A 72,089-nucleotide genomic window follows, 5' to 3' on the forward strand; every position below is an offset into this window, starting at 1 on the left:
ACATGAACAACATTATAGTTTATTACATTGAATACAGAAGACATTTTTGACCAGTGCATGTCCTGAAGTCATGCATTTTGAAGTTCTCTTTTATGCAATAATGAAGAAAAAGGCAGGAAAGTAAAATAAAGAAATTGCCTAGATCACACAATTTGGTAAAGTGGGGAAGCTGGGATTAATCCCAGGTTTTCTGGTTTCGCATTGTGCAATTAAGACACTAGATGTATATGCCTCTCTTCCCCTAAACCCACCAAACTGCTACCACCCCTTAGAAATGCCCCCGCACCGACCAACAGCCTGCTAGCATCAATGTGGCTCTCGGTCACATCACAAAGCAACTTTGTGGCCCCTGTGAACATGATTGCGAGTACCCATGCTCTAGCTGATGCCTGTAGTGTCTTTAGCCATACCTTTTTTTAAATATTTAGGACTGCTGAACTAATGCAGGCAATTCTTCTTGCAGTGGTCCATAGCCATTGCATGAAAGAGGCAGCTAATAGATGACTGATCAGGCGTGGAAATTAGAGTTCTGCAGGTCTTTAGTTGTAAAGATCAGCAATACAGTTGGAGATGCAGTACAACTAGTTGCCTTTAGCTATTCTACCTCTTAATCTAATTTAGGAGATTGTTATATCCTTTAGAGGCATATAGGGCTACCAATTTCACCTTAGTGTCACTGTAGTTTATCAATGGCATTTTATTAAAGCTCAAGGGGGAATAATGTAGGAACCTGAATTCAGGAAGAATAGGCCTTTGTATTAAATGAACTCATCCATACACTGTTAGTTTTATGTCCTGCCTCTTGCTTAGTAATTTTCCTACCTTTTTCGATCATTGTATCGAGGCATAATTTATTCTGCAATTTTGTCTAAATCATGTGCCATATTTATCCCTAAATATCTTATTTGATCATGTGTTTGTTTACTTTCCAAAGCAATATTCCACATCATGATTTTTTTGATTTTGAGTCATCGCTCTGATAGCCTGACCACTGTTTGAAACCTTGGACTGCCTTTTTTATACATGGGAGAGAGATTTTTCCAGGACTGCAGTGTATATATTCAGATTGTCTGCTTAGAGGCATAGACACATTTCATCCTCTAGATCCTAACTCATCTCCTCTATCGGGCACTCAAGCCCTCTCTCTCTGGCTTGCTGTCCTTCCTAAGATTCCTAATCTAGACTATGTCTGACTCCGATTCAGATGATGCTACCGCCCCCACCCCCAACATTGACAAATAAAGGTTTAAAAAAAGGTTGCAAAAAGAAATGAGGTCATGTATGTTGGAGACCCTCAACCAGGTCATTCCACCCAAGAGGCCACTACCTAATCAGAAGGACCAACTTACCGAAATCCTCATCCATGACGCAACTGAGATAAGGGGTAAAATAATTAAAAAACTAAGAATATTGACAACATTACCCTCTTGAATACTCAAGGAGGTCCTAGCACCTTATCGAACCTGGGAGGTCTCAGCACCCCAACACCTAATGGAGGTCTCTGCGCCTCAAACTCCCTGGGTGTCCTTAGCGGTACGACTTATCTGGGTGCCCATGGTGGCACAAATTATTTTGGTGTCCCTAGCAGCACAATCATCAGAGTGCTCAAAATAACATGGGAGATAAAGTTTTTAACGACAACGATTCATCAGATATGCCTGACGAGTATATCCTAGACTTAGATAAAGAGGATGATGATTTCTACAAAATTGAGGAAGAACTTCCCTCATCCTCTAAGGACAACATTCTTGACCCCTTGGGGTAAGAAATGTTCTCCCCTCTAAACCTCAAGCATCCTAGATCCTCTGAGTCGTGGCCCCAAGACCACATTGCCAATTTCATAAAGAAATGGCTACGGAACCTCCTCGAGAGGGAGGTCACGAACATTCTCAGAGCAGAATGCTCAAGACCTTCTATCAAAGACAAGACTTGCCAAACTCCCAATCTGGACCCTGAGCTCATAAAGTTTCTGTTTAAGCTTGGTCGGGAGCCAAGAAAAGGGATGGAGAGATCCCTGAAAGGGTGCCAGGACCGTCTTCTCGCCATCCTGTGCCCCCTTGCAAGAATATTAGTCTCTGCCGAGGAGAGCCACATCCGTGGTACACCTCTCAATATCGATTTAATCAGAGGCTGGAGCCAGAGAGCCCTAATACTCTTAGGTAACGCCAACGCAAACATTAATGCCGAAAGACGCAGAGTAGTACTTACTAAAATCAATCCCAAGCTTAGTGATATGGCGGATAAAGAGCCTTCAAATAACCCCAAAGGGCTTCTTATGGAGAGAACCTTATTAAATCACTCGGAAAATATGTATTGACATTCACGGCCTTAGACAAGGCGCAGCAAAACATGAGAAAGATCTTTAACAACAACTTATTTGGGTGGGCCGGAAGAAGGGGCCTCTCTTTCGGCCGCAACTATTAAAGGCCCTACCCAAGATTCCGTGGCTACGGATGCGGATACCAACAGTACAACGCTCCTGCTTTCTACCCCCAAAGAGGTAGAGGTAGAGGTCCACGCTCAAGAGGATTTAAATCTCGTGGCTCCTACACCAACCCACCTAGTGAGTACTCTCCCCCTCTCCCCTTCTTTCCCCCTAAAGGTGGGAGGCAGGCTCAAACACCTTTACCAAAATTGGAGCTTAATAACTCAGGATCCTTGGGTCCTAAACACTGTAAAGGGTTTTATGATAGATTTCTCACAAATACCTACACAAACCTCCTTCTCGAGGAACATGCCCCTCTCCCTAGATCAAAAGCAAATAGTAGAAAAAGAGATCTCCTCCATGCTTCGGAAAGGCGCAATAATAGAAGTCCCTTTGGAAGTACTAAGATTCATAAGCACACTATTTTTCGTAAAGAAAAAGGAGAAAGGTGGGAGACCCATGATAAACTTAAGGGAACTTAACAAATATCTAGTGAACAGACATTTCAAGATGGAGGGCATATATCTCCTGAGGGATCTTCTTTTGGAAGGAAACTGGTTGGTCAAATTGGATCTAAAATACTCCTATTTCACCATCCCTATGGCTGTAATCCATCAACCTTTCCTCCAATTTATGTAGAAAAAACACTTATACCAATTCCAAGCTCTCCAATTCGGACTATCTTCGGCCCCTTGGTGCAAGGTCATGAGAGCGATCCCCTCATTCCTAAGAGAAAGAGGTATCCGCATGATCAGATATCTAGACAACATCCTTATATTTTCGCAAGAACTTCAACAAATACTCCAAGACCTAAAAACGGTAGTGGATCTTTTAGGAGCCTAGGGTTCATTATAAACAAGGAAAAATCTATCCTAACTCCCTCCAGATCTCTGGACTTCCTCGGCTTCACCGTAGATACCTCAAAATGCCTTCTTTTTCTTCCTTCCATGAAAATAGCCAAGATCAAGAAAGAGATAAGACATGTTTTGAAACAACAAGACCTTCCCCTGAGGGAACTAGCCAGACTACTCGGCCTCCTTTCCTCCTCCATTCAAGCGATCTTTCCTGGCCCTCTAAATTATCGGGCCCTGCAAAGGTTATAAGGAAGAGCCTTAAGATCTGGTCTCTGGTACGAAGATCGGATTACCCTGGACCAGGTAGCCCAATTGGAACTAACCTGGTGACTAGACAACCTTGAAGCATGGAATGGCAAAGCAATCTTTGGCTCAAAGCCAGAATTTGTCTTAGAATCTGATGCGTCCCTCCACGGCTGGGGTGCATGCCTCCTCAATCAGAACACGGGTGGAATCTGGACGCAAGAGGAGTCTTCCCAACACATAAATTATTTTGAGTAAACAGCTGGGCTTTATTCCCTTATGAGCTTCAAACACTCTCTCTAAGGCAGGTCACTTCTCCTAAAGATGGACAACATGTCCGCAGTTGCCTATATCAATCGCCTCGGAGGTACCAAGTCTGCGGACCTCTCCAATAGAGCCAAGAGACTCTGGATGTTCTGCCTGGAACACAAAATTGCTCTCAAAGCAGAATACCTTCCCGGAAAGACGAACATCTCTGCGGATTGGAACTCCAGATTCCTTCTAGATTCCTTCTAGATCACAGCAATTGGAAACTCAATGTTTCCATTTTCAGGACCCTGAACTGGATCTGAGGTCCACTAGAGTTAGACCTCTTTGTGAGCAGACTAACGTTTCAACTGGAAAAATATTTCAGCTGGATGCCCGATCCCAGTGCTGTAGCAATGAATACATTTCTCCAACCCTGGACAGGAGTCAAAGCATATGCCTTCCCTCGCTTTGTCATGATCCAAAGAGTTCTGCAGAAAGTGAGACAAGACCAGTGCTCCCTTGTCCTATTAACTCCCTTTTGACCATCTCAGGCATGGTTCCTCACCACACTGGAACTGGCATACAACCCCCCCTTCTTAATCCCTACAGAACCTTCTGACAGACGTAGATGGAGGGTCTCACCCCCTACTTCTGACAAGGAGTTTGAACCTTATTGCTTGGAGAGTGACAGGGCTTTCGTCAACAGCGGCAACACTCCTCAGGGAGTCTTGGGACCCAGGCACTCACTACAGATACAACATTTTGAGATGCTGGGTTCGTTGGTGCCTGGAAAGGAACTTGGATTCCTTACAGGCACCTATTGTTGATGTAGGTAACTTCCTGGTTGAACAGTTTGATAAGGGTCTCAGTTATAGTACTATCAATGCTATAGATCGGCCATCTCCGCTGGCCATAACCTTGTCAACTGTAAAACGGTAGGTAAAAATGTCATTGTCTGCAGAGTAATCAAAAGCATCCGCCTAAGAAGACCTCCTAAACCCAAATATGAGAGCCTCTGGGACGTTAAGTAAATCCTTGACCTTTTCAATAACTGGCCAGATAATACCCTACTGAATATAAAAAACCTCTCTATCAAGCGTGCAACTCTTCTATGCCTTATCTCCTCTCGAAGCGTCTCCGATGTGAAAGCTCTTGAGGTTTCTAATAGATCATATAACATCTTTGGTGTTAAATTCAAAATTTATAGTAGAACAAAAACTATGTCTGATTCAATCTTCTATCCACGATTTGATCCTTGCCCAAAACTTTGTGTAGTTGACTGCATGAAAGAGTATGATCGAAGAATGTCCGGTCTTCGCGCCCCAGGTGTGAAACAATTACTAATTTCCTTTGTTAAACCCCATCAAGCTATAACCTCAACATCCATTGCTAGATGAGTTAAAACTGTCATGAACTTAGCAGGCATTGACAACATTTCAGGCTCACTCCCTTAGAGGCGCTATGGCCTCTTTGGTTTGGAGGTAAGTTGGACGACATCCTCAAAGCGGCTGATTGGTGGATCGCTAGCACCTTTGCACGACACTTCTGCAAACCTATCGAACATATGTCTAATATAGTCTTACACAGCTACCAACATGCATAATGTAGCCTCTGTTCTTGTAATGAAATGTCGATTCTCCTATGACTATGACTAGAGAATCTAGATTTCATTAAAGACATGGAGGCTGACATTATCCCACCCATCCCTCCCCTTGGGTTTTTGTTGATTACTTTGACAATGTTTACTTACTTATATTGTTAACAGTGATAAATCTGAAGTATTTTCTCTTTATTTTCTCTTTTCTTGTTACATTTTATACTTCCTTTCAGGAGACATTTATTCTCTCTCTTTTCAGGTAACCCGTCATCATAACCGTCTTTGGATTTTTCCTCGTTTGGCTACTTCCTTCGTCACGCCTCCCTGAGGATCCACTACAAGTTTTAAAGTCTTCAAGTTGGAATTGCAGAAGTTTATTATATCTCTTGGACTTACTTATTTCCTTCTCTCAATTTAAAAGAGGCAGATGGTTGTCAGCTCACGCCTTTTATATCCTTCTAATGTTCTAATAGATAAACTGGGTTAGCTCTATCAAAGACTTTTTTGACATCAAGTGTTAATGCAGGACATGATCGATTAGAGTCTACAGACACATCGATTGACCCAATGAGATTATTTGTCAGCTCATATGAATGTCTGCCTGGTAGAAATCACTTTTAATCCTCAGGTACTAAATTATTTATTACTAACTTAGACTTTTCAGTAAGATACAACACAATATATTATAATCACAGTTTATAAGAGTTATCGATTGATATGATTCACAACTGGTTGGTACTTTGTTTGGTTTCAGAATCACAATCATATTCGAATCATCTCAAGAGGGCATAACCTGAACTCCATTTAGGAAGTTAAAATTGAATACGTTTTCCATAGTGGAAATATTTTCTCTCTAATGTCTAATAAAACTCACTTGTAATGTCATCAGGCCCAGATGCCTTACCACTCTTAAGATTTGTTAACACTTTCTGGATCTCTTCCTCAGAGATATCTTGATTCAATATTCATTTGCTGATCTAGATTATTTCAGTCATCATGGATTAGGTTCAGTATCTTCTAGGTACGGCCTGAACAAAAAACTTATAAAGAGCACCATGAAGCTCCTGATTCTTATATATCTCTAAACCTGCACATTCATTAGATGTCTCTTTAATGTAATTCCAGCTAAGTTCTGAAAGAGGTTTCCAGGGCAGTAACTTGTCATACTTCCCTCCTTATCCAAACTGACTTACACTATGAACGTCCCATTTTTTCTGCTATTGAAGTTTTAAAATTCATTTCAAGCGCCTCCAGTACAAAGACTAAAATATTTCTCATGTTCACCTCTAAATCATGTATTTTCAGGTTTTGTTCACTATCCGGGATATCCTTCTCTCGATAACAACATTTGTCTTTCTCTTCTTTTTGCCTTGGGCCAGGAAATATTACCAATTATGCCTCTCAAGAAGGCTTTGGAAAAGTCTCAAACCATACTGAGAAGTATGGATTCCAATTTAAACTTAAAGAACCCTCCTGTTCTGCTCTGTAGTTTTTGCATACATCATCTTATAAGAGAATTTTTCAGTCAATTGCCCATCTGGAGCAACATTTTTGGGAAGACATATTAAGCTCCGGGAAGATATCAGAGTGATCCAATAAGTGTGTGGGTAAGTGTCATACTTCAACTACTCCTGTGCTTCCACTACTTGCCTGTCAATTAAGAAAAAGTCTAGCCTTAAATAGTGAATTCGTAATGTGAAATGTACAATTTCTAATTATGCAAGCTGTCATACGCTAAATATCATATAACCCCATGCCTTTCATCGTGCTTAACAGCTAACCGCAGAGTCCAAAGAGTATGTGCATGTTCACCATGACGATCAATCTAGACTGTTATCTAGCAGGATAATAAAATTACCCGTTATAATAATAGATAGTATAATCTAAAAAATTAGAAACCAAAACTTTTAAAGTTTCCAGTTCATCAATGTTGGGGCCATATAAACTTTGTAAGAGCATTCTAACTGATTTTGATTTTAGCAATTACCCAACTCCCCTTATTATTTTCTAGAATATAACACTTTCACCCCAAAGTTTATTCTTGCCAGAATGTCTGCCCCTTTAGTATATCAAATCCACTCCATAAAAAATTCTGTTAGACCCATCTCAGCTTTTTCATAAGCTCTTTACATTCATAACTTAGAAAATCAGTCTCTTGTAGAACTACTACTTGAGAGCCATTCATGTGAGGGTGTTCTAGCATTAAGCACTGCTTCTTCTTTGTTCTCAAATTGTTCAAATTCTAGGTAAAAAATGAGAGCACCCAATCTCTTGATCTATTCTTTAAACTCATATCACCTTCTGCTCTTGATAGGTGTATTCAGAACAGTGGGAATAACAATTTCAAATGTACTATGAGGACTAGGCCTGGGCAGAGTTTCCAGCCAGTAAGAAGACTTTTTGAAGGATTTTCTAACTCAATTGCTTGCAGAGCTGTCTCTTGTGTAGATTTTCTACTAGAGTGGCAGCAAAATCAACTCAAATGGCTGCACACTCTTGTGCACCATGTGTTACCATACACTCTGATTTTTCTGTGTGGAATGCAATACCGGTGTTAAATTGCAGGAATGTTGTGCAGTTATTATGTAACTTTGCAGAGCTCTACAGAGTCAAATTCCATGAGTTCGGCCCCCCTAATCTGCATATAGGCACACCCTTAACGTGCGAGTGCTGATCCACAGTCCACAGGTCAAATGAAATTCCTGGAGAAAACAAACCAAGGGTTCAACTGCCAGTGTGATAATCAAAGGCAACAGAGGGCAGCCCTGTCTTGTGCCTCTTTCAATCCCTTTCAGCTCGAGTGTTGCCTACTGATCTTCAGGCTTGCCATGGGGTTTGTGTATAACAGAATGAGCATCCGCAAAAATTGGGCACCAAGTCCCAGATGGCAAATTAACTCATGAACAAAGGGCAACTGCAGTGCATCAAATATGTTTTTGGAATCCAAGAGAACTGCCACAGCAGATAAATGTGGGACTGCTCAGTGCAGTATGTACATCAGTGTGTGAAGGTTAAAAGCAGTTGATCTTTGAGGTATAAATCTGGCTTCATCCAGCAGAGCTGATTATTGCCTGAGTTGCTCCAAGCGCGGAGCCAAGATTTTAGCAAATATTTTATTGTCCATGAGTAAAAGGAATAAGGGCCAGGAGGAAGTACAGGTAGTGGGGTTTTTGCCAGGTTTAAGGAAAATAGTGGTAGCGCCTTCAAGCATTGTGGGGGCTAGTCAACAGTTGCCAAAGTCAACGTTATACAATTCATGAAGTCCAGGGGCCAAGATATCAACACATTCCTTAAAAATTTCAACTGGAAATCTGCCCCCCAGCTAGACCTTCAGCTAGATCTTTAATAGCAGCATTTATATTTTCAACAGGCAGAGAGAAGTTGGTGAGTTCTCTCACCCCAGGCTAGGGCCACAGCCTCTTGAATGCATAAATGGATATCAGATGTTGTAGTTGAGATAGTATTGTTGCTCATTCCTATAAAGGGGATGTGGGAGTGATTTTCAGTTGTTCTAATTATCAAGCCAATCTTCTCCCGGTGTGTGCCCCTCACCAAACTATGAGGGTTGTGCTCACCTCTCAATATATGAGACTTCCTGTCTGCCTCCTACTAGAACTCTATCAGCAGTTCCTGAGTCTTGGCTAGTGTGATTCTTGTGTTTAGTCCAAATGTATTCAAGTTCTAGCTGTTTGAGCTCTGTCCCCAAACAGTCAACGTGTATCATTTAAGGATTTAGGGATAGCGATTCCCTTGGAAATACGGATCCCTTGGATATAACCCTTAAACACCTCCCATAAAGTTTTAATCATTGAGAATGAAGGTTCATTCTGTTGAAAATTCACCAGGATGACAGTTCTCATGTTGCTGATAAAGCGAGGGATTGGAGGAGGCTATTCTAAAGTGAGCAGGATCAGTGAGTGAACTGAAAATGTCCTGGGTAAGATGCAGACATTATGCAACACAAACAGGAGGGTTCAGGATGGCAGCAACATATCTGAGTAGGAAAACATATCATGGACAAAAAAGTAAATAGGTACATTTATTTTCAGATGGATGGAGGGCTCGCTATATAACAAGTAGGCTGCACAGGTGCAACAATTGTAGAAGCGCTGCTCCTGTCTTTGCAGGGAGCCAGACATTCTGTCCAAGTTGAGAAACAGCATCACATTGAAGTCACCTCCCCAAAGTATAGACCAGTCTCTGTAATCAGAGCATTTGATAATGACCTCATCAAATAATTCGGGGTCACCGAGACTCAGAGCATAAACATTGAGAGCAGTAACAGCTGTGCATCAAGCAGGTCCACCACTGCTGTCATTCTACCAGTCTTACTAACAATGTTCTCTTTTTGGGTAAACCCAAGGGACTTTTTAATTAATTTCACAATCCCTTTGAGTGGGTGGAAAGGAGAAGCAGCAACAGGGTCCCCGGAAGTATGCAAACGCAGAGCTGGGGTATGGTGGCAAGTGGGTGTCATGGAAGAGTGTTATGCTGATCATGTATCTGTTCAGGTAAGCCAGCACAAAACAAGCTTTAATAGGGTTATTGAGCTCTGTATGTTAAGGCATCGTACTATTGAGTGTATTGGGACAAGCATAGTCATAATGTTGACAAAGAGCATATCACCTATGAAAAATTGGAAATGTCCACTAAGGTACCTGTGATATCACAGCTAATAATATATTTGAGAAATGTGGTTGTTGGTTGAGTGGGCGAAACAGTTAAATTTCGTGTCAGAGTGAACCACAGGAAGACACTAAATCAACCTCTGCTTAACACTGTAGTATCTTGGCACAAATTAAATCAGGCTTTACTTGGAGGCAACATGTAAAGTATTTATGCAGCACCTGTCCAGAGCTTGGCCAATAAAAATACTTGAACTCCACCCCGGGATCAAGCCATAAGTGACGATGGCACTCCTCGAGAGATGGACTTGAATAACCTTCCTGGCCCATCTGGTCAGTCTAGGCAGAAAACAGCAGTGGGGATCCCTGTGTAACAACACCTCCTACTCCAGCTGCAAAAACACAGCCAACCACTGCCCCCAATCTGTGTATTGAGGAGAGTCAGGAGCATTTTATGCCCCCCAGTCCTGGATTCTGAGGTAGCAATCATCAATAACAGTCACTGAGGAACCATGAACCAGTTGGAGGATGCAGCCTGGGCCAAGGAAACAGGCTCATGGGTGTAGGAGTCATGGGAGGGTAATTGTGTGTCCACTGAGTGAGTTCACTGGAACCACTGACACCCAGGCACATACCAGGAGGTGGCTAGCATCAACACTAACATGGCCTCCCTGGTTGGGGTGCTGCAGGACATCAACATCACCCTCTGCAGAGCTTTTCCACCTGCATCTACACTTTACTTTGGTTCAAGTACATTCAGCCCATATACATCTGTGACAGCCACAGGGTGTCAAACTACCACTGTTCCACCATGAATCCACAGAGATCAGCTGCTGAGTGCTTGAGGGGTCCTCCCTTAGCCCCACTGTCTTCAGCATCTACATGGCCCCACTCGCAGCCATTGTCAGGAACCACAGACTCAACATCATCTCCTATACCGACGACACTCAGCTGATTCTCTCCCTCACCAACAAACCCACAGTCGCCAAGAACAACTTTCACGATGAGATTAAGGCTGCCACCCCCTGGATGAAGTACAGCTGTCTCAAGCTCCACTCAGGGAAGACAGAAGTCCTCATCCTGGGCTCCGTTCTCTCTGCCTGGGACAACTTATGGTAGCCTGCATCACTTGGAATCCCTCCACACCCATAGACCACACACAAAACCTCAGCATCATCCTGGACTCCTCGCTCACCATGAACTGCCAGATCAATGATATCTCATCATCCTACTTCCACACACCACGCCTGCTCCAAAAGATCTTCTAGAAAGACGGTCACCCACACAATCATCAGCAGCAGACTCAACTACAGCAATTCACTCAATTCCGGCATCACCCAGAAACTCCTCAAGAAACTGCAGAAAAATCAGAATGCCTCTGCCAGATTCATCCTCAACATCCCCTGTCGCAGCCACTTCACTGGCCACCTGAGAGACCATCACTGGTTCCCATTCAACAAAAGAATCCCCTTCAAGCTCCTCACATGCCTACAAAGCCCGACAACCACTGGGCCTGCGTACCTTTACCACCACCTCGCTTTCCACATACCCACCAGAGACCTCTGCTCCACCCAGCTTGCCCTGGCCACTGCCCCACGTATCTGCAAGACCACGGGCAGAGGAAGATCCTTCTACCTCACAGCAAAGACCTGGAACACCGTGCATCTCCACCACAGGCAATCAACGTCAATGACTCAATTCAGGAAGAACCTCAAGACCTGGCTCTTCCACTGAGCCACAATCCCTTCGGCGGATCAACAGTCCCACCCCCAGTGCTTTGAGACCCTTACAGGTGAGTAGTTGCACTCTACTAGACACTTGATTGATTGATTGAGATGATGGCTCACATTTTGCATTGCACAACAAGGAACAAGTACGCTAGAACCCACATAACTTCCATCCTCTCACTGTGCAATCTGTCCTCATACAGGTTTTACACACCCAAAGTCTGTGACAGACAGTCCCAGGAACAATCCATGTCCACTTTGAACATCAGAACAGCATCATATACCTGCTAATAACACAACTCTGAAATGTCCAAATTAATATGCCATGGTAAAGGTAACTAAAACAGAACAAAACAATGAACTTAGCTAATGAAACCATACATATGGCACAGTTCATGTAGTCAACTTATAGAGAACACAGTCCAATACAAAATGTTTAGCAAAAAAAGCTACAGTAACAAAACAAACACCTTTGACAAGATTTTTCCAGAGCCTCATATTCCTACTATTTTGCATAAACATCCTCCTCACACCATCACAAGATAGGCTATATTAGTCAAAATCATTACATCTCACACCATACTTACACTCATGAGAAGACGTTTTCGATAAGATCTTGACACAAGTCAGCTCCTTCCTCTTCATTACTATCATCATATTTTGGCATTGCAGATTCCTCACCCATTTTTATATTTTTTGGAACTTCATCTTTTCAATTCCCATTGGCTACAATGTGCCTCTGAGTCCCAGAGTGAACACATGCTAATGTTTGGTAAATTTGAGTGGTCTTTACATAAGACAATGACATAAGTGAATATGGAGCACTGCACTTTGTGGAGTTAACATCAGAATTGTAATATGTGATAAGCCCTATACCTTACTTGTGTTGCATGCACCTCTCTAATCATGTCTACATTTCATGGTACCTATGATAAATTACCAGTCAGATCATGGTATATATGCAAAGAAATGTATAGGCTTTACAGCATGAGCTTAATCTGTATACTGGAAGAAGCAGTTGAGGATGATGTTATCCATGTGTGCAGTCCCACAGATCACTCAGCCCACATCAGGCTTTGCATAACTGTTGTCCGGGAGCTAGCTATACCTCGCAGACCCCTTCAGAGTGCTGTACAACCTTGAGGCCACATATTTGATGGCCAGAAGATTCACTGTTATGTATTGAGTTGGTGGAAATGTGATGTGCATGTGGGATCAATAGGCACTGGTTGCAGAGAGCAAGGCTTGACAATGACTTGTAGCCAGTTTGAGCCATGGCCCAGGCTGGAGCAGAGTTACTGTGGCAAGACAACTGATGTACAGAGTAATCTCCCTGTAGACCCGCAGATCCATGGATGTTTCCACAATTAGTTTTATTAAGCAACGGTTGCCCTTATTGCTTTTACATGTAATTTATTTGAAATTGTGACAGACACTTCTTTCCATTTACTCACATTCTCAATGTGTGTCCTTGACTTATGAGAGTCCCCTTGCTCCCACAGGTCTGTTGTCACTTTTCCATTAGTCATAATTCCACAGTACAGGCCTATTGCACATCTGACATATTACCAGTGTAGATAGTTGGTTACTTCCGAAGAGATTTTGAAATTTTATTCACCAGTTTAGTTACGTTCAATCCAATGAAATAACAAATACAATGGTTTGCTAAATGTCATTCCTGTTACAGTGCCACATATGGCAAAAGGTGTATGCTGTGTTGGCATCAAATACCACACAAACTCGATCAAACATTGTTTGACATCTGATTAAGTAGTCCAGATGTCCACACATCCTCAGAGAGGAAGCTCTTAGTGACACACATACCAGACCTTACATTGTGACTTAAGTCTCAGGATGAAGTCTATACTATGGTAACAGGTTATATGGACCGTATTCATCTAGTCACTGGGCCTGGTTTTACAGTCATGTACAAGTGTTTCACCTTTCAGAGGGACACAATGGTGTGTTGTATGTCATAGTACCTCACATCACAGTACATGTATGGTGGCCCTGGCCTACATGATGTTAGTGGGTTGGCTCAGTCAGTGTAGATCATGACCACGGGTTCAGGATAGTCAGCAGATGACCACAAAAGTGTGTAGTCATACTTTTGTAGTGCTTAGCAGGTGACTTATATATATGAATTGTGTTGACTATTGTAATCAAGATGGTGTCGGTGAGGGTGTAGGTGGAGGGCCCATTGCGGGGGTGATGCGGAGGACCCGCTGCGGCATCGGGAGGGTGGCGGAGCAGTGAAGACCCACAGGGAGCCAAGACACTGCTTTGGAGGTGAGCCTGGCAGGGGTCCTCTACCCGACATCACTGCACTGGAGTGGCAGCAGAGACTCTGAGCGAAGTGGAAGACCTGTGAGCCACGGAAACTCCCATTTGTCCCTCCAATAGCAGTGGAGAGTGCTGGGGGACACAGTGGGTGATTGATGGAGGTGGCGGGCACATTCACTGCCATAGTCGAGAGGCCTGTGCCCGAGGCCCTGAAAGCTCCTGAACGTGCTCTGAACCGGTGAGTGAAGAGCGGAAGCAGCTCATCACGATGAGCGGGGACCGGGGCCTTGACTGCCTTATCACTGGGGGCTCTCTTTATCTAAAATTAAACTTCGACACGGCACATGTGACCTCAAAATGGCGATCCGAGGGAAGCCCTTTACCCATAAAGGATTGCATAAGTGATTGGAGGGGCACCTTTACACACAGAAGATACGTGGGGCCTATGTAACCTCAACTTCTCAAAGAGGGGATTCATTTAAAGAAGCTCAGGGGGGTAACCCCGAAACTACAATGTGCCTGACCCTAAGATGGCCACCAGAGGCCTAATGCCTGACACTATAAACACTGAAATCATTGCAGCTATGAGAGCCACAGGTAGATCCAGATGCCCACCTGAGACTGAGGTCCAGCTGAATGAACACCAGGGGCTGTATCTCTTGCCTGACCCCAAGATGGCCTCCACAGTGGTCCTTTACTACAAAGAGCTACTATTCTTGGACAAAAATTGGACATTGACCAGACCACGAGCATATCCCCCATCCGGCTCACCCATCAGGACATATAATCTGTGTCCTTGCCACCAAATATTGAGACCTTGCATTTTAACCGATGCCTGGTGGAGCTATCTTGATAGCAATAGAGGAGATGGACCGTGTACTTCCCCCTCGGCCGTCACCTAGCCAGCTGGACTTTGGCCAGACTTTCCTTCGTCTCTTCATTGTATCTCCCTCCTACCCTTTTACCTCACCCCCATACCTTCGACGCTCCATTTATCTTGTCCTCTATGCTTCTTAAATGTTTCTAACAACAGATGTAACTTGTAACTGATGCAACTTTGTAACAATGTGGAACAAATAAAAGAAAAATAAATGAATGCTTTTGCTAGGTGTCAACAAAATGTGTATCAAACAACCAGATATCCAAAAACTTGCAGTTACAATGAGTTTCTTCAACTATTGCAGCCATACAGGTCAACACCCATCAGAAGAATGCCCTTTGGAGAGCCATTGCCTGGAAGGTGCGGACCCTGAGGCTCTTTAATTGGTCTAGGGTTCATTGCAGGAATAGGTGGTAGGACCTGAGGCACTGGGCCTGGAAGACCATAGAGGTCCAGCTGGGGAAGTTCTTCCAACATGGAAGGGGCGCACACTGGACCCTGACCCCTCTAATAGCTGGCATACTGGTTGTGGCCTACCCAGAGTATGATGGGCAGTTGAGGGCCTACCAGCAGCTACAATGGAGTGAGTCCTGGTCAGAGTCATAAATGTTACATTGCCAACTTATTGTGTTACAGGCAAGACATTCCCCATCGATATTGGGGGTGAACCATGTGCAACACACAAGATGAGTCATTGTTTGAGTAGGTCTGGTAGTGGGTGCATGCGGCTGTGCCTATTGTCTTTGAGACCAGGAACACAGCAGAGTCTAGTCCATTACAAATTTCAATTTTTTGCAGACACCTGGCTGAGTGAAGTGATAAACCATCTCATGTTCATAGTTGTTCTTGGTGACAATTGTACCACACAGACTGCTTGTCTTCCTTGTGTAAGGAGTGATGTTCCCTCACTACTGTCTCTTATATGACGGTCGCACTATTACATGTGACATGGCATAGAGTACACAGTTTATGCAATGACTATACAACACTTCCCATTGGTAAGTTGTGCTTCAATAGTAAGATGAGTGTGCAAACATCACTGATGCCATCAGCATTAGTGCCTATATGTTGCCCAATGTATATTTTGGTGTTGTTAGGTCATCTGCAATATTGTTTCAAAAAGTAATTCACTGATGATATGCATCAGGGTGTTAGTTTGATTTAGACCTGTAGAGATTATATGTGAGTGTCTACACATTCTTACAAGGCAATCTGTGTTTGCAATTCCAAAGTATGCTGTGATGTGCCATCCTGTTGGGACTCTAGTGAGCCCACATCGAAATGTCATTATATATTGGTGGACACCCAACAACCTTTAAAGGTGTATTGGTTTGTAGGAATACAATCTATGAATGGTGTTATCACCTCTACCATGCAGGATTGGGGATGTTCATATTGCTATATAAAGTCTTGTGCTGTGTGATTTTGGAGTATCTATCTCCCAAAACTTTGAAACTCAATGTTTCAAGGAAACTGTCAAAGGGCCATGTGATGCATAACTAAACTACTTTACTACAGTTTTCATTAAACTTTTCAGGTAGTGGACATATGACGAAGTTTGGAGTCAAAAGTCTCCTCAGTGTGCAATGTGCCATTTCATGCAACATGATTTCTGCTACAACACATATTCATGGGAGATTGAGGTTTAAGTTGACCCCCCAAGATGCTGGTTAGGTAGGACGCTCTACTCCACCGCTTCTGCCCACCACCGGCTTAAGAGCAACACATGCACCGAATTCCAAAATTAAAGTGCAGGCAAACACTCAGAACATTCGCGCTGGGTGTCCAGGTGAAAGTGGAGCTGGTCTGCTCCTCTGTGAGGGCCAGACATCGGGGGAATTGATGGAGAGGCCTGAGGAAGATAGCGGCCATAACCTGAGGGGCCGCGACCAACGAGCGGTGAGAGCCGACGGAGGCCGGTGTTAAGGAGGCTGTCACCGGAGCCTGGGGGCGGTGGCTCTCACCAGTTGCGCCAGATCTCTTGGTCCTAACTGGACACTGATATCACTCCCCTCGAGTACCCTGGTCCAAAAGGCTGCTGTGAGGGCTATGGACCTAAGCATGCCCTGAGGTGAGAGTCTGTCAGGCGGCCGTGGGGGCATGGGAGGACTCCTGAGCCCATGAGCTACTGGCCCGGCGAAGGTGAGGGAAGACAAGGGAGAGAGATTGTGGTGCTAAGCACCGTGCTGGAGCCTTAATTTGAGAGTGGCCTCAAGGTGGAGGACATATAAATGGAGGGCAGCATGTTGTAATCTCAAATAAGCACCATCAGAGTAGTTGAGATACCAGGGTATACATACTTTATTGCGAGCACAGGAGTAGCGTTGGTGTTCCCAATGCAGCCAGCAAACAACTGCCTGAGAAGGAACACATCTACAATACATGCCATGGCAACCTTGGAACATGAAACTAGAATGTGCATTTAAAGCACCATACCCCAGAAAACATTTAAGTAAATGCCAAACATAACATATTCTCTTCCCTTATCCCTTTTCCAAACCTTTATCACTTTTCCAAACATAACATATCCTCTTCCCTTCATGACTTTTCCCAAAAGCTATACAATAAACATCATATGAGCTACTACATAACACAAGTAAATTGAATACTCATCTATCCCCACATACATAGTCTTGAAGGTACCTTGGTGGGCACCTAGATCTCTGCAGCCCCACTCTATTATTGATACCCTCCCCCCGATCCTTATTAGTCAGAGGAGATTGAGTTTTACACATTTCCTCATCACTAATGAATAAATAAGGATTTAAATCACCATTAATTTCAACTGTCACATCTTTTCTCTGATTGACATCCTTCTTGTACAGAGCAACTCTTCTCAGATTCCAATTCTCTCCATTGTACAAAGTAACATGCCTACTGTGCACATTTTTAACTTTATATGGACCTCTAAATTTGGCAAACCCAGCCCCAATCCGTCCAGGCTTAACCCTTACCCAATCATTGGGTCTTATAGAAATATTATGTGGAGATTTTTTACTCTCCACCCCTTTGTCGTAATCTAGATTAGCTAAGCCAATACACTCCTTCATCCATGCCGGAGTTAATTTGGTACTGGCCGGACGCCCTCTCATGACAGCAAACGGAACTTTCCCTGACACCGTATTCACTGTTGTGCGATATGCCCACACCAAATCATTTACCATAGATTTCACATCCTTCCTGTTTACTATTGCCATTTGAATAACACCTTTCACCATGTGGTTCGCTCTCTCCACCACCCCATTTCCCTGTGGGTTATAAAAGGATGTTCTAGTGTGGACTATCCCACAAGACTTCAAGTAATGAGTCATCTCATGAGACGTCAATTGCGTGCCATTATCCGTAATTAACCTAACAGGGTATCCTTCTTCTTTGAAAATATTGGACAAAACACTAATGGTATTCTTCGTAGTGATCTCCCTTACAAACTCAACAATCAACCATTTGGACATCACATCAACAATCACTAGCCCAAATTTTAATTCTGTACCCAGACCAACAAATGGACCAATAAAGTCCAAACAAATAGTATGCCACGGTATTTCTGGAACATCTATTTCACCTACATCATGTTGAATGCCTACTTTCAACCTTTTGTCACTTTCTACACAGTCAGGGCACCTCTCAACCCATTCAGATACTTGCTGATCCATTGCAGGCCACCAAAAATGTTCCCTTAACCTTTTCTTTGTAAGAGTTTGCCCCATATGACCTTTGTGAGCTAATTTAAACAACGAAAACCTCAAACCTTGTGGAGGAATAAATTTGTCATCCTTCATGATTATATGACCTTCTTTATCAAACACCGAAAGCTCTTCCAAAACCTTCACAAAAGGCCTCACACCAATTGAAACTGTGCTCTCCCTCCTATTTCCCTTGGTAATTAAATCTTTAACTCCTTGAAGGACTCCATCCTTCACCATATTGTCATTCCATTGATCCCTACCCATAGCACCATTACATAATTCCACTAGCTCGTCAACAGCTGCAACCGCACCTTCATATTGGAATGCCTCCACCTTCATTTTGTCCACTTCATTCCAAGGTAAAGGCAGTCTGGACAACCCATCCGCCTGACAATTTCTCCACCCCGGAATATACTCAATCCTGTACAAGTATTCCTGCAAACGAGCTGCAAGTCTAGCTAGCCTAGCCAATTCCTTGCCTGCCCCACCAGGAGATAAGATCTTAATAAGAGGTTTGTGATCCGTCTGCAACGTAAACTGAAATCCCCAAAAATACATCCAAAAATACTCAGCACCCCAGGCCGCCGCCAAAGCCTCTCTTTCAATTACCGAGTAATTTCTTTCAGAATTAGTCAAGGATCTTGAAGCAAATGCCACCGTTTTAATACCAGATGTATGTACCTGTGCCAATACAGCTCCTACACCCACCGCACTAGCGTCTACCGTGAGAACTGATTTTAATTTTGTGTCAAATGGAGTTAGAATCTTTGCTTCACAAATCTCTTTTTTAATCATATCAAAGGTTCTTTGTTGGTCTATATCCCAAACAAATTTGTGACCCTTCCTTAGAAGTATTTTAATTTTCTCTGTCTTCTCTGCAAAATTCTGTACAAATTTAGCATAGTACTCAATGAGTCCTAAGAAGGATCTAAGCTGATCTTTGTCTGATGGTGCTGGAGCTTTCCTTATAGCCTCCACCAAATCACGTTTTGGTTTAATACAATCACATGACAAGGTATAACCTAAATACTCCACTTCTTCTACACCAAATTTGCACTTTTCTTTTTTAAGTGTTAAGCCCGCATTATCCATTTTGTGCAATACCTCTTTCAAGAACAAATCATGTTGTTCTTTTGTTTCCCCGAATACCAAAACATCATCTTGAAAATAAACAACATTTTTTGTATCTTCCAAGACTGAACCCATCATTCGTTGGAACTCTCCAGCAGCGGATGCCAACCCAAACGGCATCCTCGTGAACTGGAAAATCCCTTCAGTCGTGATAAATGGTGTCAGTGGTTTCGATTCTGCGTGTAGTTTTATTTGGTGATACGCACTGCGCAGATCTAATTTTGAGAAATACTTCCCTCCTTTAAGAGAGAGAATGAGTTCATTTATGTTTGGTAACGGGTAATTATCCACTACAATATTCTGATTTAGTGTGCGCAAGTCCACACAAAATCTGTAACTTCCATCAGGCTTGCCTGTGATAACAACGAGTGAAATCCATCTTGATGTCTCAATCTGTTCTATGATACCCTTTTCTACCATCTCACCTAGCATTCGTTTGACCTCTTGTCTCGCAATGATAGGTACCTTCCTAACATTGTGTTGCATTGGTATAGCATCAGGTTTCAGTATAATTTTGTGAACATACCCTTTAAGTTCACCAATCCTATCTGCAAATATACTACCCATTCCTTCCACAATGGTATTCGTTGTAATCTCATCCACAATCATCACTTGGTGCTCTGCTCTCGGGTTTAAAATTATGTGTAAGTTGTACTGGTGTGCCCAACCCAAGATAGGTGGTCCACTGTGAGCCACGTACACTTTCCCCTTTACCCATCTTTCTTGAAAGTGAATATCCGCAACCATAAATCCAATGATATCTATTTTTTCCCCTTGGTACCCCCCTGGGTTGATATCTTTTGGAAGTAATTTTTCCTCAGGCCAATTTTGTTCAAACAATACCCGGGGAATAATCGTCCAGAAAGACCCTGAATCCACCATTAATTCCACTTCCCTTCCGTGAATTGTGAATAATGCCTTTGGTCTTATTCTTCTTCCCACCGGGTCTACGACATTCTCGTCATCTACACACAGGATTTTATTTTTCCCTTCCACATCACATAGTGATGTAATATTTCCTACCTCACTCTGCACTATTGACACCTTGGGTTTGTACATTTTGCACATCTTATAGAAATGACCTTTACGACCACATTTCTTACATTCCTTGTCAATGGCATAGCATCTCTTATAATCTGCTGTATGGTAAGTACTTCCACATCTAGTACACATTTTTTCATTCAATTTGCTAGTGTCCGAGTTTGAACTCGAGCTATTAGTGTATTTCCTCCCATAAACACCCTTTTTACTATTGACATCAGTATTTTTACTAGCACTTAATGCTGCCACCTCATCCTTATCTATGTACGTCACTTCCGCTGAGTTTTCTTTCTTTTCCATCTCTTTCATGCATGTCTCAGATTGCTCTACCACTTTAGCTATATCAATAGCATTGGACAATGTAGGATTCTTAGCCGCCCATAACCTTTCTTGCATTTTTTTGTTCCGACATTGTACAATAAATTGATCACGTATCATCTCTTCCCTCATGCCATCAAATTTACAATTTAGAGACAATTCTCGTAATCGTGTTACAAATTGGTCAATCGTTTCATCACATTTTTGTGGTTGCGTATAAAATTTGTGCCTACACATTACTATGTTTATTTCTTTAGCATACTGTTTCTTAAGTCTTTCTTTCGCTTCTAAATAAACATTAGTTAAAACCCTTCCTTCTGCATCCACCCCAACTGGCAAAAATTTAAAAGCATGCTGTCCCTCTTTTCCTAATGTACTTAATAACAAAGCTTTCTTCCTTGAAGCACTGAAATCCTTACCATCCAGGGCTTCTATATAATTTTCAAATATTTCTATCCACTCATCCCACTCGATAGGAGGATCTCCGGTTGTTGTAGGAATAGCGGTGGCGCTATTACAGTGGGATTATCCATTATACTGTATGATAAAATTCAATTACAACAATCACCCCGTACAATGGTTTGAAACAATTACACACTCAAGGAGAGAAGAAATAGAAAAAAGAGGAAAGAAAAAAAAAATAATAATTTCCTTTGCCAATGCTTTTTTTTTAACACTAATAGTATTCGATGTTCGTTTCAACCAGTTATTTCAATATACCCGTATGGTGGATATGAAGGATGTCAAACCAATTTACACACTCTCGACAGACTGTGCAAGCACCAATGACTCCACGTTCTCAAATTCAATTCAGTCTTGAATACGAGCGATATCCGCGTAGTACTGTTTCTTTGGTAGAAGTTTGTTTTCTTTTAGTCACACCAATGTATCCGTAACGCTTGCGTGAATGCACCCAAAAGATTCGTTTTCTAGGTTACAGCACAACAAATATGGCCGCACACCTTGCGTGATCACGTAATCTCGCTTAAACGTATGCGTTCCAGTGACTCTCTATACGTCACAGCAGCTTGAGAACTCAGGCATGAAGACACACATCAGATTCCTCTCGTCGAACTTTCAATCCGCGCGCCGATGTTATCTTTCAATAATCCAGGTAACGGTTGAACGTAGTTTGTTTCTGATCCAATCTTCTTACCAGCACATAGTTTTTTTATTTTTTTATTTATAATCCACAAAATCACTACACCAATTGTTTCCGACCACTGAGCCACTTCTATAGTGTCAAACTCACATTACTCACTCCGATTTCCTCCTAGGATATACACAAAGTTAGTAAATCAGTCACGGTGATCTGTTGAACAGGTTCCTCGCTTCTGCAAATACTTTCAACGCCTTCACCTTCCACCTGATTTACTTATTTTCCAAGACTTCGTCGTGTTAGGTCAATTCCTTAACGCCGCGTGAGTTCCAATCTACCAACGCTGTTTTCACTCCGTGCACTACTTGCTGGCCGATTGTCGCCAATGTTGTAATCTCAAATATGCACCATCAGAGTAGTTGAGATACCAGGGTATACATACTTTATTGCGAGCACAGGAGTAGCGTTGGTGTTCCCAATGCAGCCAGCAAACAACTGCCTGAGAAGGAACACATCTACAATACATGCCATGGCAACCTTGGAACATGAAACTAGAATGTGTATTTAAAGCACCATACCCCAGAAAACATTTAAGTAAATGCCAAACATAACACAGCACTACACCCCTGCCCGCATTAAACTCAGCTGGAACTATCAGTGAACAGCCTCCTGGAGGAGATAAGCCTGCATACCCTGGGGGAGAGACACAGAACCCCCAGACTGGACACGGTGAACAGCAGCCGCCTCTGCAGGGCGAAGTTGCCTGCGGAGCAGGGTACGAATGCAGCTCTGAGGAGCTTCAACGCAGCTAAGAGTTAGGAAACAACCGAGATCTGCTGGAGAGCCGGGGCCCACACCAGACCTCACGAACACAGCCGATAGCAGATCCATGCAGGTTCTCTGTGCCCCGCTAGGTGCAAAAGGGCGAGCCTGGTCCGTCCCACCATGTACAATACCCGTGAGACCAAGAGGCACAGAAGCAACATCCCGGAAGGTAAGGGCCAGTACTGAAACCTGGTCTCGCATATCCAGTGCATGGAGGTACATCTCATTGCAACAGAATGAGAGACAGTTGGAGGATTGGTGCACCCACGCAGCAACGGCTGAGCCCAGACGACAAACCCTAGCACACTCAGATAGACACAAGAGAGAGGCGGTGGGGCTCTATAAGACAATCCCAGAGACTGAAAGGCACATATCTCCAGAGGAGCTAGATGGCTTAGAAATATGACACAGAGCCTGATCATATCTACCAGTAGAGTGAAGAAGGACGACTCCCTCAAGGATATGTTAACATGGCCCTCTGTAAGTGGTGCAACACAGGGCCTGAAGATGGGGGAGACACCCCACACACAGACCGGAATCCTGATGGAAGAGCTGGTGCCCGCACATTTATAGAGACACTGTTCACAACTCTCCGAGAAGACCTACAGACCATCAAGAAGGATCTCACTCAATAAATTAAGATGACCGTAGAAAGAGATGTGGATGTCCTTGGGGACTGAGTTGCAACTCTGGAAGATAAAGAGGACGGCCGGGACACAGAGATCGAGGCTCTGCGAGCAGCATATAGACTTGCAGACCCATCCAGATGATCTAGAGAACAGGGCCTGAATAAACAAAGTCTGGTTACGAGGAGTGGCAACGATGCAGAAGGAGGAGACATCTTTGGGTTTGTAAGGAATCTCTTCAATCATATTCTTGGCAACCCTCCTGGTACAGAGCTCAAGCTGGACAGAGCACATAGAGTGGGCCCGCCTTGCTCGGATGGAGCCACCCCGGCTGACATTTTAGTTTGCGTACATAACTTCCAAACCAAAGAGGAAATACTGTGCAAGGCAAGGACAATGCATCCTGTCACATTCATAGACCAAACCCCTACGTAGTATCAGGACCTTGCCTCGCTTACATTACAGAACCGAAGAGAATTCCGCCCGGTTACCACGCACCTACGTGATCATGAAGTTGCATACACTTGGGGGAATGCCTTTAGATTTATCTTCCATTGGGGAGGTAAACTTCAGCAGCTGAGCTCCCTATTCGAGGCCTACTGACTACTGGGTCTGGAATTGCCTGAGAAATCCTGTATGAGAAGGGCCTCGCCCCCGGCCCGAGGGGAACAACAGCCAAGATGGAAGCGACAGGGACATCAACGTACCCCTCAAAAACAAAACCAATCAGAAATAGCTAAAGCCAACAGGAAGGACTAGAGTCGATCCCTGTGGCATTGGCAAAGACAGACGATGTATGAGCTTACTAAGTGGGCAGTGGCCCCTTAGTGAGTCTGAAGGGGGGTAGGGAGGGTTTCCGAAAATTGGCCACACTATGGAGCCCAACTTCTCTTCCTGGCAGCCACAAATGGCTGAAGGACTCTTCTTGAACTCTTTATTAGTTATTCTGGTTCGTTTTTCCATAGCGTTAAGTAAGGGTAATTACTGGGGTCTTCCATGCCCCGAGGCACACCATGAGGGCCCATGGGAACATCCTGAGTAGAGGCAGAGAACAGCAGGGTCAAATGGATCCCGAGATTCATTTCACAAATATACTGACCACTCAAAGGAATGCAATCCACTGACCTTAGAATCCTCACCCTCAATGTGAGGGGATTCAATAACCCAATAAGGCGCAAAGCGATAATAACATATCTAGAAAGCATGAAGGCAGACATATGTCTCCTCTAGGAAACCCATCTCCTAGCCAGATACTGCCATGCATTACCCGAGCATTAACCACCCAACTGTTCTCTTCACGCTCTACTAATACCGCAGGGGTGGCTATTTTAATGTGCAAAACATTTAGAGGCCAAGTAATACAGAAAGGGGACAAATCAAGGGGAGACACCTTGTTTACAAATTCACACTGGGGGGCCATGCTTTGATCATAGTCTCAATATACGCACCGAACAAGGGACAGGAGAAATTCCTCCACGGGGCACTGTCGGAGGTAATGGCTACTGACGAATGTAAAATAGTGTTGGGGAGATTTTAACTTGGTATTTAACAACATCCCACACTGGTCAGCCCTACGATATGGGGAAACTGGTGCCCTGTCCGCAGAAGGCCAGGTCCGGCTGAGGGAGTTGGACCTGGTAGACCTATGGAGGGTATCCCATCCTCAATCTAGGGAATACTCCTTTTTCTCTATTGCTCACAAAACATACGCCAGGCTGGACTATTTTCTTGGCATGAATGGCATGCATTCATTCGCAGTGAACACAGAAATTCTCACAGCTACACTCTCAGACCAGGCAGCAGTGGCACTCACTCTCTTGTTCCCACCAATGAAGCGCCCCTTTAGACAGTGGCATCTGGAGACACACTTCTACAATGCCCAGAAGTAACGACACAAATTCAGTGAACTATAGAAGATTATCTTTTTCACAATGACTCTCTGGAGAAATGCACGGCAACCCTGCGGGAGGCACTTAAAACCGCTGTCAGGGGTAAATTCATTGCAATATCCAAGGCAGATAACGCACTACGGAAAGAGAAAAAGGAGGGTCTATGTCAGCGAATACGGGAGCTAGAGCTTGTCCATCAGAGGACGGGGCCCCCAGAATAAAGCACCAAGAGGCATATGTATCAAACGATTTTGTATTCGCAAACGCTGCGATTCGCTAAAAAACAGCCTTTGAGAATACAAATCGCAAAACGCGATGTATGAGCCATTTTCGCATCGCATTATTAAGGAATCGCTAATTTTGTGATTCCTTAAATTTGCGTAAGCATTTAAGGAATCGCAAATTGCGATTCCTTAAATGCTATATAACAAGCACCCAAGTTGTGCGATTTCTCCTTAAGAAATCGCAAATTACCACCAACTTCAAGTTGGTGGTAATTTGCGATTTCTTTGAAAAATGAACTTTTTGGCATTTTTCAAAGTGCCATGTGGCGCACATACATGCCCTTATGGCATGTATGTGCGCCATATGCGCACACATGCTCATTTCAGGGGTGCATCAGGGTGTCATCATGACACCCTTGCACCTTTGAAATTATTCTCAATTTGCGATTAGCCAATTGCGAATCGCAATTGGAGAATGACTTCCCCTTCATTCCTATGGGCCTCCTGGCCCATAGGAATGAATGGGAAGGTATTCCTTAATTGCGATTTCACAATTTGCTAATCGCAATTAAGGAATATTAAGAATTCGCAAAATATGTGCGAATTTTTAAATACATCCCGTTTTGCAATTCTCAAATAGCGATTCTCAAAAAATCGCTATTTGAGAATCGCAAATACGGTTTTTGATACATATGCCCCCAACTCTCTACGCTAAGATCACAACTAGCAGAGATCAACTTAGAAAAGGGGTTGAGTAAGCGGCCTTCTGGCTGTGTCACACCTTTTACGTGGGGGGAGACTGGTGTGGCCACCTCTTAGCACATAAATTATGTGAAAGTCGTCAGAGGCAGGAGATTGAGGCAATACACAACCAAAATAGTGGGGTCTTTCATGATTGCTATGCGCAGCTATACTCGGGACACATGCTAGATAGCGACGAGAGCAAACAATACGAGCTAAACGCGCAACCGGCCGCCCTGACCCAGGAGCAATACGAATACCTAGACAGAGAAATCCGTATTGAGGAGGTCATTGCAGCAATCTCCCAGTTAAAACAGGCAAAATTTCCAGGCCCAGGCGGCTTCACATTAGCCTTTTATAAAAAGTTTTGCCCCGTCGTGGCGCCACCCCTGACCCGACTGTTTAACACATTTGCCGAGCAGGGGTTGATCCCAACCTCTATGCTATAAGCGGCAAGTATAGTCATCCCCAAGCTGGGAAAGGACAAATGATACTGTGGTTCGTTCCGACCTAACTCACTCTTGAACGTGGACCTGAAACTATTCACTGGAATATTAGCACACAGGTTTGGCATCTACATGCCTGCCCTGGTGGACCCAAACCAGGCAGGCTATATCCCCCAGAGACAGACAAGCAACAATACAAAACAGGTTCTCCACATAATTGAGAAAGCATCCAGAGCATCAGGGAAGTATATGCTAATGACCATACATGTTGAAAAGGCCTTTGACAGGGTGCATTGGCCCTATCTTGAGCAGGTATTGATCCCATCTGTCATGGGGTGACGATGAAGACCCAGACATTAAACTGTTATCATTTTCCCACCGCAAAGTTTAGAGTTAACAGACACACGTCTGCTCCATTTCATATAGGCAGAGGCACGAGGCAAGGATGTCCTTTATTGCCCCTGTTATTTGCATTGTATATGGAGCCACTAGCACAGAAAATTTGAACCCACACACACATCTCCAGAGTGCCATTCAGTGGGGACAAACACAACATAAGTATTTATGCAGACGACGTCCTGGTAATGCTTGATAACCCGGAGTCTTCCCTAGACACTTTTCTTGAGGAACTAGACAGCTTTGGCAGGGCATCAGGGTTCAAAGTAAATGAAGAGAAATTTGTGGCACTCAACCTCCCCCTACCACATCAAATGGTGAATGATTTCAGAACCAACACCCTATTCAGTGACTGCACAGCAGCATTTCCTACTTGGGGGTACAATTAGCATCAACCAAACAGGCTACTGCCGCCATCAACTACTATAATCTCCTTAGGCAAATCTGCACTGACATCTAAAAGTGGAAACATCACCCGGTCTCGTGGCTGGGGAGAGTAGCTGCTAATAGGATGAAGGTCCTTCCTAAGATCCTATATTTATTCCAGATTCTCCCCTTTCAGCCACCCCCGGCATGATCCATAAGTTGCAGACAAAGACTCTGCAGTTCATCTGACAAGGTCGGAAACCGCAAATGAAAAAGGCCATTAGCTTCCTCCCAACAAACGAGGGAGGTCTGGGGATTCCCAATCTTCAATTATACGATCAAGCAGCGCAAATTAGATACCTCGTAGAATGGAGCAGAGCTGGATCAGAGAAACACTGGCTATTCCAAGATAGGTCAGTGAATGGAATGCCACTACAGAAAGGCCCCTTCCTCAAGAAAACACACAGGCCATGGAACTTGTATTTGGCCCCTATTTTGCAGTCAACAATGGTGGTGTGGGATCAGACTAACATCAGACATAATCTGACTACCTTTCCCTCCCCTTTGACCCCAATATTTGACAACCCAGAGTTTGAGCCAGGAATGGGCGAGGCCAGATTCACGCAGTGGCGCAGATCAGAGTGCCACACAATAGGTCATCTCTTCGATAAAGAAGGGGAACTCTCCTTCTTACGAATTAAAGCACACTTTGGAATCCCGAAAACAGAGAGGCTACTATACCTACAGCTGCACCACTGAGCATTACAGCCCCAAAATAGGCTCAACGCGCAAAGATACCTTACCCAATATTTAAAATGGCTCCTATCAAAGTCCTCAAAGAGGAAGATGATTTCAGAGCTATATACCCTTTGAGCACGTGAAACAAACACATGTCCAACGCGGGACGAGTAAGGTGGAAAAGGACATAGGGAGGGCACTGAGTGACAAGGAATGGGAAGGAATATATTACAGAGCCAGACACACAGCCAGTAACACAGCCCTGACAGAAACATTACCTAAGGTAGTCACCCACTGTTACTACACCCCAACCCAAATTCACAAGGTAAACACCACACAGCGCAGAGTGTTGGCAGGGTTGCGGGAATCTGGGAATGCTGGTGCACGTCCTATGGGAATGCCGCCACCTGCAGCACTACTGGACACACATATTAGACAAAATTGATGCGGACCTAAATACTGAGTTACCCAGATTCTCTGTGTATGTACTCCTGGGGGTCTGAAACCCACTCACATACCCCTTGAAGTCAAGAAGATGGTGTTTGATTGGACTGGCCCTGAGTGCAGCCATGCAGAACATACTCACTCACTGGAGGACACCACTGATTCCCACACACACACATGCTGGCTCCAACGGCTGTGGCACATCTTAGGAATGGAAAAGATCACACTCACGGTGTCCAGGCAGGGCTCGGCATTCGGGGAGTTGTGGCATCCCTTCCTCTCTCTGGTTGCACAAGAATTTAGAGAACTCATTTCCCCCAAATACTAACATCTGCTGTGTCTGCCAGAGGCTTCCGTATCCCCAGTCAGAGAGCAGAATTAATTTTCAAACACCACTAACACGGAATCTCAACTGATAGTACACAAGTGAATGAAAGGAGGGTGGAGGGAGGGAAGGGTTGAGGGTTAGTTTATTTAGTTGACACTTGCATGCACGTTATAGCATAGTGAGCGTTGTATAGCCCAAGAAAACCGAAAGCCGCTATTGCATTGTCTGTTTGATTTTGTAAATTTCAATAAAGATTTGAACTATAAGTTGACCTTCATGGCATCATGATGTGTCATGAGGCAAATAAAGTTCTGTTGAATTCTAGGCCTTGTGTGAACAGTGTGTAAATGTACAAATTGTAGTCATCCTATGTAGTGGCATCATTTACTAATTACAAGTATGCAAGGTGAAGAACTATTCTAGTATGAAAATAATGATGGAGTGTAGACAAATCCATAAAAGCATTTGGAACTGTATGGAGTTTTGACATGAGTAGAAGCAACTGTTTGCAGGTTATGTTGCATGCATGCATCATGTGCGCATGCTAAATGAAACCTATAGAGTGAACCGTGAAGCTGGTGTTAAATGTGCACTAAATAAATGTCATTGGGGACACAGCTGGTCATAGGGGTTCCGGACGTGACACCTCAGACATGGAGGTACATTGTGACTAGAAAGATGTGGGGAATGTCACAGAGGACAGCAGCTCATCATCACTGTCAGAGTCATCATCAGGGTCATCCTCCAGTGGATACTTCTGAGTGGTGGCAGACCACACAGGATCAGTACAACCTTCATCCTTTCCACCACTCCCAGTTCCATTGCCACACTCCCTGTTTTCTCTCAAACAGTTGTCTGGCTGCGCTCCCCAAAGAGGGTAGATGTCTCCTTTACTGTAGGAACATAAGCCCCTCCCCTTGTTACCCCTGCTGCCCTGAGTGAGGAGGCTGTTGACCTCCTGAGGACCATCTCTATGGGTCAGACTGCACTCCTCTGTGCCATCCAGGGGCAAGACAACCAGCTGACAGAGATGGTGGCCTACCTGGATGGTATTCACAGTGCAATGTCTGGCCTACTGAGGTTTTTTCAGGATTTATTAGCCCTTCCCCTTTCAAATCCCCTATGCCATGCATGTCTCAAGCATATGCACACATATGCATGCACACACTTCATCAGACCAAAGTACCACACACAAATATAAAACACAGGCATGCAGCCACTCAACAGACATGTACAGCCCTCACCACCCCACCCCACCACACCCATACCTCCACGCAACATACCACACCAACATCCCCAGACCCCTGCACAGTACCCATACCCCCAGACACCACACCAATACCCACAGGCACCTCTGCAACACCCAGCATTCATAGAGACACTGCATCAACAGCCACAGACCCCACCACAATACCCTGCATACATGCAGACACCACAGCTACAGACACCCCTAACACTCAGCATACATGCAGACACCTCAGCAACAGCCACAGTCCCCTCCAAAATACCCAGCATTTCCACAGCATGCATAACCAAAAAATGCAACCTCTTACAGTCACCCACGCAACACAAACCAACACAACACATGGTTCAAATAGCACACACACCTCTCATTTCCATGTTCTCTACCTCACAAATCCATCTCCATCCCAAACATCCTGACCATTTTCCCCCTGAAAATATGTTGTTTGCCCTTGCCCTTAGCCCTGTGAAAACTGACCCCTGTAGTCCCGAAAACCTCTCCCAAAGCCCAACCCATCCCTTCCACATCCCACTCCACCCCTGATCTTCACCCCACTAAAACTAGCACAAAGATCAAGAAGACCAAAAAATCAAAAATCCCTCCCAAAGCCCTATCCGTACCTTCCACATCTCACTCCACCCCTGAAAAACCATATCCCCACCCCACTAAAACCAGCCCAAAGAACAAAAATACAAAAAAACCTCCCCTACCTTAATTGCAGCCCCACCACCCAGTATGTTTGTAGGAGTAGGAAATATAAGTATAGGTTTGTCATGGCTGTTATTGTCATATAAAATAATTGGTCCTCTCTGTGGGTCATTGTAAGATGTGGTGGTGGGATGTCTGTATCTCTGAATGTTTTAGGAGCAGGTGGTGTTTCACTGGTGGCCTTTTTAAGGTGGGTACAGATGTTAACTGGCCTGTATTTGTGCTCTGGGTTCTTAGGAACTGGTGCTTGCTTCTCCTATATTTTCTAATAATTTTCTCTCTTTTATTTCTGTTACACTGGGAGGGTGGTTATGCTCTTTTACAATAATTGCTACAGTTTCTCTGGTAGTTGCCCTCCCATAACATGCATTAGAATAATATTTGGTACATTTCCAAATAATATGCTGAGCAGAAGAATTGTATTGGCTGTACATATGTCTCATGTAACAACCAAAAAGTTTCCTCTTCTGTGATGTTATACAATTTGCATCTTCTGTTATTATGTCTTAATTTACTGTAAAAAAATAAACATGGGAAAAATGTTACCAATGCTTTTTTTACTTAATATACAGGTAGGTGGACTTTTTTTTCTAAACTTATTTGTAGCTTGTTAAACGTAGTCTTTTTGGAAACTTATTCTTCATCAAGCTTCTTCTTGCAAAAAAGGTGTTTTTTTCTGCTGGAAGAGAGGTAGTTTTATTTGTTGTAACAACTCACTAGAGATACGTTCTACTAAAATAGGGATTGTGTGATGCGTATGTAGGAAAGAGATTCTTTTAAAGGACGAGAACCGCACTCACCCAAAGGAGACATGCTTCATCGTTGGACTCCCTCCGCACATTGTGGCTGCAAGGTCCCAGATGTGGGCTATAACTCCCCACCTAGTGTAGTGGGTGGAGAGGAGCTGAGGTGTTTTAAGGCAAAGGGATGCCACAAAGTGATTTTGATGAGTGAGGGGCAGAGTGCAGTGAAAAAGTGCAGACAAGGTTAAAACTATCCAAAGGGATTAAATGATTTATTCAGTAGTGTCCTTTGATAGGATTAAAAATGCATAGGACTGGAGGTTCAAAACAAATATACTCCCTCAAAGGTCAACATGTTTCTGCCTTTCTTGGACTCCAAACGGAGTTCATAGGCATTCCTCAGGACCAAATATTCGTACTAGTCACTCTGTAAGTATATATACACCCCACACTCATGTACAACAAAATGGCTATACTGGCCATTTTTCAAAAGCAGCCACCAGAGACGTGGGTAATTAATATGCCATCTCCATCTGTAACACAAGAAAGCTCATGATACATTTCACCTATATAAATTATGTGATACATATTATTTCCCACACAGTCACAGCCCGTCATAGACAATCCTTAAAAGCAACAAATATACTGGTGAGTAAAGTGCGATTAAGGTTTCCTGTAAGAATGCACAAACTTAGGCTCTCTATAGCCACCGGGTACCTCATAGTCACTTCGGCTCACCGAACTATAAAAAATTAAATGAAGCAAAAAATGACAATGGCAGTATGGAAAAATACATTTTGCAGCTTGTCTCATTATGTGTCAAACGTTTCTCTGTTTGGAAAATGCTCACAGATGGATTCGCAACGAGATCTAACAGGACACTCATCCACCTAACAACATATGAAAAGGGTTGCATAGAGATGTGCCACTGTAGTGAAGAGGCAATCAATGTTAAAAGTTTATACAAAACCCTGTTTAATCAGCCTATTTAAGTCAGGTTTCAAAAGCACGTAGAGAAAAATCAGGCATACAATCAAAACCAGAGTGAGGATGTAATCATAATTTTCATCTCTTTCTCCGCAACTAAAGGACGTAAAATCATGTAGACTATGGGTCTCTCCGAACTACCGGGGAGACCCATAGTCTCCGGTAATGGTTTATTGTTAGAACCTTAATCCCAGTTTGTAGACTGGTTTTTACGTCCTTTAGTTGCAGAGATGCCATCATACCAGCAAGACAAAAAGCACATACTAAATACCCTGACGGATATACCATTGGACCCAGAGAACCACATCCTAGCAACTTTTGATGTGGAATCTCTTTCTACAAATATCCCTCAAGATGAATCTCTCAATACAATAAGGTCCCTATTGGAGGGACGAACACGAACAGACTTGGCACCAACCTCCTTTGTTTTGGAGTGTGCGCCATTGGCAATGAAGGACAATTTCTTTCAATATGGTGACAGTTGTACGTTCAGGTTACCAGTACTTTTGCAACCAGTATGGCAAAGGTATATATGCATGAGTTTGAGACCAAGCATATTTACCCTGCTGAGAATCCTTACTCTTTCAACCTGAAGGTTTTGAAGAGATATATCGACAATATCCTAATAATCTGGGAGGGTACCTCAACCACTTTGGATTCCTTTGCTGATTGGTTAAATTGCAGAAACCCCCATCTGAGATTTACCCATGAGTCAAGTAAAGTCTCTCTGCCTTTACTAGATTTATTGCTGTAGCCAAAGGATGGAAGCATTTATTCCGAGTTATATACCAAACCGTAATTCACTTCTGCAGTACACCAGCTTCCATACCCACTCGATAAGGAACAATCTACCAGTGGGTCCGTTTTTGAGACTGCAATGTAATTGTACAGAGATAAATAAATTCAAGGAACATGCACAAATATTAAACCTTCATCTGCAACAACGTGCATACCCTATCAGAGTTATACAGGGAGCAGAAAAACGAGCTAGAAACAACAATCGGGATGCCCTATTGGACACTGTAACTAAGAATCCTTCAAACCGTTTGGTCTGTGTTAGTACTTTCAGTCACCCTACTGATACTGTAAAAAAGTCTATCAATAAGAATTGGCACATTCAAACTCTGGTGCTGCACTGCATGGTAGTGCATACCCACCCACATAGTGCCACACCAATCACTAGACAACACACGTTGTCGACTACCACTTCCAAGGGACATTATCCCTGTGGCTCCTGCTCAGTCTGCGCTTTTACATCAAGGTTACTCACGATAGACCCTGTCCTTTCTACCCCATGGCAGTTGAACTCTCTGACTAACTGTAGAATGCAGGGAGTGATCTATCTTTTGCAGTGTCCATGTAATCTTTTCTATGTAGGGATAACGACACGTAAAGTAAAAGTGAGACATGGGGAGCATCTTAGCTCCATCCGTTGCAGAAAGCTAACCAGGCATTTTTTTAATCGAGGCCATTCTGAGAACGACATCTATTGGATGGTCATTGATAGACCGAGTAATGTAAAAGAGATGGGCCAAAATGAATCGGTTCTGGTTTGCAGGGAACAGAAGTGGATTTATAGGCTTAGATGTGACACCCAGGGTCTGAATGATGGGATACCTTGGCATACTCTGGACAGATGAACCTCTGCTTTGCACTGGACGCCTGTCAGTATGTTCTCAGCCATAATGTCCATTACCTGGACACCTCATTCATTGGTTATCCGTTCAGTGGGGTCCACCTTTTCGACCTCACTTTGGGTTACATGTCCATACCTGGACGTATCTGAGTTTTTTCTATGTCCCTTGACATATAACCTACCCTATTGTTCTTGGGTGTGGTTTTTGCACTACTACAAGCAATACATGTATACCCTTACTATATGATAAGGATGACATCTGTTTCTGGGATGGTCTATGACATGCAGTACTCTACTGTTGTCCTCTGGATCAGGTCTTGCTCTTGTCAGTTAGCGAGAATCCTTCATTCACGTGTCTTATTTAGACAGTATTATACACTTGCTTTCTAATATTGTGCGATACCGGCCCACATTACATTTTTTACTATCCGTACAATTAACTGTTAAGGGCCCCTTTTTCCTTCCCTTTCATCCTCCGCCCCTCTTTTTCCTCCCCTTCCCTCTTCATCGCCTTTCCCCCCTTTTTCTTCCCTTCCCCCACTCTAATTTTTTTCTGCCCCTTCACCTCCCTCCCCCTTTTTGCCCCCCAGCTTTCTCCCCCTTCTCTCCCCCCTTTTGTTGTTTCCTGATAGTCCCATATAGACACGCTGAACTAATATTCAGTTACATGCTTCTCAAGTGCGAGGTAGAGTTAGATATTATCATCGCCAGTCTGTGGGAGTACATTTCCCATGAGGTCGATCGCGATAGCATCCGTTTGCGGTTGACTTATTTCTAATTTTGGTCTGTGTCTCTTCCTTTACATTTTTGTGGATTTTGTTTTTTCAGTTTGGTTCTTTACCTGGCCCATGCTAGACAATTTACACCTTTTTCGTTCCAATATTATATGTAAATTGGGCTAGGACTACATTACCCACCACGCTTTGATACCTTTTCTGGAGTTGAGTTAAGTTTTACGTCCGTCTGACGTATTCTCCCAGCCTTTGAAATACAGCAAGACTATGGCAATCGTTTCTCTCACCAGGACCCTGCTTACACAGTACACTCGGCCGAGGACTGTGGGAGTACTGTTTGTTTGTTTTCTTTGGTGCAGATTGATACTGATGGGATGTTTCTAAAGCTGTGGTCGCGCGGCTGGAGTGACTTCTCTAGCTCCGGAGGCACCTTGAGACCTCACCATAGCAAAATGGTAGCCGCTCTGACTTCCTTTGTTCCATTCTCATCGCAGTCAATTTGTGACGGCGATTTACTGTAATATTACTTTGGCGAGACACGTTACTCGCTTCCATTGTCATTGTCCAGTTTTTTTGCTGCTGTCCCCTCCAGTTTCGGACTTCGCGACCGGTTTGAGCCTGCTCACTCTGACCACGCTTTCTGAACAATTTTCATTCCAGAGGGAGAGATGAACATTATGATTACATCCTCCTTCTGGTTTTGATTTTATGCCAGATTTTTCCCTACGTGTTTTTGAAACCTGACTTAAATAGGCTGATTAAAAAGGGTTTTGTATGTACATTTAACACTGATTGCCACTACACTGCAGTGGCCCATCTCATGCATCCCTTTACATATGTTGTTCGGTGGATGAGTGTCCTGTTAGATCTCGTTGCGAATCCATCTGTGAGCATTTTCCAAACAGAGAAACTTTTGACACATAATGAGACAAGCTGCCTAATTTCTTTTTCCATACTGCCATTGTCGTTTTTTTCTTCATTTAATTTTCTATAGTTCGGTGGGCCGAAGTGGCTGCGGGGTACTTTGTGGCTACAGACAGCCTAAGTTTGTCTCCTCATACTGGTAACTTTAATGGCACCTTTACTCATCAGTATATTTGTTGTTTTTAAGGAGAGTCCATGAAGGGTTGTGTCTGTGTATGTGGGAAATAATATGTATCACATAATTTGTATGGGTGAAATGTATCATGCTCTTTCTTGTGTTACAGATGGAGATGGCGTATTAATTATCCAAGTCTCTGGTGCCTGCTTTTGAAAAACAGCCAATATAGCCATCTTGTTGTACATGAGTGTGGGGTATATGTACTTACAGAGTGACTAGTATGAATAATTGGTCCTGAGGAATGCCTATGAGCTCCGTTTGGAGTCTAAGAAAGGCAGAAACATGTTGACCTTTGAGGGGGTATATTTGTTTTGAACCTCCTGTACTGTGCTTTTTTAATCCTATCCAAGGACACTACCAAACAAATAATTTTCACTACACTCTATCCCTCACTCACCAAAATCACTTTGTAGCATCTCTTTGCCTTAAAACGCCTCAACTCCTCTCCAGCCACTACACTAGGTGGGGAGTTGTAGTCCAGATCTGGGACCTTACTGCCCCGATGTGCAGAGGGAGCCTAATGATGAAGCATGTCACATTTGGGTGAGTGAGGATTCTCGTCCTTTAAAAGGATCTCTTTCCTAGTTCCGCATCACACAATCCCTATTTTAGTAGAACATATCTCCAGTGAGTTGTTAAATTCAGATAGGGAGTTATACAATCCTTATTGGACTCCCTTAGATCCTAAGTGTGGCATTAATATAGTTTTATTTATTGCACATATTATATGTTTGATGTTTGAGGATGTTGATGTTATTGGGAGTTTTAATTGTTGCTGTTTTAGTATGTTTAAATCAGTTTTTTAGATATACTTACTGTTTGTGCCGTCTTTGATGTGTCCTTGATGATGAAGTTTGGATGAAGCTCGAATAATCTGTAGACAAATATAAACAGTAAAAGCTGTGTTAGTAATTGTTTATTACGAATTGTTTTTTAAAGGTAAAATTATTTATCGTCCTATTTTGAGTATAATTGTTACTTACTTGGAGAAGTGGATGTACAGTTGTATATTCTGAAGGTTTCTCTTTTACAGGGAATATCCAGAGTTATGTTATGTTATGGATATTTGTAGAGCGCATGGCTTCTTGAAGGCTTCCCAGCGCTAGCCAAGGGAGAGACTGGTCACAGCAGCTTAGTAGGAGGGGTTTTGAAAAAAACAAGTTTTCAGAAGTTTACGGAAGGGAATGAGATTTGGTTCCAATCGTAGGTGGAGAGGGAGCGTGTTCCAGAGCTTGGCGGGAGTAATGCAGAAGGAACGCCTACCACTTCTCATCCTATTGATTTTTGGGACCGCAGCTAGTTAGAGACTGGATGAACAAAGGAGTCTATTAGGGTGGTAAGGGAAGACGACGGTTTGGAGGATGGGGGGACCTTTCTTCCAGAAAGATTTGTGAGCGATATATAAAGACTTGAATTTTATTCTGTCTGCAACCGGGAGCCAGTGCAGGGTTTTCAGAGCAGGCCTTGCAGAGTGGCTTTTGGAAGTCATAAAAAGCATCTGTGCTGCACAATTCTGGATGACTTGCAGTTTATTTGTGGTAGCCCTAGGAGCTCCTAAATACAGAGTGTTTCCATAGTCGAGGCGAGAGAGGGTTAAAACCTGGACCATGAGTCTTCTTGCTTAAAAAGGGAGGAGCGGAAAGACTTTACGGAGCATTTGCAGGATGCCATAGCAGGATGCTGCCAGTTTAGTTGCCTGATGATCAAAAGTGAGTGACTGATCTAGCCACATGCCTAGACTTTTGATCATATTTTTGGGTGTGGGTGGAGGGCCGAGAGAGCATGGCCAAGCTAGGCCGATGCCAGAGATGGGTGAGTTGCCCAGAATCATAAGCTCTGTTTTATCTCCATTTAGTTTGAGGAAGGAGAGTTCCATCCATTTGGCGACTCTCTCCAGGCAGGGGCCTAGACAGGACCAGGTGGATCCTGGGTTTCCTCCTCTTCAAATGTTTGCCCTTTTTTAAGCTATTTTTCAGTAAAATTACTGTGTCATTTATATTGTTTGTTTTATTGGTTATGCTATTTTATTGGTTATACTTGTTTTTATAGTTTCATATTATTGGGTGATTTAGCTTCCTTTTAATTATTTTCGCTGTTTTGTCGTTATTTGGAAAATGTCAATTACTGATTTTTCATATCAATATTTGAGATCACTTATTTTATTTAAAATTGTATTGCATTTATTTTAAGTAAAAAGAGAATATTGGTTGTAAATATAAATATGTGTTGGATGTAAGTGGGATGTAAATATGTGTAATTTATAATTTAGAGTTTTTTCCCTCCCAATGTGCGAAAAACCATTGTTCAGGCGTCAATTTTGTCCAGACTGGACTATGGGAATGCCCTCTATTTGGGCGCTAACAAGGCCAGCATTAAGCACCTGCAGAGGGTACAGAATGCCGCAGCTCATCTACTAGTGGCACTTCGGAAATCCTGCTCAGTTGCCCACATACACCCTAAACTTCATTGGTTGGCTGTTGAAAAGCGCATTCAGTTTAAGGCTCTCTGCGTGTCGCATAAGATCTTGACTCTTCAGGCTCCTTCGGGGCGGTCCAACTTGCTAGAGTTTTATGTGCCAGGGCGCCCTTTGAGATCCGCTGACCAAGCGCTGGTCTGCATTCCTCGTGTCTCGAAAGCCAGAGCTGGTGGTCGCTCATTTCGTAGTTTGGCGGCGAAACTCTGGAATTCGCTCCGTGCCTCCATCCAAGCAACCCAGAATCATCTGGCTTTCCGCAAAGCCATAAAGACCTGGCTTTTCCCCGTTTTCCATGGTTAACTGCACTTTCTCTCCTGGGTTCATGTCTTTGGTCTTTGGTGGCGCTTGGACACCCCGTCGCTGGGGCAGCCATGCGCAATACAAATCGGACTAATAATAATAATAATATGTTGTTATATTTTAAATGTAATATTTTGGCTAAGTAAAATATTATATTTTATTTATAAATCGTAGTTATCATTGTGGGATACATTTTTGGGTGTTTGTTTATATATATTTTGTCTTTGGCATTTTTTACTACTACTTATTACTTGTTCTTTTTCTTTTCATAATTGTTAAAAAGGGAAGCACCAAATACATTCCTCATTGTAACATAGTATTTCATACCAATACATAGCCGGCAGCATTGCTAATAACACATTCTAAATTATAGCAAACCTTTTTTTAAGTTTGAAAGAAAAGTTTATTGATAAAAGCGAAGGTATCATTACAAAAGTCATAACAGTGAATCATGTCAAAACATTACAAAAAATTCACGTCAAAACACTGCGATAAAATCATGTCAAAACAATGCAATAAACTGCACTACACAATGAAATCGAACTTATGAGTAAGAGAAAAAAGATAAATAAGTAAATAAACCATTAATGCATAACAATTCAATCATATAAATGCTGGAGTTGTGAAGAGATCTGGGAACGCACAAGGGATTTAAGGGGGCTTCAGAATTTCTTGCTGAGATGGTTTTAGCTGGGAACCTTTTTTGGCACATCTGTCAAGGTAAAGTGCAACAGGGGACCACAAGTCCAAACGCTTTGCCGCCATCTGAATAGGATAGACAAAGGAGGTGTCCAGCCTATGGTTGTGGCAAACAACGTACCACCATGCCTTATAAGAAATCTTTGTGGAGTCCTTCCAGTTAAGAGTGATCTGCTGAAATGCAGCTGCTAACAGCAAATCAATAATTTTAGTATTGGCTGTAACATTCTCCCAGCACGGTGAAAGACTTCCTAAGAAAACGTGGGAGATAGAAAAGGAAAATGTAGTGTTGAATATGAGATTAATTTGATACCAGACTAGTTTCCAAAAATTGTCTACCGATGGGCATAAAAATAACATATGAAAAATGTCAGCTTTGGGAGAGGAACATGACCAGCAGCTATCCGAAGTATTTGCAAATCTACTACACATAACACTTGGAGTAAATAAAAGTCGGTTGTACACAAAGAACAACGTTTGTATTAGGTTAGCTGCCCTGGAAGACTTGCGCAATTTAAGCCATATCTCAAATCAAATCAAATCAAAGATAGCTTTATTCGGTATTTGACAAACACCATATAAGCAAATATTACAAAAATACGATTAAAACAACGTTATTTAAACATTTACATACTAAAAGGTGATTACTAAGAAGAAATACATATTCATTACCCTAGTCATTCAATTAATCTAATATTAAAAACCCTTTAAAAAATTTTTTCTAGAAAGCGATTGATATATGTATCGTTACATTTGCATGATAGAAGGGTCGAGGTAAATATGACATATTTATGTATTATATGGTGTTATTAGGCACAGAATAATACTTCTACAAACCCTCAACCTACTAATCGCTTCTCATAGACCCTCTACATTTTATAATAAACGACAGGAATTTTATCATCACTCCAATAGTACATTCGTCTTGAAGCAGATACAATCTGTGGAGGGCTGCTTTACAGCTTCTCAGGCCCCACAGTTTTAACAGAGGCAATAGATGTTTTTTCCTACCCCATTGATAGTACTTGCAGAACAGTATGCAATGTATGTTAGACTGAGTGGCTATTCCGTCACACGGGCAATTAATCATTTTCACTGACCAATCATTCGGTGTAGGGAACGTTATTAACCTGAAGAAACAGTCTGTCCTCAGACGAGCCAACAGCATTCTATGGTAAGGGGAGATATTTGGCGCCAGATAAGGATGTAAACCATGTTCATGCAAAATCTGGCGGTGGGCTATAATGGTGGACTTATTCCCATCTAAATAATATCTCCTCTCCTCCAATAGGCCAAGACACGTCTCTTTTAGTGCTTTTTTGGGGATTTGGGCGCATGATATTGGGTCTGAAAAGAATTCTGGATTGCCGATGGAGTTCAGGAATTTTTTAACGTAGGCTAGCCAAGGTTGTTTAGCGCCATTTCCTTGCTGCAGGCAATCCTGAATTACCTCCCTATTAAAGGTTGTGTCCTCGCATGTCCAGATCTTATGCCACAACATAACTGGCGCTATCTTTATAATGTCACTAATGTGCGATCTATCCAGTTCGTTGTGGCAGATAGTAGTAGATGTGGAACGCGGGACTCCTAAGAGGTACCTCAGGAAAGCATTCTCCACCCTTTGAATTTCGGAACTATCTGCAAGTCCCCAAATCCCCGCCCCATAAACAGCTGTGGACACACATTTAGCTGCATAGATCTTAAGTAGTGTGTCTACCGGTTTCCCGCCCAGTTTTTTAGCAAATTGCTTAACCGCCCCTATTGCGCGGGCAAAAGCCAGGTTTCGGGAGGTAACCGCTGCAGACCATGTCCCCCTATTATTAAAAATGATACCCAAGTAGGAAAAAGTTTTCGACATCGCTATCTTTGAATTATTAACAAAGGTTTTGCAGTCTGGTACTTTTTTTCTCGTTGTGCATGACATCGTGAAAGTTTTCCCCACATTTATTATAAGGCCTCTAGAGCTCATGAAGGTTGCAAAGCCTGTTAGTGCCTTTTGGAGTCCCCGCTGAGTGCGGGCCATAATCACCGCATCATCAGCGTATAACAATAACGGGACTGCAAGTCCGTTTATCTTGGGGTAATCCACCTCCAGGTCATTCATCGAGTCTGCTACCTCGTTTATATACAAATTAAATAAAAACGGTGCAAGGATGCAACCCTGGCGAACGCCCTTTGCAATTGGGAATTTTCTGGTTTGCTCGCCGTTTTTGCCATATCTCACCGTAGCTCCTGCATCTCTGTAAAGTTCCTGGATAAAAGTTAGGATGTTTTTATCTATCCCCATATTAGTCAGGGTTTTCCACAGGGTTCCATGATCCAGACAATCGAAAGCCGAAGTTAAATCGACAAATGTCAGGAACAAGTTCCCTTTTTTTGATCCAATATATTTGTTTATTATAAGGGACAGGTTTAAACCCTGCTCTATGGTTCCCACCCCCGACTTAAAACCACATTGAAACTTTGAGAGTATCCCATTAGTCTTGGACCAGGTTTGTAGTTTGGTTAGTAGCACCCTGCCAGCAACCTTCATTAAATTATCTAACAGAGAAATGGGGCGATAACATTTTGGGTCTTGTCTATCTCCTTTTTTAAATATTGGAATGACTATCGCTTCCTTCCATGTGTTGGGGAAACCTAATTTGGTGTAAGCATTTAGGACATTTGCCAGTAAGGGTGCCCAGAGATCTACATTCCCTTTAAATAGATCAATGGGTACACCGTCAGGCCCTGGAGCTTTTAGGCTTGCACTCTGAGAAATCGCTTGTTCCAGGTCTGCAGGGGTGAACATTACTTTTAATGGGAAATTTCCCTGTGGTTGTAAAAGGATCTCACTCCCCTCAGCCAACTCCTCTTGTGAGGTCAACATAAGTGAGTCTTTCTTGTAGAGCGCAGTAAAATGCTTGACCCAGACATCTTCAGCTATGCCAATTTCCATGGAGTCTACCTTCCTATCTAGAAAAAAGGGGGCATTTACCTCTTTCCAGAAGGACGTATTATCCCTTAGTGCGCTTGCCTTTATCAAGGCTTCCCAAGCTGCATTTTTGAGTTCTTTCTTCCTTGTCAGGAGAGTCAGCTTGTAAGCTTGTCTAGCCTCCTTGACTTGTCTGCTATCCCTGGGTATAGTCTTTAAGGCCTGTAAAAGTGCTTTATGGGCACTTGTGCAGGCTCGGTTAAACCAGCCATATATTCTCATTTCCTCCCTTGCCTTTAATTTTTTGGTTAGCTTAGCGTTTATTTCTGTTTTAATCTCATCGAATGCCTGTATTATTTGTTCTGGGTTAATGCTTAGTTCCAGGCAGGTGTTAAATTGACTAGTTTCTTTCTGTAATAGATCTTTCAGAAAGTTCATGGGTTCAATTTTTGCCCATTTAATGGCATAGCCATTTTTCCTGGCCAGTGCCACTGAACGGCCATGCAATATATCCATGGTGCTTATTTTTTGCGTGCCCCGTTTCCCTAATTTAAGGGAAGTACTAATGGGAAAGTGGTCACTTATTGCTAGGCCCTCCGTTTCAAACCCGCCCACCCAACCTTGGTTCCTATTTGAAACCAGGATGAAGTCTATTACAGTACCTGCCCCATGACCAAAAAAGGTTGTTTGAAACACTACGGGTGGCTGGCAAAGTTCATTTGCAAAAGCCAAATCCCATTCATGCATGAATTGATTTAGCAGATTTCCCGCTAGGGAATGTTCAAAATGTGTGGTGGGATCCCCTTGTGAGTCAAAAATGCCACAGTTTTTTGTTTGGCTATAGGGACATAGGTGACAATTAAAATCCCCTGCTATAAGTAAGCAGTCTGCCGCCTGGCCGCCTTTGTTTAGCAGTGAATCCAGTTCCGCTATTAGAATTTTTACCTCTACTTTTGGCATATTATTATAAAGGTTTATCAGAAAAAAGGAGCGCCCATTTAATTTAAAAGACAATCCTTGTAGTGAACTCCCTACACCTGCTTTTGGCCCATTTGCCTCATACATGTTCTGTTCTATGTTACAAAGGTTAGAGGTAAAAATACAAAGTCCCCCCAAGCCCCTGCCTCGGTTACCCTGGATCGAGGGAACGTAGAAAGTGCTAAAACCCTCTACTGATGTCTCATATGGGTCCCAACACTCCTGTAGGCAGACTATATCCTGCTTTTCCATAAAAGTTAGGAATAGCTGGTCACGCGCTTTTTTCGCAAGCCCAGCAATATTCCAGGAAGATATCTTAAGCAGACAAAACCCCTCAGTGATGGGGCAGGGTTCTTCCTGCCTAAGTTGTGAGACCATGCCCTCTTGCAAGGCTTCGATCTCATTATCGAGTTGGGTCTTAGTCCTATCTACTGTACTCAGATATGGTTTTATGTTGATAATTTCAGTTATTGGCCCAGTTCCGTTCTCAGTCCGTGACCTGCTGGATTTTTCTGTTAACTGCTGGCTTAGCCGGTTTCCTCCACACGTGTCTTGCACTAGTATAATCTCTGACATCACGGGGTTAGTATTTTCTACTAGGGAAGGGACATCATGGATCTTATGTAGGGGAGCAGTGACTTCTAAAACCCCTGTGGTGACCTTTATTGGTCAATCGACCATGTCTAGACAGTCGAATCTGTTCCTCATGGGAACCCCCTCCCAGTAATCGAAATTTGGGTTGCCTCTACTATGGTACCAGGGGCGGGAATTCCAGCCTCTATTCCATCCATTATTATTGTTATTCCTATTTCTGTTTCTATTAGTGTACCCCACCTGTGTCCAGGGCCAATCCTGAGCATCCTCCCATCCAGTTCTATTTTCATAATTCGGGGTATTTAACGGAGGATAAAAAAAGGAAAGGCGCTGTACATCCACCCCCCCCCTTTTTTCAAGTACTGGCCAGGAAGAGATATAGTCAGCCATAGCAGGATCGTCACAGTTGACTATAACGCAGTCACCCTGTAAGCTTTTTTTAGTTTCCCCAATCCAAAACACTCTTCTAACTGAGTTGATTCTGCTATGATGCGATGGCTGTATAGGTCTATTTTGGCTAAGCCATTGCAGAACTTTGTTTCTCAGTGACCACTGGGGCTCATCCGCGCCCTCTGTTAGTTCTGAGACCCCTGTTAGGACAACAGTGAACGGGGTGGCCTCAGGTGGAAGATGGAATGGCCGTCTAGGTCTAGATCCCGTCCTCTGTTTCCCCTTGGCTTGAGAGGGCTGAGATTTTTGGAGTTTTTGTGTATTCTCCTTTAGGTTTGCTAGCTGAGTATTTAGGGCTACTAGGGCTGGGGTGGGTTGTGCGTTATCACTAGTGGTGACGAGTTGGCCCTTTCCCTCTGCAGTTTGGGGTTTAGGAGTATTTTGTGGATTCTGTTTGACATTTTTAGTGGTCTGGATGTTCCCTTCTTTATCTGGTCCACAGGACTTTGGGCAAACAGCTGGTGTTGTAGATGGTCGAGTTGGTTTAGCCGATTTGGCCGGTTTACTTGGTTGTTTGGTCTTCCCCTCCCCCATGTCTAGGGTGCTAAGTGACTTCTGCATAAATGCAGGAGTATTTAGTTTGGCAAGTTGTTTTTCAATTACCCTTATGCTTTTCTCCAGGGGTTTCATATGGTATTTTAACAGTTCCCCCATGCTGTTTGTGAGAAAATCGTGTAGTGTCACACATGAGGTACAGGGTTTTTGTATGCCCCCTACTGCGCCTAGTGTATCTAGGTTCCCCAGTGGCGTGATGTTCCGTGGGGGCGTGTTTAGGATCACACTATTGGTTGGTGATGGTGTTTGCAACACTACGGTGTTGTTACTGTTTATGTTCAGGTTGCTGGGAATCCCACCATTTGGTGGAGCTAATAAATGCACATGTGGGTTCGACCCCTTATTTAACCTCTTAGGTATGGCGCCCTCCCTGGCCCCCGTGGTGTTTGATTCTGTGGCCATTTCATGATTATGTAGGGGTTGTAAATCTGGTGTTTTTTCCAGATCCTCCCTAGAATCAGAATCGGAACCTAGTGACAACTGTGTTGCTGACAAATCCACAGTGTTTGAAACTGTGTGAACTAGTGCACTTGTTGGATTCAGCAGGGGTATGATCGACCCCTTTTGTATAGGGGTTTGTGCTGAGGCCAGCGGGCCCATAGACGATCTTTTTCTGGCCATCTCCAATTCGTGAGACACCCGTCGATCTATCAATTGGATAGTATTGTCAATGGCTGCATTGGCCTTGTGTAGGAATAGGTCAAGTGGACCCGTTATATCGGTGGTTTTGTCTGTTTTTTTGCTTCTAGTGACTCTGGACATAATTAAGCGCTCTGCGTCACAGGGGCAATAACTTGTGGGTCGCGAGCAAAACTAGTGTCGCTGTTACAACTAGAATATGAGGACCCACTAATTTATAACCACACAGAGCAGCAAGTGGACGGAGGGAAATGTAGACATGAAAACACAAATAGAAATACCATGGCCCAGTCCAGTCCTGCACAGTCTGTAACGGGCTGAAACGGGCCCGCCCTTGGCCCGGGCTTCGCCTCGCGCTTCTCCTCGCGCGCGTCCCGCGTTGCGTGAAGTATGGTTTAATTTAAAGGGGGGGTAAAAGGGCGTTACCGCCGGGGGATGAGGCACCAGGTGGTGGAAGCAAAGGCTTCTGGTCCTCGCAGTCCCCCGGTGCAGGCAGCCAACCAGAGTGGGGTCTAGCGCACGCTGGGAGCCACTGGACACTCCGTCGATCAAGGAGGAGCTCCCACCAGCAGCGCGACCTCGAAATGTTTCTCCAGGCAAGTTTGGCGCTAGTCCGCTTCCCAAACGTCCTTCAACGCGGCAGTAACTCGGATTTTGTGAGTGGCACCCGCGAAGCGGGTGTCACGAAAGGTAAATAGAGAACGGCAGGTGATGGGCGTTACCGCCGGGGGAAGAGGCACCAGGTGGTGGAAGCAAAGGCTTCTGGTCCTCGCAGTCCCCCGGTGCAGGCAGCCAACTAGAGTGGGGTCTAGCGCACGCTGGGAGCTATTGGACACTCCGTCGATCAAGGAGGAGCTCCCACCAGCAGCGCGACCTCGAAATGTTTCTCCAGGCAAGTTTGGCGCTAGTCCGCTTCCCAAACGTCCTTCAACGCGGCAGTAACTCGGATTTTGTGAGTGGCACCCGCGAAGCGGGTGTCACGAAAGGTAAATAGAGAACGGCAGGTGATGGGCGTTACCGCCGGGGGAAGAGGCACCAGGTGGTGGAAGCAAAGGCTTCTGGTCCTCGCAGTCCCCCGGTGCAGGCAGCCAACTAGAGTGGGGTCTAGCGCACGCTGGGAGCTATTGGACACTCCGTCGATCAAGGAGGAGCTCCCACCAGCAGCGCGACCTCGAAATGTTTCTCCAGGCAAGTTTGGCGCTAGTCCGCTTCCCAAACGTCCTTCAACGCGGCAGTAACTCGGATTTTTGTGAGTAAGCCATATCTTATTCCAGAGAGATACTGGCCACGAGAGTTGAAGTTCCCGTTCCCAAGCTTCCTCTATTTTAGATTTCTGCCTGGCGACATGCCTTCCTTGTAAAAAACTGTATATACTAGAGGCTGAGGATTTAGTATGAAGTATAGTAGACAACTGTGAAGGAGGAACCTGGGAGTTAGAAGCACAGAGCGTAACTGACAGTTGGTTAAACCTATCCATCACAGCCTCCTTGAGTAAATTATATTTATGTATGAACGAAGCAGGTAGGCCAAAACATTGTCTGAGTGAATGAAAAGGTAAAAAACTGGAATCGGCGAATAACTGGTGTATCCAAATTAAGCCTTTCCGTCGCCAAGTCTTCCAATAAATTGGTTTATTACGAATAACTAGATCCTTATTATGCCATTTTGTCGAATTTAGGAAAGCGTCAGTATTGGTAGGGGGTGGAGAGAGGGTAGAAGCCAGAAGTTTAGAAGTGAGTTTAATTATGGGAGTAGACACCGCCTGCGGTTTGCGCGAGAAAGAAAGATACTCAAAGAAAGAAAAAGGAGACAAGACAAAGCGCTCAATTGTAGTCCATAATGGACAATCCTCCAAAGGGGCGAGCAGCCAGTGTGATGCTTGACGCAAAAGAAAAGCCTTTTGATAAACCTGAAAGTCGGGAAAATTAACTCCCCCCTCTGTTTTAGGACGTGTTAATTTAACTAGGGACATTCGAGGCCTCTTCGAGTTCCATAGGAAAGAAGAGAGGGTGGAATTAATTTTTTTAAAGAATTTGGCAGGGATGGGAACTGGAATATTGGAAATGGTGTACAGCACAATAGGTGACAACATCATTTTTATAGTATCCAAGCGCCCCCACCATGATAGGTAAAGGGGATGCCACTTGGCCACTAAGTCAGCAAGATTTTGTATACATTTATTTAAACATAACTCTACCGTGCCTGAAATTGAGGGAGTGACATACATTCCCAGGTATTTAATATGGGTGGGATTCCATGTGAAATTTGATGCACTAAAATCCGCACTGAAAGTGTACTTGGTCAATGGGAGAATCTCGCATTTGTCATTGTTTAACTTGTAACCAGAAATATTAGAGTAAGCCTGTACCTCCACCAAAAAGGCAGGGATGGAGACACTAGGATTAGACATAAAAAGCAAGATGTAATCGGCGTAAGCAGCCAACTTAAGGTGGACGTTTGCGGATTGGAAACCAAATAAATTTGGATTTTGACGTAGCTTAGATAGAAAGGGTTCTAAAGCTAAATTAAAAAGGAAAGGAGAAAGAGGACAACCCTGACGGACTCCCCTACCTAAATCAAAGAACGAGGAGATCAAGCCATTGGCACACACAGCCGCACGTGGACTGGAGTACAAAAGAGAGATCAAAGATATAAACTTAGGACCAAAACCCATCCAATTAAGAGTGTAAAACAGATAGGACCATTCAACCCTGTCGAAAGCTTTCTCAGCATCAAGTGCAATTGCCGCAAGGGAATGTTTTAAGCATGGAGATTTAGACAAGACATTGAAGAGGAGTCTTGTGTTATCCATTATATACCTGCCCCTGACAAATCCAGATTGTTCTTTACCTAATAGATCAGGTAGGTAAGAATCTAGACGTATCGCTAAGCCTTTGGAAAAGATTTTGTAGTCAATGTTTACCAAGGAAATGGGTCTGTAATTCTTACAGTACCTATGATCCTTTCCCTCCTTCGGTATAAGACAAATATGTGCCTCAGAGAAGGAGCCTGAAGAGCTACCCGATGTGATAAAGAAAGTTACTAAAGAATGTAGCTTGGGCAACATGAGCTTGGAAAAATGCTGATAAAATTCTACGGTAAAGCCATCAGGCCCAGGTGCTTTATCCTTCTTAAGTTGCTGGAGAGCTCCAAATAATTCCTGCTGCGTCACGCCCAACTCCAAAGGAGTCAAGTCCAGCGAGGAGTGAGAAGGTTGGTGAAGGTTGGTGAAAAAACGAGACAAAGAATGAGCAGTGGGCTGAGATTCCGAAGCGTAGAGGGATTTATAGAAAAGAGAAAATTCATTCAAGATCTCAGCATCTTTGAATTTTAAATCAGAATGGTCGTCGTAAATAGATTCAATGTTAAGCTTATTATGTTTAACTTTAAAAGTAATTGGCCAATATTTTCCCCGCCTTATTTTTGCCTCCATAAAATTTGGCGCTAGATTTTAGCAGGTATAATGAAGCATCCTCCGTTGATTTCTTATTAAATTCCAATTTAGCGTGAATGAGAGCCGTGAGGCTTTGTTTTGAGTGTGAGGTATAAAAAGAGTGTTCCATTTTTTTGATATCCTGTAAGAGGTCTCTGGTAAATTTACGTGAAATATTCAGTTTCTTAGAAACAAAGCCAATAACGAAGTCCCTCGCTGACGCTTTGAATGCATCCCAAATAGTTGAGAGGGGAATGGATTGATTTTGATTGAACATAAAAAACTCATCAAAAAAAGTGATAAAAGAGGTAGTGAATTTCGGGTCTAGGAGAAGGGCCTTATTGAAGCGCCAGGGTTTGGGACCGGTAGATTTAGGCAGAATCTTGAGACCGATTGAAACAGGGGCATGGTCTGCAATAGAATAGGGCCGATTTCCGCATGTGTGAGTGTTTGTGAAATGGAATGGAAAACAAAAACATAATCAATTCTGGACTGGGTTTGATGCGAGGGGGAGTAAAAAGTGTACTCTCTTGTGGTCGGGTTGCAAAGACGCCATGCGTCCAAAAGCTTGTGCTGGGATACAGTTCTCAAAAATGATTTCTGAGGTTTATTTGGAACATAAGTGACCCTGGAGTTTCTATCTATAAACGGATCAAAGACCTGGTTGCAATCGCCAGCCAAGATGAAATTGTCCTCCACGCAGAGAGCAACCTGTCTACTCAGAGCGGACCAGAAAGAAGGCTCTCCACATGTAGGGGCATAAACATTGAAAAGAGAGACAGGAACACCCTTCAGAGACAATTTAACATTCAGCCACCTACCATTATCATCCGAAGCCTGAGCCAGCAATGAAAGCGGAAGGGATTTACGACAAAGAATCGTCACCCCATTCCGTTTACCATCACCAGGAGAGGAGTAGACTTCCCCCACCCAACCCCTCTTCAGCTTTGATGATTCAACATCGGAAAGGTGGGTCTCCTGCAGAAAAACAATGTCTGCGTCTAGCTTGGCCAGGTGAGTCAGGACTCTTTGCCGCTTAATGGGAGAATTTAAACCCTTAACGTTCCATGTAACTAGTTTCAGTGGCATAGATGATTAAAGATAGCAAAGAATACAATCAAAAAGCAAAAAACCAATGCAGTACAGTCTAAATTAGAACAAATAATAGTAATTTCACTAAACCATGAACGAATAATGCAGTGAGCAATTGTAAAATTGACAAGAATAAATGAATGAAGATACAGAACCAAACTATCGAGCAAAGGGAGGAGGAAAGAGGTGAAGGCAGAAAGAGGGAAAAGAAAAGGATACAACCAAAGTCGTGAACTAGTAAGGAAGAACAAGAGCAAATGTTTGTTAAGAAAGCATACTATACAGAACATAAAAAACATTAAAAAAAACCATCCTTTAAATGGAACTGATGGAATCATGAGGAAAATTGAAAAGTGAAATGCAATAAATAAGAGGCTAAACATTACACAGAGTAGGGGGAGGGCAGAGAAAGGAGAAAAGATTGGGAAGAAGAAAAGAATAGGGACAGAGGAGAAGACAAACAATGATAACATACCTACACAAAAAGGTACCATAGGATCACGGGGGGGGGAGGGAGGGACCACACGGAATGGGTGGCAAATCCAGGGATCTACCAACACACAGCCAGGAGGATATCAGGGAGCACTGAGGGAGCACCTGCGGAAACAAGATAGAGACAACATTAGGATAAACATAGCCGTTAAGGTGTAAAGGATGATAAGAAGGATGAGGAAAATAGAGGAGAGCGGACAAATAAAGAAGAGAACAATAAAATGTCAGTAATATTAAATTCAGAAACTCTAACCCTTCAAGAGGGTTCAATTTGCAAAGTAACAAGAGATATCATGAGTAACATCGACAAAAATAGCAAATGCAATAAAGTATCGCATCAAGTTATAGAGGAGGATGTAGAAGGGCCAGAAGAATCCATAGCAATTGGTCTACATGAATTGATATAACTCTGCAGCCGCACAGGATCTTCATACGTAACTGTGCTATTGTTGTGTGTAACCTTGAAGAGACAGGGATGGAAAAGGCCAAATCTGGCTCCTATGGATCGAAGATCAGCCCGCATGTTTAGAAAGGCCTTGCGGCGATTTGCAGTAGCTTTAGCGTAGTCCTGTGCGAAGAACAGAGATGAACCAGACCATGTAATTCTTGGTGACGCTCGTGCAGCCGAAAGGACCTTTAACAAATCCGTATATTCCAGAAAATATAGAATAACACCTCTCGGTCTTGTCACGGGTGAAGCCTGTGAAGGAACTCTACCCAATCGATGAGCTCATTGGATGTTCAGGATCGTTCCATCCGGCAAGTGGAGCAATTTTGGAAGGAAAGACTTGAAAAATGAAACAGAGTCCTGCCCCTCAAGGCCATCACCAAGGCCATAAATGCGGAGGTTATTTCTTCTATTACGATTCTCCAAATCCTCCACCTGCCTCTGAAGAGCAGATACTTGAGAAGTAAGATGAGATACCTTGACTGACGTGTCTTTGAATGAGGAAACATTTTGTTCAACAGACAGGACCCTCGTTTCCAGCTGAGACCAATTATCTGTTAAAGCTTGTAACTTAATGTTGGTTTCTTCCATAAAGGGCCGAAGAGCCCTTATCTCCTCCAAGAGTAGCTCCATCGACACAGGCGAGAGTGGTTTGGGTGGAGATGGAGGATCTTTTTTGAGCCGTTTGGTGTTTGATTTCCCATTAGCTGTGGACGGGGGCTCCATTGTAGAATCTAGGTCTTGAGAAGGAGAGTCCGAAAGGTCTGAAAGGTCAGTTAGCTTGGCAAAAGCAGAAAATATTTTCGAGTTTTTGACAAAAATATATTTGGGCTTGGAAGATGTAGAAAGTGGTATTTTCGTTCTGCCCATAAGCTCACTCAGCAAGCACCACAATACTGCAAGTTATGAGATAAAAGTGTAGCAAGATTATGGAATGTCAAGCTGGAGAACCTAGCTGCCCAAAAAATGAGGAGGGTCTCAGAGTGAGATAGACCAGAATACAGCCAGGTCAGATATATTGAAAGAAGGGAAAGCAACCAGTAAAAGGCCCCGTCTGCCCAGGACTCACTAGTAGATTCCAATTGAATTCTCACATCAGCTCAAGGAATGTAGTGAAAAAAGGTGAGATAGCAGGGACTGAGCAGCTAATAAGGACCTCCAAGAACAGATAAGCCGCAACACTGCCCATAAAGAAATGCAGTAAAATGGTCGTAAGTCGATGTTCATCACATTATATTAGCAGGGCAGTGAGGGCACCTACATCATTGTTGACTAACTGAGCTCTTCAACAGAAAAAAAACAAAAAACAAATCCCCACCGGAGCGAAAACTTGGCCAGAAATGGATAAGGCAACAATAGCAGCCTCCAAATTCATTGGCAGAGAGGCAGAAGAACTCGCCGCTTCAAAAATATGAAGGTTTCATTAGTTTTTGAGGTAACGCGCATTGCACGCGAAAGCACAAGATGGCGGCCGTTCTCCAAAGAGAGCCGCTGCGGGACACTCACTTTTGCGAAGGGCGCGCTCGAAGAGCGAAACGATGTCTCCAAGCCCTTCCCTGCACGCAGCACTGCTTCAGAGCCCTCCGCATGTCCTCAGACTACCGGCTAAGTCCCTCCATGAAACCAAATCCTCCGGGCTGAGCGGGAGCTTCACCTAGCCGCCGCCATTCCGATCGGGCGCCAAGCCACGCCCCCAATTATAGCAAACCTTAACGAACAATAAATTAGAAAGTTGATATATCTCTTCTACATATAGGGAGCCGCCGTCCAGCCTATATCATACCATTTCAAATTAAAGAAATAAGAAAAGACATACAGATTACATCCCAACTCCTTTCCGATTCAAACAAAATAACCCTCATCAATCTTGTACTTTAGTCATTTACGATACTGCCCCATATAGAGTAAAACATTTGAAGGATCGAATTCTCCTTGCTCGAGCCAAGGTTTTCTCCCTTTCCCCTGTTTCTCTCTCAATTACCATTACATTACTGAGGGAGGTTTAGGTGAAATCCAGGCCCTGGCTATAGTGAGCCGCACCGCCACCAGCATGATTGAAATTATGCATCTATGCCCACGCCCATCTTCCTTTAGGCCCAACATGATTTCAGCCATTGTTAACACATAATCGCCGCCTAATCTCAGCTTCATGACATGTGACACCTTCTCCCACTATTTATTACTTGGTCTGATGATATTTATGTAGTCAATATTGTTGATTTATACAATTTGTAATATTTTTCTCACAGATATTTTTGTTTTCGGTAAATATTAAATTAGATATTCTAGACGTCAATATTCATTTACAAGCTATTAGTGACTTTTTAAATTATGTATAGGGTCTCAAAAGTTTTGTTAATGGTATTAAAGTTTCGAAAATTCAGTAGGTCGATATTTTTTGTCTCAATATTATGTCAGTGAACACCAAAAAGGCCAGCTCTAAAGCAAAGACCATCGATTAAACTAACCAAAGAAAATAGAGGTGTTCAAGAGTAGGAGAAATGGCTTTCATCGCATAGATACTCCAATTAGGACTTGTTGTTCCAATTAAGGAATTTTGCTTGAATGCAATTAAGCAGTGTTACTTTAATAGTTCACATCCTATTGGTCCCAAATTTTAATTCATGATAATTATTACCCAGTAAAGACCTACACCGAAAACTCCTGCGATAGATTTAGGAAGCTGGCCATTGCCCTTCAAGGCCACTAATTTATTTTTATGAGGCAAAGCTTGAGAAGTGATTTTTTGAAAAGTTGAGAAGAGGTTCATTATCTATCTTCTGCTGTAGTTACTTTTGTCCAATTTCTTGACTGCTTCTTTCTGCAAGAAAGTTTTACAAACTGTAATCAAATACCAGGAGGCAAGGGTTTGGCAGGTTCATTTGGATGTCTTACAGTGATGCACATACAACAAATGTGTCTTTACATCAGTATCAACAATCAGATGGTACTAGACCACTCGCTGCTTTGCACCACGCTATGGCAATACTGTACAGAATGGCTTGCAGACCCAATCTCTTATCGGGAGGTTTAATTCAGTGGGCAGTGTAGAAAAACCCTGTTTGTAAATAGTTGTGTCTGATTACTTGTCCGTTTTACTAAAAACACCAACACAAATCTTATAGTCCTTGCATTTTAGCTTTGTTCAGATGCATGCCTTTGGGCAAGCAAGAATTCATTGCTATGAATGGCTACAGGTCCCAGTACAATAATAAGGAACCTTTGAAAGCACCAAATAAAGTACTTCACCTGCAGAACTTCCTAAATATCATATTTTTCACTGTGTAAACAGAAGAAGTAAAGAACATTTCTCAACAGAGAGATCAACACTCCAATTAAGCCAACATATAATATGTGTATGCCAATGTATGGGGGTACCATGGGTAAACCCCAAGTGCAGCCCCCCACACCCCCACCCCCTCGGGGGCCCACAACAGGCCCCCAAAGCGATTCCTGCATGCCTTTCCATGGCAGAGTCTCCTTCATGGAAAGGCATAACACCGCCCACATCATAATATGGATGGCGGTGCAAGGCTCCGCTATCATATAATAGGCCTTTTCCACCAGGCAGGTAATCGTGACGATTGCATACCGGCGGAAAAGCGTCAGACGGTCTTTCCGTCCGCCGCGGTACCCCCCGCCATGCTAATGTGGCGGGGGTAAAAGGCCGTCCGGTTGGGTGGGTTGGCGGGCGGATTGCCACCACTGGTCGGGCTGTGGCATTCCGCCTGACATGCTAATGGGCCCCTTATTTCCCAGTACAACTTGTCTCCTCAACTTAATAACCCTACTCTCTTTCCAGTACCATCAACTTCCTATGGCATGAAACACCTCCTCACATGTGAGACTTCCAAGACAGCACCCTCCAAACTATTTATTGTACTCTTCACGATTGAGTCCCTACCAAAATGTTGTTCTTCTCAATTCAGCTTCCGTTTTCTCTCTGCTAGAACATCTTCCTTTTCAATTTGAGCACTCTCAATTAGCCAATTACTATTCTTTCTACCACTGCTTTCGGAATTTACCTCATTTTTAAAGTTACTGCACTTAGCTAATTTGCTAAAATGCCAAACTTCCTCCTTATTCAACTTGGCAGAATTTATAAACATTTTCTTTGAAAGGCCCCTTGAACATGCCACTAGGTTTAGACTTTCTCCTTTGTATCTTTATTATGACCCAATATCCCACATCAAGTTGAACTTTCTTCATAGCTAAGAGATTATCACATGTCATTCACACAGTTGTCTAGTCTGATCAACACATTTTTATCCTGGGTAGGCAGCTCCATGAGCGAACCCATCTCCTTATTGGAGCAATTTACTGGCTGAATCTTCTAACTTCCTCCTGAGAGCAGCAAATGTGGACACAGCGAAGACATTTGACACAGTCAAAAGGGCATATTAGGAAGTAGTAGATGGGTTTGGTGTCTCTCTGGGCCGGTCGCTCCACGCACTGCGCACACTCCCTGTGAGTGAGCCCAAGCACCCCCCGCTCTGCCGAGTTCGCCGCTGCCCTGCAGCTGAGTTCCTGGGCCTCTTTATTCTGTATTCTGCCCCTGCATTTTGTTGTCTGTATTTCGTAATTGGTTCTCTGCATTTTGTGTTTTGTTTTCCTGCCTTTGTGTTTTAACTTCCTGCGCTTGTTTCCCCTTGTTGCGCCGCTTCTGTGCCCCGCCCCTGCCGCGTTTCCCGCCCTTCTCCCCGCCGCTGCTCCCCTGCGGCCCCGCCCCTTTTCTTTTTGTATCCCTTCCCATTCGCCGCCCCGCTCCCGCCTCTCAGCTGCTCCTCCCTCCCACTTGGCCATTTATGGCGGAGTGCACGCAGTGGTGAGCAGTGACCCTTGACCCTCTGGGCCGGTCGCTCCACGCACTGCGCACACTCGCTGTGAGTGAGCCCAAGCACCCCCCGCTGTGCCGAGTTCGCAGCTGCCCTGCAGCTGAGTTCCTGGGCCTCTTTATTCTGTATTCTGCCCCTGCATTTTGTTGTCTGTATTTCGTAATTGGTTCTCTGCATTTTGTATTTTGTTTTCCTGCCTTTGTGTCTTAACTTCCTGCGCTTGTTTCCCCCTGTTGCGCCGCTTCTGTGCCCCGCCCCTGCCGCGTTTCCCGCCGTTCTCCCCGCTCCCCGCCGCTGCTCCCCTGCGGCCCTGCCCCTTTTCTTTTTGTATCCCTTCCCATTCGCTGCCCCGCTCCCGCCTCCCAGCTGCTCCTCCCTCCCACTTGGCCATTTATGGCGGAGTGCACGCAGTGGTGAGCAGTTACCCTTGACCCTCTGGGCCGGTCGCTCCACGCACTGCACACACTCCCTGTGAGTGAGCCCAAGCACCCCCCGCTCTGCCGAGTTTGCCGCTGCCCTGCAGCTGAGTTCCTGGGCCTCTGTATTCTGCCCCTGCATTTTGTTGTCTGTATTTCGGAATTGGTTCTCTGCATTTTGTATTTTGTTTTCCTGCCTTTGTGTCTTAACTTCCTGCGCTTGTTTGCCCCTGTTGCGCCGCTTCTGTGCCCCGCCCCTGCCGTGTTTCCCGCCCTTCTCCCCGCTCCCCGCCGCTGCTCCCCTGCAGCCCCGCCCCTTTTCTTTTTGTATCCCTTCCCATTGGCCGCCCCGCTCCCGCCTCCCAGCTGGTCCTCCCTCCCACTTGGCCATTTATGGCGGAGTGCACGCAGTGGTGAGCAGTGACCCTTGACCCTCTGGGCCGGTCGCTCCACGCACTGCGCACACTCCCTGTGAGTGAGACCAAGCACCCCCCGCTCTGCCGAGTTCACTGCTGCCCTACAGCTGAGTTCCTGGGCCTCTTTATTCTGTATTCTGCCCCTGCATTTTGTTGTCTGTATTTCGTAATTGGTTCTCTGCATTTTATATTTTGTTTTCCTGCCTTTGTGTCTTAACTTCCTGCGCTTGTTTCCCCCTGTTGCGCCGCTTCTGTGCCCCGCCCCTGCCGCGTTTCCCGCCCTTCTCCCCGCTCCCCGCCGCTGCTCCCCTGCGGCCCACCCCTTTTCTTTTTGTATCCCTTCCCATTCGCCGCCCCGCTCACGTACGCGCAGCGAGCACGCGCAGCGGGCGTGTCGAATGTGCGCCGAAGGTGCGCCAAAGGCAAGCCCGTCTACGCCTGTCCGCTCCTGGACCGCGCCCAGCGCCAGAACCCCTGGCCCCCGCAGATGCCATCCCACCCGCCAGACCTACGACGCCACCACCCTCAACGCACTCAACACCGGCCGGACCCCCGGCTGCTACCGAGCCACCCCGAGACGCAGCCACGGACCCTTCACCTGCAATTCCTGCAAATTCGCGTGCATCCGGACCTGTACCGCACCCGCCAAGCCGAGCACCAGCAGCAACCACCTGAAGTGCATCCTGCTCAACACCCGCTCCGTCCACATCTCTGGAACCTGCTCGACACCACATCTCCAGACGTCGCCTTCCTCACGGAAACATGGATGAATGCCTCCTCAGCGCCCGACATCGCCATCCCGGACGGATTCAAGATCACCCGGAGGGACCGCATCAACTAGACAGGAGGAGGCATCGCCATCGTCCACAAGAACACCATCCACATCACGACCAGCTCCGACGACACCCTCACAGCCGCCGAACATCTTCACTTCCAGATACACCCCGACCCCAAGACCACCCTCAGAGGCACCCTCATCTACAGACCCCCGGGACCACGCACACAATTCAGCGAAGACATTGCAGACTTCATCAGCCCACATGCCCTCTCCTCCGCTGACTACATCCTCCTAGGGACCTCAACTTCCACCTGGAGAACAACAATGACAGCAACACCACCACCCTGCTGGACAACCTCGCCAACCTCGGACTCAAGCAACTGGTGAACACCCCCACCCACTACGCCGGCCACACGCTTGACCCAGTCTTCTCCTCCAGCAAGTACATCTCCTTCAGCCACTCCACCGGGCTCCACTGGACAGACCACAGCTGCGTCCACTTCAGCTTCAGAAGGACCACGGCCCACCACCACCTGCAACAGGTCCCCCGCAGGAGCTGGAACAAGATAACCACCGACCAGCTCACCACTTCCCAGAACCAGAATCCTCCCACCAGCTCAACGGACCCCAACCAAGCAGCCAACAACCTCACACAGTGGATCACCAACTGCGCTGTCAACCTTGCACCCCTGAAAAACCATCCCAGCAGGCCTGGCAACAAGAAAGCTTCCTGGTTCAACGACGATCTCAAGAACTCCAAGAAGAACTGCCGCACCCTCGAGAAAGCCTGGCACAAAGACCCGACTACAGACAACATGACTGCCCTCAAACACGCCACCCGCAAACACCACCAGCTGAACCACACCACCAAGAAGACAGCATTCAAGGAACGTCTGGACAACAACTCACACAACAGCAAGGAACTCTTCCGCATCATCAAAGAGCTCTCCAACCCCAGCGCCGGAACCAACTACATCCCCCCTCGCAAGAACTCTGCGACTCACTCGCCTCATTCTTCCACAGCAAGATCGCCGACATACACAACAGCTTCGGCACGCAGTCCACGCACCCAACCTCCGAACCGACGCCCCCAACCACCACCCTCCATGCCTGGAGCCCGGTCAGCACCGAAGACACCATCCACACGATGAACACCATCCACTCCGGGTCACCAACTGACCCATGCCCCCATCACGTCTTCAACAAGGCCGACTCCGTCATCGCACCCCAACTCCGAGACGTCATCAACTGCTCCCTCAACACCGCCACCTTCCCGGAGAGCTGGAAGCATGCGGAACTCAGCGCCCTCCTGAAGAAACCATCAGCAGACCCCACCGACCTCAAGAACTACCGCCCCATCTCGCTCCTCCCTTTTCCTGCCAAAGTCATCGAGAAGACCGTCAACAGACAGCTTGCCGCCTTCCTCGAGACGAACGGATCCCTCGACCACTCGCAGTCCGGCTTCCGAGCCAACCACAGCACCGAGACCGCCCTCATCGCAGCCACTGACGACATCCGAGCCCTGCTCGACAACGGGGAAACGGCGGCCCTCATCCTCCTGGACCTCTCCGCAGCATTCGACACTGTCTGCCACCGCACCCTAATGCAGCGCCTCAGCAACATCGGAATCCAAGAGAAGGCACTAGAATGGATCATCTCGTTCCTAGCAGTAAGAACCCAGAGAGTCCGCCTCCCCCCGTTCAGATCCAAGGCTACCGAAGTCATCTGCGGCGTTCCGCAAGGATCATCACTCAGCCCCACCCTCTTCAACATCTACATGAGCCCCCTTGCGGCCATCACACTCCAAAACAACCTCAACATCATCTCCTATGCCGATGACACCCAGCTGATCCTCTCCCTCACCAACGACCCAGCCACCGCCAGAACCAACCTACACGAAGGGATGAAAGACGTAGCCGAGTGGATGATGAACAGCCACCTGAAACTGAACTCAGACAAGATGGAAGTCCTCATCCTTGGATCATCACCCTCTGCCTGGAACGACTCCTGGTGGCCGCCGGTCCTGGGCAACGCACCCAAACCAACGGACCACGCACGCAACCTGGGCTTCATCCTGGACTCCTCCCTCTCGATGACCAGACAAGTCAACGCCGTCTCATCATCATGTTTCAACATCCTACGCATGCTCCGAAAGATCTTCCGATGGATCCCCACCGAAACCAGGAAGACGGTCACCCAGGCACTCGTCACCAGCCGACTGGACTACGGAAACACCCTCTACACCGGAACCACAGCCAAACTACAGAAAAGACTCCAACGCATCCAGAACGCCTCCGCACGACTCATCCTGGACATCCCCCGTCACATCCACATCTCTGGACACCTGAGAGACCTGCACTGGCTCCCCGTCAACAAGAGAATCACGTTCCAACTCCTCACCCATGCACACAAGGCTCTCCATGACCTGGGCCCCAGGTACCTCAACGACCGCCTGACATTCTACACTCCCACCCACCAGCTACGATCGACCAGCCATGCCCTCGCCGCAGTTCCACGCATCCGAAGAGCCACCATGGGAGGAAGATCCTTCTCCTACCTGGTAGCCAAGAGGTGGAACTCCCTCCCCATCCACCTCCATCAGACCCAAGACAACTTCTCCTTCAGGAAGCAACTCAAGACCTGGCTTTTCGAGCAGTAGCAGACCCCCCTCCCTAAGCGCCTTGAGATCCTCCGGGTGAGTAGCACGCTATACAAATTTCGTGATTGATTGATTGATTGATTGTGTCAGCACTAATGTAATGAAAACAATACAAACACTTTATAAGGTACCCACATTGAATATATTGGTCAATGGGGATCTCAGGCAAGTCTTTCCGCTTCACAGAGGCACCAGACACGGGTGCACACTTTCACCAATACTATTTAATCACTACATAGAACCAGTTTGTATAGGTGATTCGGCTAGACTAGTCTATGTCTCATTTTGAGTGCTTTAGGTGCTCAATCAAGGTAGCATTGTATGCAGACAATTGAATTTTGTACACTACCAACCCAGAGTATTCTATACCCAAACCTAAACAACATGCATAAAGGGTTATGGAATTATCTGACTAGTCAATAAACAAAGAAAAAACTGAGGTTATATCATGGACGAACGTAAGCCCAATGTATTGCCTCAAAGATTAAGGGCCTCATGTAGGAAGCCAAATACCGGTCGGTAACGGCCAAAATTCGGTAAATATCCCGTTACCGACCGGTATTTAGGCATTTGCGATGTAGGTGGCAGATTTTCTGGATTCGGTATTTACCGATTCGGAAATTAAGAAATCAGTAAAATACCGATTCGGTAAATACCGAATCCAGAAATGCTATGTAGGGGGCACTCAAGTGAGTGCATCATTGGTGTCTGGATTCGTTATTTACCACCAACTACTAGTTCATGGTAAATGACGAATACCTTTCAAAAAGCATTTTTGTGCTATTTGAAAAGTGCAATGTGGCAGACATACATGCCCTTAGGGCATGTATGTGCGCCACATGTGCACACATGCACGAATCAGGGGTGCAACAGGGTCTCAATGTGACACCCTGCCACCCATGATAATGCCTCCCCTATTACCGATTCGGTATTTACCGAAACGGTAATGGTAACTGGCTTCCCATTCTTTCCTTTGGGCCTCCAGGCCCATAGGAATGAATGGGAAGGGATGCATTATTACCGATTCGGTAAATACCGATTCTTAAATACCGATATTTACCGAATCGGTAATAATTACCGATTGGTTACCTACATTACATTTACCGAATCATAAATACCGAATCGGTAAAATTCGGTATTTATGAATCGGTAAATGTGATGCTACCTACATATGGCCCTTAATGAGGTATTTAGGGGTCCTAATAACAAACAAGTTAGATGAGCTTCCTAGTAAAAATCAGGCCAGTCAGCAAGGAAATTGAAAGGTGGTTAAGGAGATGGGCGAATCTGCCATTGGGTATCTATGGGAGGGTGAACATTATAAAGATCATGGTCCTTCCGAAAGTGACCTTTTTGTTTAATCCCATACCGCTGTCATTCCCAGATAATCAGATTAGGAAATTGTAAGGAAGGATTTCTAGTTTTATTTGGACATCCAAAGGGGCAAGGATCTCCTGAAAAAATTCAGGAGAATGCTAAAAACGGGGTGGTGGGTTGAGAGTTACCTGACTTCCAAAAATACTGCTATGCCTTCCAATTTAAAAAATTCACCTTTTAGTAAGACTCCAGATGATTTCCATTTAAGGACCATGTATACCTCCATGTTATTGGATTTGGGCATCAAGAAGTACCTGTTCAAGTCTGGAGATCCAAAATGTTTTGAACAAGTTAGGTTAAAGGTTCGTCTTGCAGCACTTAGAGTATGGGTATTCCTGAGGAGATTATTGGGGATCCATAATTTCTCAGACCTGGCACCAATTTGGGATTCCTGCATAACCCCAAATTGGCTAAAGGGCAAACTCAGCCACCCACTACAGCAGGCCAAATTCAGTACCTGGGGAGATTTTAGAGACGACTAGATTGCCCAGCACAAACATGTTTCACTAACTAAAAATGTAAATTTATTTTACTATATTCTTGGTGGTCAGTGCAGGGTTTGGCAAAGGTTGATTACTGGGAATGTGAAGGTCGTTCAGAGGATAACAGCCAAACCAAAGGACTTGCCAGAGCTCGCAGAACAAGACTTATGGCAAGTATCTCTTAACTTTCTTTATAATGCACTAAAGTCTTAAGCATTATAACAAACCAATCTTTTCATGTTTCATAGGGCCTACTGGACACTGATGAAACTGGCTCAATTCTCTCAGGAAACTCCAGGATGCAGGAGGTGCAATTTGGTAGAATCAGATGATAAACACATGTTTGTGGATTGACCAGGGCTTGAGCCCTATTGGAAGAAGGTTAATGGTTTACTGAAATAAATACTTCACGCCGAGATTAAGTTAAGCTATTCCTTAATAATATTTGGGATTGATATAATACTAAAATAAATGGACCAAGAATCAAAAGAGTGTACTGTTCTTCTTGATGCTGATAGCAAGAATAGAAATCTGTAAAGAATGATTTTACTTGAGCCTCCAATAGAATTTGACTAGATCACCTCATTAAGATATGGTAGCAAACTAGATTCAGCATGTAACAATAGGGATAAGGAAAGACGCTGGCACCTGTTTGTAACCTGGCAAGAAAAAACTGTAACAGTCCAATGTTTAATCCACGGCTTTGCTGAGATGTGGCCGAGTATGCTAAAATAAGAACTATCCAGCAAGACAAGTAGGCATTGCTGTTTGAAGGAGTGACTAAACCCCACCTTCAGAATGGGGCATAAACACTGATAGTGGAATAAGGACTAAAATATTGTTTTTTTAAGTTAATCTTCCTTCACACCATGCTTAGGATCATAGTCTCTCTTATACCTTACTTGTGCCTACCTTATGTTTTCTTTCAACTTCTCCAATGACTAATTGTTCATAATCTTCTGGATGCCTTCAACCAACCCAATCTTTTGTTTTATCCAAGCTTTACTATCCCTAGCACAAGGATCTCTTCCTCTGAACAATTTGAATGAATTGTTTCTAGTAACCATAGAAGAAGTATGGTACATCCACAACCATCTTCTTACATCAACTTTCCAATCCTTACAATTCTTGATAGCCATGCAAATTCCACTCAGCAGAACTTGAATACATTTCTCTACAGCCTCATTCCCAGCAAGATGATCCAACAATGTGTACTTCCACGTGATGCTGTATCTACACAACTAAGCCTGAAAAATCTTAGAAGTTAATTGCCCCCAATTATCACTTATTAGAACATTGGAATGTGGAGCACTCCATTGTAGACAATGGAGTGCTTCGTGCTTCTACGGGCCGGTAAAGGCCCGCAGAGCAACATTCCAATGTTTTACAAAAGCCTCTCGAAGCTCGAGGGGATTTAAATCTCCTCGAGCTTCGAGAAGCCTTTGCTTAATTAGTGGCAGAATGTTCTAATAGCCTTATAGCCCTTCGTAGCAGGGCTATACCGCTATTAAAGTCCCGCTGCTTTTGTTAAAGTCCCTCGCCTTCGGCTCGGGCCTTTAACGCTGCAGCGGGCCTTTAATAGCCGGTATAGCCCGCTACGGCGGGCTATAAGGCTATAGTAATACCTTGGGAATGCCTTTACATAAAAATGTTTCATCAAGAACTTTTACTGTGGCCCCTGAATTAACTTCCTTAAGACCGCACATTTCAGGCCATTTCATAAGTAAATCAAATAGCACCACCACATAACATTTACTGCAGTGCAAATTCATAATAATTCCTAAGACATCAATAGTTAAGCCTTCCCAAGATCCATGAGTACACTTATTGGTAGACAAAGGAGGTCTAAAAGTGACCAAAGACTTGTCCGCAATAGCATATTCAAGACAATCCCGCACAGATAATTATGTGCCAGTATCAATAACCGGCCACCAACACTGAGCCTTTCTCTTTTTCTTATTCTTAATAATGCCTAGGTGCACTTCATGGTTGAAATGTAGGATTTTCTCCCTAAGACTTCGGAATGGAATCACTCTGTGATTCCCTATGAGAAATGCATTACCTTCGCAAGAGAGTTCATTTCTAATTTCCCAGAAATGCCATACTTCATTGCTAACATTGTTCCTAGATGGCCCACCTCTGCAGTTATTTCTGCTGATCTAACGATAATGGAACCAACTTGAATACTTCTGTCCCAGTCTTCACTAGAAATTCTTTCATGGTTCCCAAAAATCCACAACAGCACCAGAATACTGTTCCCACATACTATTACAGGTTTGTGATTGAACCTTTAAGGGAGCCCTGTTCAATAAATCAACTACACTGTTATTAACTCCTGGCAGATACTCCACTGTGTAATTCTAATCCAATCAAGAAATATAGGGACAATATTGCTAGCCTGGGTGTTATCTTATTCATACCAGAAGTGGTTAGGACTTTGGTTAGGGGCTTATTATCTGTACAAATTACAAACACGATCCCCACATATACTGCCCGAACTTGCTTATGCCCCACACACAAGCCTACATTTCTATTGCTATTGTAGAAAACTTTTTGTCTGCAGGAGTGAGTGACAGTGATGTAAAAAATTTACGACATTCTACATTACCTTTGCTTTTTTGAGTTAACAATGCTCCTACCCCTTTCCACTAGCATCAGTGGTGATGATAGTCACAGCATTAGAGTCAGAACAATGGAGAGGAATGGCATTACAAATGTTGTTCTTTATGGTGTCAAAACAAGATTCATTCCAAACAAGTGGCTTACACTTTTTTAACAACTGTCTGAACGTTTTACTTGCAAAATCCTTGACAAACTTCAAATAGAATTTCACAAGACCCCAAAAAGATCTGACATCATTTTTGGAGACAGAAGAAGGAGCATTGTGAATTGCTTATAATAAGGTCTTCTTGGAAAGAATTCCCTTCTCATTAATCTCATGCCCCAAATAGGTCACAGAGATCATAGCGAACTTACACATTTTAGGTTTTACCCTGAGTCCTTTGTTTGTAAGAGTACTTAAGACAACTATAAGCCTATCGGCTTGGTCTTCCATATTCCTCCCCATAATCAGAATGTCACCCTGAAAAAAGAATGAAGCATGCCACCAAGGGACAACCCAGGTGGGTGAGGGTTATATAGAAAGCCTAGACCTTTCTCTTTACCCTGAAGAGGGTTAGCACATTTAAATGGACATGCCTCTTTTTACTGAAGGTTGATTTAGATACAACCATTCTGAGGGACACCTTTCGATCCTTATATGAAGACTTAGCAGCAATTATCGTACAGAACATATCCTTCTTTACCAAATTACCTAATGATGCCTTGGCACAACGTTTCGATCATTCTGATTTTTTCATGATCGCAATGGCATCCTTCAATGAGGTATTTCCGTTGGCCCATAACTTTTCCTGAGCAAATTTGTATGGTATAACTAATTTCCCCAAATCAGCTACAGACTCATCTATGGACTCCTCAGCGACTTACCGCCTTTGAAAAGAATTGAATCTGTCTATGAATTGCAGATAGAAGGCATAAAATGACAATCCATATCCTCCAAGGTATTTTAAAAAACATCAGCATCATCCACAGTTCTCAATTTGATCTCTATTTGGTGGTGTAATCTTAGACCTTCTGGCCCTAATGTGTGCAGTAATGTTTGCTTTTTTCTTCTTTAAAATGTTTTCTCCTTCATGTCCTACTCAATGGTTGAGATATAGTTAAAAAACTAAACTTTCTACTGAGGCCATTTCATCAACGGATCTCATGGTAGTGACAGGAATGGTTGTGGGGTGGCAAAGAGAATGGTATTTACAGCAGAAAATGTCACCAATAGGAAGTTCAAAATGTAAAAGTGCTGATAATTAAAAGACTATAGGAAACACTCAAGTTCAAAAACTCTTTATTTAGTCCGCCAGGGCCATAAAAGAACAATTCATCGCACAGCAGCATATGCAATAAAACATTTAAAAAACTGCCATTTTCCTCAAATCATATAGGATATATATCTACATACAGTTGTGAATGGATGTATCTAAATAAAACACATCATTAGAAAAATAGAGTATTACATGAAATAACCCAGATAAGGCTTGTATAAGATAAACTGAGAGTTGGAGAGTTGGAGAGTTGGATCGTTAGTTAGGTGATCAACCTAGGGCTTTCTTGCATAGAACCCACATTGCAACCAAACGTTTTGCAACAGAAATGACTAGTGGTATAGAGGAATCTGATCTGAGAATACGGAGGCCATCCTGATGATTCCGTGTATCTAGTGACCTAAATATTGGTGCCAGCCATTTGTGCCTGGTGGATGAATAGCCTGGACAGGTAAACATAACATGTGAAGCACTTTCCATCGGATGGTCACATGAAGGGCAGGTGCTTCACCTTTCCAACCTGCTGTAAATGACCAAAGGGGCAGGGTACCTATACGAAACTGAAAATAAAGTTTCCTATGTAGTGGGACCGTTATTACATCCCAGAATAGTTTTCGCCCCCACCATATCTTGATGTCCATATAGTCAATTGTAAGTTAGAAGTAGCTGACTTCCAAACCACCTCGTCATCTCTATGTGACCAGTATTTGGATGGATAAAAAGAAGTCTTGGGTTGGTTCCACAGATCATAAGAGCCTCATGAATGCAACTCTGACTTCATATTTAAAAGCCATGGAATTGAGGTAAAATGCTCAGCCTTCGTGTCATCCCTTAGGCCATTAGTATATTGTGCAAGCTTGGGAGTGGTCCACAAGTGAAAACACTCACAGTAACTGCTCTAAATGTTAATAATTGTGAGCCAATGGTTATCAAGTGTCAGAATCAATTACGACTGTCCAAGTTCTACAAAAAAGAGTGAAAGAGTCATTTAACTTGCATATGAGACACACCATGTTCACCATTAGTGAACAAATTCTCTAGATGGCACTTATCCAGGTCATCCAAGTAACTTAGTATGTGATGACTGCACAGAATTCTGGTGCGAGGCTGCAATTTCAGCAACACAGCTGTGTCGCACTCGGAATCTGTGAGATGAGCACTCCCACACAACTGGTAACTACTTTACATGATGGTGTCTCCCCAAATGCTGACAAAAGTGTTTTTGCCAGTCAAAATTCACAGCTCCATCTAACTATGACACATACCATGATCCGGTAGTGAAAGAAAATGCCTCCAATGAAGGTTCTGGTTTCCAAAAGCAACCCACAGTCATGAGATACAGAAGTTGGGCTAATGCTCATCGTCAAGCCTGGAGTGAAGACGCTTCCACGTAGATGCAGTTAAACAGCGACCTCCAACCAGTAGCTTGTGAGCTACTGTAGCTCTCCAGCTACCTCTGAGTAGCTCACCAGTGTGCAACCAAGCTTATTAAATTAGAAAACATTTGCTTGGTTGAGTTAATATGCACATAAAAAAATGGAGATTATACAACACTAATAATAGTAGTAGCTTTCAATGCGCTTTATTAAACATAAATAGCTCCTAGTACAGAAAAGGTTAGAGAATCCTGAGTTAAAGCCTTTTATTAAAGGACACCAATAGTACAAGTCTGCAGCTCCATCGCAACTGTCTCTCCCCGTCTCAGCCAACTGCTCATCTGTTACTCACTCTGTCATGGAACACCATGCCAACACAGCAATGCACATTCCAAATCCCCATCACATTCTAGTACCACAGTTCACAGCCTCTGCAGGATTAGCCTTGGGGACAGACACTTATATGTTTACAAACCAGGCACTGAATACAATATGCTTTTGAAAGATTTGCAAGATAGAACAGGGTGAAAAAAGAAGCCCAAGAAATCTAGTGCTTGACATAAATCTCCTCTCTCACCACTTCTTTTGTGAATTATCATCTCTAGAATAAAATTCCTCATTTAGTAAGACACACAATTCTCACATTTAGAGATAGTCTTCAAAATTGCTGTTAAAAAGAGAGGCATTAATTGAAAGAAGGTCTAAGGCATGTGCTCTATTTTTCACATGCTAGCACGATCAGTGTATGCATCAAGCTGAATAATATTTACATTGCTAAACATGGTAGGTGGCTTGAAAAAAGTATGCACCCTTTCCCTTGACAACAGTACCTCTGTGGATATGTTTAGTGGAATGTGTAGAGAAAGAACCTTTACCTTTATCCCTGAACTTTAGAAAGGTCCAACAATTACATCTCAGACCAAAAATACTTATGGGCGTCATAAGAGAAAGACTCATCTCCTGCTATGGACAAATAGAAAGGTCTTGACATTATGATTTCATTATACCTTACATAGCCCTTTGATTTGCTTGTTGTGTTTCAGTAGCTTGCCCGCTTAGGGACACCATGCTGTTCTCATGCGTTGTCATCAGCTGTATGTTCTAGAACGCAAAGCTGACTGTTGACGGTTTACAGTTGAGAGGTGTCAGCTGAGGATCTATGTAAGCGGACACATCTTCTCGACGTCCTGCCTCCTCAGTTTATTGTGCTGGTCTTCTAATAAATCTACTTTCTCAATGCTACGCTTCATGGCAAATGACTTTACATCGCTCTGATTATATAATAGGGATTAAGTCGAAAACAGCTCACCCTCACCCAGATGGTATATGCTGGTGTCCCCCATCTGAAGTAAAGGGTATAAAGGTGACAATCATTGGTTAAGGTAAGAAATGTCCGATGTCCTCATTCTGAGTTGGTCCAAGTGGTAGCTTTAGATGTGATTCATGTCAAGTCAAGTCAAAAGGTACTTTATTCGGCAACTAAAAGCCATCAAAGCAAACATGTTACATTTATAAAACCTAGATCATATAAGGTAAAATAGAGACATCTTTTGTATCATTAAAAACGCCAGTGTTCTGGTTTTGAAATTACAAGGAATACATTATATAAAGTGCAAAGTGCTAATTATAAAATGAAGTGCAATGGGCAGTATTTCATAAGGTGCACGTATTAACATGATGAGAGCCCTAAGCCCAAAACAAGAAAAGGCAAGCATGGCTACTGCAGAGACAACTTTTTCGAGTGTCTTATGGCCCCTGTTAAAAAACTTGCAACCGCAAAACAGATCATAGGAGAGGATAACATTTGAAGGTACAAAAATGCAGGCCTAACTTAGGCAAATTGTCAGTCTCTGAGCAATGGGACTAGGAACTTTCTGCGAAATGGAAAATAAAAATCACAGAAAAAGATAAAAATGTAAAATATCTTGCTCTGAGAAATTGTCACATGGGAAAGGGTTTAAAGTGCTGGGTTTCATAAATCCTTGGTGGAAAACCAGAAGCCAAGAGGCCAGATCCAGATGAATCTAGTCAACAAAAAATGATGGAAGGCATTGCCAACAAAGAGTAAATACGGTTGGACTTGTTTGCACCGAGTCAGTGTGACATACCTTCTGAATTTGAATTGAATTGAATTTAATTTTGAATTTAAAAACATTTATTGAGCGCTCTTTTACCAAGTGGTTTCATGGCGCTATGTGTGATGCAGTGGACGGCAGCAGCTGGAAGGGCTAGGCAGTGTAAGCTCGCACAAATAGGAAGGTTTTGAGATCCTTCCGAAACTGTAAATAGGAAGGCGATGTGCGAAGGGCAGCAGGAAGGGAATTCCAGAAGACTGGAGCAAGAACAGCGAACTTCGCTCCACCAGACTTCTGTTTCTTAAAACGGGGGGTAGCTAAAAGAGCCATATGAGTGGAGCGAATTTCTCTGCCCGGAAGGTAGGGCTTAATAGCTGAGCATATGAACTCGGGGGCAGTACCCGACCTAGCCTGAAAAGTGAGGCAGCCAAGTTTGAAAAGGGCGCGCTCTCTCACCGGAAGCCAATGTAGTGCTTTGAGCAGTGGAGTGGCCCGATGGTATTTAGGTAGGCCATGGATCAGGCGAGCAGCCTGGTTCTGTACCAACTGCAAGCGGTGGATCGCATAGGCAGGAGCCCCATTATAGATTATGTTGCCATAATCGATACGCGATAATACCATGGCCAGCACAATAATTTTTAAAGCAGAGGGAGAAAAGAAGCGGGAGACTTTCCTAATTATTCTAAGGGAAAAAAAACAGGAAGAGACCACTGAACCAACTTGTGAATGAACAGAAAGTTGTGAGTTCAGGAAAATCCCAAGAGTTTTAACTTTAGGTACGGTGAGTGGGGGGACACCAAGTGACAGGGGCCAACAGGAGGGAGACCACGGACTGCAACCACCTCCGGTCAAGACCAGCTCGGTCTTGTCCGGGTTGAGTTTGAGGTGGTTGCAGTTCATCCAATCCTGAATGAACGTCATGACTGTCTGGACATTTTGGGCGGATGAAGATGAGTGGGAAAGGTTGAAGATTAGCTGGAGGTCATCGGCGTAATTAAACACCGTGACCTCCAGCTGTTGTAACATAAAAATAAGGGGGTAAATGTATAAATTAAATAGAAGAGGGGAAAGTGATGAGCCCTGAGGGACCCCGCACTCCACCTTACGGGAGGCCGCAGTGAAGCCAGCCAGATGGACCGCTTGAGCTCTCCCGGCCAGGAAGGACTCAAGCCATGAGAAGGCCAAGCCCTCTATGCCCGCCGCCCTGACACGGTTAAGGAGGATAGAGTGGTCCACCGTGTCGAAGGCGGCGGACAGGTCCAGAAGGATCAGGGCTTGTGGAAGGTTGATGTCAATACCTTCACGCAGCTCGTCCATTACTGAGATCACTACCTTCTCCGTGGAGTGCGGGGGGCGAAAGCCGGCTTGACAAGGGGAGAGGCAATGGTTAGCCTCTACGTGGGTACTCAGGGTAGTCGTGACGTGAGTTTCAAGAACTTTTGATAGGTAGGGCAGAAGGGAAATAGGGCGGTAGTTGGAGGGGGAGGATGAGTCGGCGTCAGGTTTTTTTATAATAGGAATGACAACCGCTGATTTGTGTGAGCTGGGGACAATGCCTTTTCTAAGAGAGTCGTTAAGAAGAGTCAGGGGTGGGGTGGGGCAAGCTAGATAGATTTCCCTGAGGATATGGGCTGGGGCAAAATCCAGGGGGGAACCCGATTTAACCCGATGAAGCAGCGGGGGAAGTGTGTCATTGGTTAGCAACGGAATGGTATTCAATTTAAGGGCCGTAGGGGGTGGAGAGGGATTGACAAATGTAGGGGAGGGCGGGGAGATGTTGAGTTTGATATTGGCATCTTTGTCAATGAAAAACTCGTTGAGCGAGTTACAGAGGGACTGGGAAGGGGGAATAGTGGCCGTAGCTCTGCTGGATGATGCCAGTTCATGGACCGTAGAGAAGATTTCCTTCGAGTGGGACTCTGCTGCCATTATCCTGCTCGTATAGAACTCTGTTTTGGCCTCAAGAATGCCCTTTTTATAGGTTTGTAAAACAGACAGATAAATTGTCTTTAGCGCGGGGCTGTAGGTTCTTCTCCAAGCTCGCTCGGCTCTCCTTGCAGCTAATTTCTTTCCTTTTAGATCTAGAGTAAACCACCGATTGGCTGCGTGGGCCCGCTTGACTGTGAGCCGCCTCAGGGGGGCGAATTCATCACCCGCCAGGGTCAGCCAGTTGTTAATAGCGGCCAGCTGGGAAGTAGCTGCAAGGCCTGAAAGGTCAGGACTAGTTTTGGCCAAGGTCGAGCAGAGAGAAGGCATGTCAGTTTTGCCCCATTTCCTGACCCAGGTGTTCTTGGGAAGCTGAGGTTTGGCCATCGGGGCCAGAGCAAGGGAAAAGGTAATAATGGAATGATCTGACCAGGAGCACGGGAATATTGTAGGGGATGTGGACGGAA

The sequence above is a fragment of the Triturus cristatus genome, chromosome 6 (genome assembly GCF_964204655.1).
Source record: "Triturus cristatus chromosome 6, aTriCri1.1, whole genome shotgun sequence".
Classification (NCBI taxonomy): Eukaryota; Metazoa; Chordata; class Amphibia; order Caudata; family Salamandridae; genus Triturus; species Triturus cristatus.